This window comes from Mustela lutreola, chromosome 4, assembly GCF_030435805.1.
Source record: "Mustela lutreola isolate mMusLut2 chromosome 4, mMusLut2.pri, whole genome shotgun sequence".
NCBI classification, from domain to species: Eukaryota; Metazoa; Chordata; class Mammalia; order Carnivora; family Mustelidae; genus Mustela; species Mustela lutreola.
The window spans coordinates 41,695,517-41,757,903 of NC_081293.1; the positions used below are offsets into that span (position 1 = coordinate 41,695,517).

The 62,387-nt window shown below is 42.9% G+C and overlaps 1 protein-coding gene across 1 annotated transcript; it reads left to right on the plus strand.

Moving 5' to 3' along the window:
* Positions 1-9,633: 9,633 nt before the first annotated feature.
* On the plus strand, positions 9,634-46,789 carry LOC131830317 (anthrax toxin receptor-like). The gene is made up of 17 exons (XM_059172620.1): positions 9,634-10,318; positions 25,823-25,894; positions 27,108-27,183; positions 30,026-30,103; positions 30,206-30,239; positions 31,268-31,347; positions 31,424-31,492; positions 31,851-31,928; positions 32,030-32,090; positions 34,784-34,879; positions 35,990-36,059; positions 36,616-36,691; positions 38,280-38,705; positions 39,958-39,996; positions 41,355-41,435; positions 42,323-42,400; positions 46,254-46,789. The coding sequence occupies exons 1-17, from the start codon at positions 10,050-10,052 to the stop codon at positions 46,446-46,448; spliced, it is 1,878 nt and encodes a 625-aa protein (XP_059028603.1). The 5' UTR covers positions 9,634-10,049; the 3' UTR covers positions 46,449-46,789.
* The last annotated feature ends 15,598 nt before the right edge of the window (positions 46,790-62,387 follow it).

Below are 62,387 nucleotides of genomic sequence, written 5' to 3' on the forward strand. Positions count from 1 at the left end.
AATAGCAGTGGTGATAGTGGACAGCCCTGCCATAGCTCCTGAACTTAGGGCAAAAGCTCTCAGTTTTTCCCCATTGAGAATGATATTCACTGTGGTTTATTCATAGATGACTTTTATGATATTGTGGTATGTCCCTCTATCCCTACACTGTGAAGAGTTCTGATCAATAAAAAATCCTGTAATGTGTCAAATGCTTTTTCAACATCTGTTGAGAATCTCATATGGTCCTTGTTCTTTTTTTATTAATGTATTGTATCACATTGATTGATTTGCTGGTGTTGAAACACATTGCATCCCTGTAATAAATCCCACTTGGTCATGGCGAATAATCCTTTTAATGTACTGTTGGATCCTATTGGCTAGTATTTTGGTGAGAATTTTTGCATCCATGTTCATCAGGGATATTGGTCTGTAATTCTTCTTTTTGGTGGGGTCTTGTCTGGTTTGGTGAATCAAAGGAATGCTGGCCTCATAAAATGAATTTGGAAGTTTTACTTCCATTTCTATTTTTTGGAACCATTTCAGGAGAATAGGTACTAATTCTTCTTTAAATGTTTGGTAGAATTCCCCTGGGAAAGCTGCCTGGCCCTGGGCTCTTCGTTGTTGGGAGATTTTTGATGACTGCTTCAATCTCCTTACTGGTTATGGGTCTGTTCAGGTTTTCTTTCTTCCTGGTTCAGTTGTAGTTTATACATCTCTACGAATGCATCCATTGCTTCCAGATTGTCAAATTTGCTGGTGCATAGTTGCTCATAATATGCACTTATAATTGTTTGTATTTCTTTGGTGTTGGTTGTGATCTCTCCTCTGTCATTCATGATTTTATTAATTTGGATCCTTTTTCTTTTCTTTTTAATAAGCCTGGCCAGGGGATTACCAATCTTATTTATTCTTTCAAAGAACCAGTTCCTAGTTTCATTGATCTGTTCTACTGTTCTTTGGTTTCTTTTTCATTGATTTTTGCTCTGATCTTTATTATTTCTCTTTTCCCATGGGGTTTAGGCTTTATTTGCTGTTTTTTCTCCAGCTTCATTAGGTGTAGGATTAGGTTGTGTACTTGAGGCTTTCATGTTTCTTGAGAAAGTCTTGTATTGCTATATACTCTGCACAGGACCGCCTTTGCTGCATCCCAAAGATTTTGAACAGCTGTGTTTTCATTTTCATTTGTTTCCATGCATTTTTAAAATTCTTCCTTAATTTCCTGGTTGATCCATTCACTCTTAAGAAGGATGCTCTTTAGCCTCCATGTATTTGAGTTCCTTCCAACTTTCCTCTTGTGGTTGAGTTCTAGCTCCAAAGCACTGTGGTCTGAAAATATGTAGGGAATGATCCCAATCTTTTGGTACCAGCTGAGACCTGATTTGTGACCCAGGATGTGCTCTCTTCTGGATAATGTTCCATGTGCACTGGAGAAGAATGTGTAGTCTGTTGCCTAGGGATGGAATGTTCTGGAGAGATCCTTGGTGTCCATCTGGTCCAGTGTGTCATTTAAAGCCTTTATTTCCTTGTTGATCTTTTGCTTAGATGATCTGTCCATTTCAGTGAAGGGGACATTAAATATCATTGTATTATTGTCTATGTGTTTCTTTGATTTTGTTATTTATTGGTCTATATAGTTGTCTGCTCCCATGTTAGGGGCATAGATATTTAAAATTGTTAGATCTTCTTGTTGGACAGAGCCTTTAAGTATGATATAGTGTCCTTCCTCATCTCTTATTATAGTCTTTGGCTTAAAATCTAATTTGTCTAATAGAGGGTTTGCCACCCCAGCTTTCTTTTGATGTCCTTTGGCATGGTAAATTGTTTTCCACCCCCTCACTTTAAATCTGGAGGAGTTTTTCAGTCCCAAATGAGTTTCTTGCAGACAGCATATCAATGTGTCTTATTTTTTTTTATACATTCTGATACCCTGTCTTTTGATTGGGTATTTAGCCCATTTATATTCAGGGTAACTATTGAAAGATATGTATTTAGTGCCATTGTGTTGCCTATAAGGTGACTGTTACTGTTAATTGTCTCTGTTCCTTTCCAGTCTGTTTACTTTTAGGCTCTCTCTTTGCTTGGAAGACCCCTTTCAGTATTTACTGTAGGGCTGGTTTGGTGCTTGCAAATTCTTTTAGATTTTGTTTGTCCTGGAAGCTTTCTATTTCTCCTTCTATTTTCAATGACAGCCTAGTTGGATATAGTATTCTTGGCTGCATATTTTTCCCATTTAGTGCTCTGAATATATCATGCCAGTCCTTTCTGGTCTGCCAGGTCTCTGTGGTTAGGTCTGCTGCCAATATAATATTTCTACTATTATATGTTACAGACCTCTTGTCCTGAGCTTCTTTCAGGATTTTCTCTTTGTCTCTGAGACTTGTAAATTTTATTATTAGATGACAGGGTGTAGACCTATTTTTACTGATTTTGAGGGGAGTTCTCTGTGCCTCCTGGAATTTGATGCTAGTTTCCTTCCCCAAATTAGGGTAGTTCTGTGTTATAATTTGCTCCAATATGCCTTCTGCCCCCTCTTCTTCTTCTTATAGGATCCCAATTATTCTAATATTGTTTCGTTTTATGGCATCACTTATCTCTCGAATTCTCCCTTTGTGGTCCAGTAGTTGTTTATCTGTCTTTTTCTCACCTTCCTTATTCTCATCATTTGGTCTTCTATATCACTAATTCTCTCTTCTGCCTCATTTATCCTAGCCACCATAGCCTCCATTTTTTATTGTACCTCATTAATTGCTTTTTTAAAAATTTCAACTTGGTTAGATTTTCGTTCCTTTATTTCTCCAGAAAGGGTCTTATTTTTCCAAAAAGGTATTCTCTAGTATCTTCCATGCCTCTTTTGAGCCCAGCAAAAACCCCTTTCTCCACATCCAGCTAGCACCTTGATAATCATCATTCTGAACTCTAGTTCTGACATCTTACTAGTGCCCTTATTGATTAAGTCTCTAGCAGTGGATAATGCCTCGGTTTTTTGTTTTTGTTTTTGTTTTTGTTTTTGTTTTTGTTTTGCAGTGAGTTTTTCTGCCTCATCATTTTTTCCAGAGAAGAATAGAAGAATGAGAGAACAAAATGCTACAGAAAAATATACATTAACCAAATTAGAAAATACCAGAATCCAGGGGAAGAAGAAAGGGGAAAAATATGATTAGGCTGGTGAATAGATCAGAGCCACACACATGTTTGGGTGTATTTTGGTCCATTAGAAGAAACTGCCTCCCAAAATTTTAAAGAAAGAAAACCATATATATGTAAAAATAAGAGTAAACACAATGAAGGGGTGGAATATGATTGTAAAGATGAAAATTTAAAAAGATTTTGAAAGGGAATTAATAAGATAAGAAGTTGGTTGAAAAAAATGAAGAAAAAAAAGGAGGGAATACAATCAGGATAAGACTTAAAAAAAAAAGCTATATGCTAGATTTAGGGTATATTTTGGTCTGTTAGAAGAAACCATATCCCAAGATTTTAAAGAAAGAAAAACTTATATGTATACAAAAATAAGGTTAAATACAATGAAATAACAGAATGTGACTATAAAAAAGAAAGTTTTAAAAGATTTTTAAAAAGGTACCCCTGGGGATAAAAATATATGTTTATAAAAAATAAAAAATTAATAATTCAAAAAAAAGGTATTGATAAAATAGTTAAAATAGGAAAGAGAAAAAATTCAAGATTCCATAAATTCTGATTCCATAAATTTTAGGATTATTTGCTCCAGATATAGTGAAATGAAGGGCCATCTGTACCCCAATGTTTATAGCAGCAATGGCCACGGTCGCCAAACTATGGAAAGAACCAAGATGCCCTTCAATGGACGAATGGATAAGGAAGATGTGGTCCATATACACTATGGAGTATTATGCCTCCATCAGAAAAGACGAATACCCAACTTTTGTAGCAACATGGACGGGACTGGAAGAGATTATGCTGAGTGAAATAAGTCAAGCAGAGAGAGTCAATTATCATATGGTTTCACTTATTTGTGGAGCATAACAAATAGCATGAAGGACATGGGGAGTTAGAGAGGAGAAGGGAGTTGATGGAAATTGGAAGGGGAGGTCAACCATGTGAGACTATGGATGCTGAAAAACAATCTGAGGGTTTTGAAGGGGTGGGGGGGTGGGAGGTTGGGGGAACCAGGTGGTGGGTATTAGAGAGGACACGGATTGCATGGAGCACTGGGTGTGATGCAAAAACAATGAATACTGTTCGCTGAAAATAAAGTAAAAAAAGAAATTAAAAAATAAAGTAAAATAAAGGAAAGGTATTGAATTTAAAAAAAAAAAAAAGACTAATTTTCACCCCTGGGGGCAATATCCTCCTAGAGTAAGAAAAGACATAATTAAGTTATAAGAATTATAAAGAAAGTATAGCTGCAGATAGAGCAGAAATATAAAAGTCAAATATATTCTGAACAACACTATTCCAATATATGTGAATACATGTTCAAATTACTAGAAAAATTTAATACTTAATGACCTTTTTTTTTTAAAGATTTTATTTATTTGACAGAGAGATCACAAGCAGGCAGAGAGGCAGACAGAGTGTGGGGGGGGGGAAGCAGGCTCCCCACTGAGCAGAGAGCCGGATTCGGGGCTCAATCCCAGGACCCTGAGATCATGACCAGAGCCGAAGGCAGAGGCTTAACCCACTGAGCCACCCAGGCGCCCCCTTAATGACTTCTAAAAGAAATAGAAGCACTAAATAATCCAGTGTGTGTTGGGTCTGGCTGGCATAACAAAGTACCACAGACTGGATGACTAAACAGAAATTTATTTCTCACAGTTCTGGAGGCTGAAAGTCCAAGATCAAAGTGCCAGTATGGTTGTTTTCTGAAAAGACGTTTCTGAAAAAGACATTTTCAGACATTGTCTGAAAAGAGAAAAGGCAGCAGGCATCTGCCTTCTTGTTGTATCCTCACTTGGCCTTTTCTCTGTGTCTGCACGGAAGGAGAGCTCTAGTTTCTCTTCCTCTTCTTATGAGGACACCGGATCTGTAGGATGAGACCCCAGCCTTCAGACTTCACTTAACCTTTATCACCTTCTTAAAGTCTCTGTCATCTCCAAAAACAATCACATTGTGGGTTAGGGTTCAAAATATGAATTTGGGGATGGGCGCTACAAGTCTATAACATTCAACAAATATTAATTAAATTATATGGGTAACTTCAAGACTTTCCACAAAGAAAACATGCACAGATGACATCATACCAAATATTCAAGAAGCAGATTGTTGTGATCATATTCAAAGTCTTACCAAGAGAAAAGAAAGTAAAACCACTCCTAGGTGCATTTTATGAGGCCAGTATTATGTGACATTAAAACTAGAAAAAGATAGTACAAAGATAGAAATTGTAGGCCAGCTTCTTTCATAATCACGGGTAATTACAAACTAATGGTAAATTTAATCCAGCAGTGTTTTAGCAATATTTTCATAGCCAAGCTGGTTTTTTTTTAAATAAAATGTTGAAGTTGGTTTTATATGCATTAATATAATTAACTACAGTAATAGATCACTGGAGGAAAATACATTTATTCATGACTTGTTGCAAACCAAGACTAGTAGGAAAACACCTAATCTCATAAAGTATGTCTATCAAAAGCCTTCAATATAGATTATTCTTCATGCTGGCGTGTTAGAAGCAATCTCTTTAAAATCAAGAATTCCTCCATCACAGTTTTTAGGCAACATTTAACAGGGAAAGTAGCAAAATGTGTGTATGTGTGTGTGTGTATCTGTAGAGAATATATATATATATATATATATATATATATATATATATTCTAAAACATTACTGGAGAATCACTATATATTATATATAATATGTATATATATAATATAATACAAATTATATAATATATAGTGATTCTCCAGTAATGTTTTAGAATAAGAGAGCCAGCAACTTGAGTTAATAATTAATACATTAAAACATTTCTCCACAATACCAATAACAGTTCAAAAACTTAGCAAGAGAGATTAAGATCTTCATGGGAAATTTTACACGAAAGGTAACAAAAAGACCTAAATAAATGGAGAAAAAACCAGGTTCTCTGGCATGTGGAGTCCAGATAGCAGATTCAACTCTCTCCAAATGTATCTATATTTTTTTTATAATTTTTTTATTTTTTATAATGTATCTATATTTTTAACGTTATTGTAATCAAATATTAAGACAGTTTGAGGGAGTGGAGAATTGATGAGCTGATTCTAAAATTTACATGACAGAACAATGGCTATAAAGAAAAATAAGGTGGATGATTTATCCTGTCCCTGCTAGGGCTTGCTGTAGAACTCTGTATGCTAGATTAGTAAGCATTGCCCTGTGTGTATCAGATTTGGCCAGGCTGTCTTCTGATAACAACCCTCTCCCAATCTGATCAACTTAAAAGCACAAACGTTATTTTCCACCCATATTTCTCACTCTCCCACATATATACATCCATCTCAGATTCCCAGGAGGGCACTGAACAGCACAGCTGCTCAGGTACCAGGCTGTTGGGTCCACCTGAATCATACCTAGATTCTTAAAGTTTCTGTCCAGAAGTGGCATGTATACTTCTGTTAACATTTCGCTGGTGGAATCAAGTCCAAGCCTACCATGAATGTGGTAGGGAAGCACAATCCTTCCCTACAAGAGGAAGGGACAGCAAGGAAAAATACAGTCATCCACACTATATAATTTTAAAAAGTGTGGTATTGACACTATCACTATAAACCAGTAGATGGATGCATGGAATGGATAAGAGAGCACAGATCCACATCCACACCTGCATGGGACTTGCAACACATCACAGGTGACATGCAAACCATTCAGAAGAAGATGGAATAGTCAACAAATGGAAAAGGACAGTGCTGGGACATGTTGCTCTATATGTCATAAAACATGAAGTTAGATTCCTGGCATAAATCACACTTCTTATTTAAGATCAATTATATACTTCAATATGAAATAAATCTTCAAAACTTTAATATAAAATGTGTTACAATTTAACAAGGAAGAATTTCTTAAATAGGCTACAAAAGAGGATATAAAACAATACAAATCTTAAACGTTTTCCAAAATGACATGCCAACCCATTAAAATCAAGAACTTCTGGCTTACTAAAAGGCAATAAATAGAGGGGGAAACAAGCCACATTCCAGAAAAGAATAGTTGCAACAATTGATAAAAGATTAGTATGCAGAGACATGTCCGCTAAATAAAATACTTCAATTTATGTTCATCTCTCATGGCAAATATATTCAACTCATACATTCCCTCAGATAATATACTTATTGTGTTTAGTGTTTTCCCCATATTTCCCCAAATACACCATGTGCAGATGCATATGGACCAAAACCCATTTTAATGTCTAATTCTATAAAACTGTCTGCAGTTTTCCTAACAATAGCTTAAGTTCTGAAGATCTGTAGGCAGCAGAGAGAGTCAATTATCATAAGGTTTCACTTATTTGTGGAGCATAACAAATAGCATGGAGGACATGGGGAGTTAGAGAGGAGAAGGGAGTTGAGGGAAATTGGAAGGGGAGGTGAACCATGAGAGACTATGGACTCTGAAAAACAATCTGAGGGTTTTGAAGGGGCAGGGGGTGGGAGGTTGGGTACCAGGTGGTGGGTATTATAGAGGGCACGGATTGCATGGAGCACTGGGTGTGGTGAAAAAATAATGAATACTGTTATGCTGAAAATAAATTTTAAAACATTTTTTAAAAAAAGAATAATATCACTTATTTGTGGAGCATAACAAATAGCATGGAGGACAAGGGGAGTTAGAGAGGAGAAGGGAGCTGGGGGAAATTGGAAGGGGAGGTGAACCATGAGAGACTATGGACTCTGAAAAACAATCTGAGGGGTTTGAAGCCGTAGCGGAGTGGGAGGTTGGGGGAACCAGGTGGTAGGTATTAGAGAGGGCACGGATTGCATGGAGCACTGGGTGTGGTGCAAAAATAATGAATACTGTTATGCTGAAAATAAATTTTTAAAAAAGAAAAAAAAAGAATGAAGATCTGTAGGCAAACCTAAGTCCTTGTAAATAAAATACTTCAATTTATGTTAAAAAAAAAGATTAATATGCAGGCCATATAAGGAAAGATACATAGTGAAAAGAAGGGGCAGGTGTACCCCAGGGTTCATAGCAGCAATGTCCACAGTAGCCAAACTGTGGAAGGAGCTGAGATGCCCTTCAACAGATGAATGGATAAAGAAGATGTGGTACAGATACACAATGGAATACTTTTCAGCCATCAGAAACGATGAATACCCAACACTTGCATTGACATGGATGGAACTGGAGGGATTATGTTAAGTGAAGTAAGCCAAGCAGAGAAAGACAATTATCATATGATTTCACTCATATGTGGAACACATGCAATAGCATGGAGGACCATGGGGGAAGAGAGGGAAATCCAAAGGGAAAGAAATCAGAGAGGGAGATGAACTGTGAGAGACTATGGACCCCAAGAAACAATCTGGAGGTTTCAGAGGGTAGAAGGGAAGGTGATGGGTATCGAGAAGAGCATGTGCTGTGATGAGCATTGGGTATGACACTTAACTAATGATTCACTGAACACTACATCAAAAACTAATTATGTACTATGCAGTGGTTAACTGAACATAAAAAAAAATTTTAATTAAAAAAAAAGAAAAATAAATAAAACTAGGTTCTCTCCCAATGCCTCTAAGCTTCTCCCTTTTGTCAGCACTATTTGTGAGACTGTAGTCAGAAATCACAGAATTTTTAAGTTAAAAAAAAAGGAATGCCAAGAACTTGATATGAAAAAGATAAACATCCATATCAGAGAATGAGTAGAGGCAGGAACCAGTGCTTCAGGAAAAACGAATATGCTAATGAGAGATGTATACCAAATCCTAAATATCATTTAAGATATCCTGTGATTTTAAAAACCACTTCAAAAATTCATACATACACAGAGTTTTTAATCACTTCCAATTTTTATGTAATAAGTATTGAAAGATATATTTTAGACTTAGAAGGATTTGAGGGATATATCACTCTTCCTTTGTGCATATAAATATGAAGAAAATAAATTTGTTAATGAGGGGCACCTGGGTGGCTCAGTGGGTTAAAGCCTCTGCCTTTGGCTCAGGTCAGGATCCCAGCGTCCTGGGATCAAGTCCGCATCAAGCTCTCTGCTCAGCGGGGTACCTGCTTCCCCCTCTCTCTCTGCCTACCTGCCTATTTGTGATTTCCGTCAAATAAATAAATAAATAAATAAATCTTAAAAAAAAAAATCTGTTAACGAATTTCTATATATTTTTCCCATCACAGTCTAAGTGATGGAATCGCCTTTGACTCAAGTTGTCAATGCCTTTATTTTTCCATGAAGCACAGGCAAACCATCTCCATGCACCCTTTCTGCATTTCTGATTCCCAGAACTTATGCACATAGGAAATGGTTCTCTTGTATGTCACTACATTGGGGTGATTTGTTACATAGCAGTACCTAACCAGAATGTCCCTCATTCACAAAGGACTTTGGAATGCTTGCACAAACCTTCTTGACCTTCTAGATCTTTCCATGTCTATGGGTGATGTCAGTGTTCACACCAATGACCTGTACTGTAGTCTCCCAGTTCCTGGACCTCCTTACCTACATGGATGTCCACTTCAGCTGCCTGTTTTCAGTTATCAAAAGGCAGGGTCTTGAGGATTTGAATGGACATCTGGAGGGTTTGGGATAAGGGACAAATGATGGCCCCATCCTAATCCCCACCCAAAGATCCCATGGCTCCCACCTGGGGTTATCAACAGGCAGGGTACTGAGCAGAGCTGCAGGTCACAAAGTCACCATGCCAACCCCCCTGCCCATCATAAGGGACATCACAGGGAATTCTGCCTCTGTGGGGCAGGGAAAGAGCCACTCAGGTAGTAGGGCCATCACCCCAGAGACAGCCACTTGCCTCTTCCGCCCCAAGGGCAGATACCAGGTGGAGGCTTTCAGAGAAATTTGGGGCAGTGCTGGAGGGGACAAGACCCCAGGGCACGAGATTTGGGGGGAGACAGTGGATGAGGCAGAAGCCTGTGGTGGTTGGGCATGGCCAGCACTAATTCCACCCCTGCTCCAGTAAAGAGTGGGGTCTCGGGCACAGCTAAGAAAATAGGGAGCAGCAGCATCTGCATCCCAGGCCCTGCACTTTCCCTGTTCCTGCTCCTGTTGCTGCCACCTCCACTGCTGAGCACAGGGAGCTTCCTGCACCACCTCCCAGCTGGGAGATCTTTCCACCACCGCGCCAGGCACTACAGGAACAAAGCTGATCTGAGAAACTGCGATAGTGCCTTTAACATCTTCTTCCTCCTGGACGCGTGAGCAGCTCTCCCACCCTGGCCCTGGATGTCCCTCAGGGCACCTCTGACCTCAGGGCATGAAGTGGTTCAAGGAGATCCCAGCCTCTGGGAAAGGAGAGGTGGAGACAGTCTTAACACCTAAGATAAAACCCCTTTTCCTGATGTAGAAGGAATGCTCCAAGAATTTATTCCCTGAGAATTTTCTTTTTGGAAAGGAAAAAAAAGCCACTGTACGGTTTTTGGGTGACTCTCAGTCCCTCCTCTGACATGGCCAGGATCTGTGCCCTGCATGCCCCTTAAACAGCTGGATGGGCAGGTGATTGTTAGAAGCCCCTTTTCAGCAATTTTTAGAAGCTCACTGGGTTTCAGATTCTTTTTTTTTTTTTTTAAGATTTTACTTATTTATTTGACAGACAGAGATCACAAGTAGGCAGAGAGGCAGGCAGAGAGAGAGGAGGAAGCAGGCTCCCTGCTGAGAAGAGAGCCAAATGTGGGGCTCCATCCCAGGAGCCTGGGATCATGACCTGAGCTGAAGGCAGAGGCTTTAACCCACTGAGCCACCCAGGTGCCCCTGGGTTTCAGATTCTGTCTGTGCAGTTTTCTGCTTGTGTTGCTTTTCACCCAAGTAGATTCTATTTTTATTAGACTCCAGAGAGATTCCCTGTTGGTTCTGTTGGACCTTCACTGCTTAGAAAGTTCTTTGCTTTCCTGCCAAGGCTTTTGCTTCCTTCTTCAACCACTTGGAGACCAAATTCCAGAATGTGTTACACTTGCAAAACAGCTAGGTATGACCAGGTGTTATCCTGGGAAGCTGGGCTGTGCATTAGGCACCTTGTGGCCCTCAGAGAAGAAAAGGGGGTAGATCTTCATGCTTGGAGAGACTGGAGTTTTGCTTTGTTTCCATTTCCAACTTGTCTATTGGGTTGACCCCTTCAGTAGTAATAATAATATGACCATCCATAATGTCATCGTTGAAGCACATTTTGATTTCCAAAGCCCATCCACTATACTTCCATCACCCTCAAAACCATCCTAGAATGTAGAGTAAGGAAGAATGTAGGGTAAGGAAGACATTTTGCATTTTCACTCTCCTGGAGAAGCGACAGGATCTAGAGGTTGGATAAAGTAGATCCAAGGCTGGTGGGTGATTCCAAAGACCCCCCTGATCTGCCATCCTGTTACAGTGCCCTTCTTCATGACCCTAGTAGTGTGGGCAAAACCCAGCCCTGGGTTGTATTGGGAAGGATTCTGGGTATAGGTATGGCCTCTGAAATAACAGTAATTAAGCAATTTCTACATGCCTGCGATGAGCTGAACTAAGCCTCCCAAAGCTTAGGGAAGTAGATTCTATTTCTCTATGAGGGTGACGAAAACGAGGCTGAGAGGGATTAGTGATTTGCTCAATGTCAACTGAGTCAGTTTGTTGCAAATCATTAGATAGTGGGGGAATGTTCCCTTTCCTCTCTTCTGAGGAGGGTATGCAGTGAGGGAACAAGAAAGGTGCCAGAGAAATGGCTTCCTGAACAAAGAGGTCCCCACTTCTTGTCCCTTTCATAGCTCTGCTCTTTCCCCCTTTAGCTTTTAAATGCTGGGAGGTGATACCGTTCTCTCTGATCACAGCTGGCTGTAGCTGTATGTTGATGTGAAGGGTATGGACCCTACTCTGAAGTCTGAGGGCAAGGGAGAAAAAGGAGCAATCAAATCCCCTGTACCCTCACTCATGCTCCAGGATCAAGGCCCCCCAACCCTTATTCTGACATGTTACCCAGGTAGCCAGAACTGAATCCTGCTGGATGTACTGATGGGAGGAGGAGCTGAGGGGGTCCATGAAAGAGCCCTTATACACCCCTTTCACAGCTCCCAGAGCCATCAGTGAGGGGTCTGGCTAGAGCCTGCCTGCAGTTAACCAGGCAAAGATTGTCTGAAACCACAGAAAACTCCTCAGCCCCAGGGAAATAATCTCTGTGTGACCTGGGCACAACTAGTGTGGTTGAAGATGGCTTTACGCATTGCTTTTGAGGGCCAACTTGATGAGAAATTCCTGGAAGGTGAGCACATAGTCCCTCCAGCATTTCTCCCTGCTGCTCTCAGAAGAAGGGGAGTAATGACCACTGAGGATCATTTTTGCCCACACTGGTGAGTGAGGCAGACTGCACTAACCAGTCCTGTCCCCCTGGGCAACATGTTTCACCTCTCTGTGCCTCAGATTCCCCTCTGTGATGGGGATCTTCATACCCAACTCACCAGGTTGTGATGAGAATGAAGGGGAGTTTGTATGCAGTTTGCCCAACATAGCGTCTCATGGAATCATAGAAGATGAGTATAAAATGCTGCTAGGGAAAGCAGAGTCAGGCACACCAGGGCTGGGGACTCCCTGGCACTACAGGGGCCCCTGACAAAGCCCTGACTCCCTGGCTTGACTCTCTTCTGACATGCCCTTTTGGGGTCAAATGCCTGTGCTGGTGACACTCCCAAGGTTCTCTGGGGCCTATCATCCATGTGATGAACAGTCCTGTTCGTTCATTCATTCCCTTAACAATTCATCCACTCACAAATAATGTCTGAGCAACTGCTATACATCAGTCACTATTTGGATGTGCAGGTAAGGCAGCAAACAAAACTGGACAAAGTCCTTGTCCTCCTGGAGTTTCCATGACTAGAGAGGGAATAAATCAAAGAGGAGAGGAAGTAGTGTATTAGGTAGGATAAGCACCAGGGGAGAATCAGGGAAGGAAGATGAAAGTACTGAGGGAGGGGCCTTTCTGATGAAGTGGTCAGGGAAGGCAGGGCTGGCAGACTAAAAGGTAGAGGGAAATAAGAGGGTGTTTTTGAGCAGAGAGGGCATACAACTAGATCTTGGTCTGAAAGGATCACAATTGAGGGGCCAAAGGACAGAACCCACCAGGAGACCACTGCAGAGGTCTCTGGGGATCCAGGGAGATGATGGTGGTGTGGACCCGTGGGGTAGCGGTGGGGGTGCAGAGTGGCTAGATTCTGAATCTATCTTGAGGAATACAGACAGTTTGGATGGGGGAGCCCAAATGTGGCTGTAGACTGGGAACAAGGGGAAGGAGAAAAAGTAGCTTCATCACTGAGTCTTCCTCTCCACTGTGGGTAAATATTTCTATTTCACAAATGAGGGGGGAAAAAAAAGGTCACTCAGGGCCAGAAATGACCCCCTAAAGCCCTCAGAAGGGAAGACATGGAGCAGTAATTGAAATCCTGGGATGTCTTCCTCCAAAGCCCATGCCAAAGAGTCCAAGGCTGCGTGGGTCCCTGGGAATCACTGTCTGCAGGAAGGTCTTGAGTGGTTCATTTCCACCTTAATCATTAGATTCATTAAGTTGAATTGGATGAAAATTAGTGAGCTCTACCATTGCCCCAGGGATGACTCCCTTTGAGGGCCAGGAAACTCCAGATTAGGGGAATGGCCTGTGTAAAGTCCTGAGTGTGAGACCCTCAGATGATCTCAGAGTATGAGGAGGGAGGGAGGGTAGAGGAGGAGGAAGAAGGAAGGGGCTAGCCAGTGGTGGGCCCTTGGGCCTATCTGAGCAATGTGTGCTATATCTTAAGGGCATCTGTGGGATTCACTGAAAGAAATACTTTTATCAGAAGAGAGATGGATCGGATCTGTGTTCTTGAAAGAACTCCTATATTCCTTAAGGATTAGATAGGAAAAGAGACGGAGGGCACATGAGTGGAATTAAAGGGGAAAATTCTAGAAGTTCAAAGGAAGCTTGACAGGCTGGGGAAAAACAAGTGGGAAACAAGATCAGGTGTGCCAAATGAGAGAAAAGGGAGACAGACTCTCCCAAAGCTCCTACATATGTGGCACAGTTGGAGTAGGAAGGGCTGGTGTAGACAAGACAGGCAGTTCTTTGGATCCATCATGCCAACAACATGGGTATGTCACTGTGAGTGCACTGTGGATGACAGGTCTCAGCTTCTTTTTCTGATGTTAAAAGATAAACTGAGGCACTTTGTAATTTTTAAGAATTAAAGTATACATGGATTTACATTAAGTCACACCAAACTTAAGTTGTTAGGAACACTACATTGGCAGGATCTAGTGCCAAGATTTATATAGAGAATATGTAAAAGAAAAACAAAGAAATTATTTTAATATAATAGTTTAAGTAGTTACTTGATTTGGGAAAAGTGCAATTAGCTGTTTTTTATTGGTTTTCTTATACAGGTTACCAAGACATTAGAGCCACCTAGTCTAATGACTTTTGCCATAGATATTATGCTACTGTTCATTCATTCACCTTTTTTTTTAAATTTCAGAAGTTTTGCAGTCTAGAAGTTAAGTTACAGTTTGTTCCATCTCACTGAATTTGTCCCCTATTCTTGAGAATAGGTCAGTTCAGTTAAACAGTTGTATCTCATTTAATGAGGTATTGTTACAGAGGGGCTCCCAAAGTTAGACCTATACCATGTGAACATTCAGGTATTTAATAAGATGCATTTTAATGAGAACAAAAGAAAAATTAAGGGTTAGAGCAGACTACAAACCAGATTCTGAGACCAGAAAGCTGTCAATTGAGAAGGTGTGCAGACATAGGGCTTTAAATGTGAGCTTAAAGCATCTTGTGTAGTTTGAATGTTCTGGTGATGTCAATGGATGTTCAAATGATTGTTCTGAGTGGCCTACCACACAAATGTTTACTGTGCATGAGACATTGTGTTGATTTCTATGAAGTTTATATCGAGTTATCCAGCTCAGTGTTGCAGGGCTTTGGGAAAAGAGCAGTTTCTGATCTTAGTGATTCCAAATCAGAAGGGAGGGAGCAAATTGGAAGCATTAATTTAGAGAACTGTACACAGATATAAGGAAAATAGAAGTTAGGATCCATTACATTTTACAGGTAGATAGCAACACCACAAAGACAAGAACAGGTCTAGCTAGAATCTGATCTCCATGAAGGTGTGTTATAGATTTTACTGCTTTTTACAGAAAGACAAAAAGCAGTTTTTATTGAAACATAATCTTCCTCTTTCCCATTATCCCAATTTCTAGCAAAAATAATCTCAGTAAGAATAATTTATGAAATCACTCTAGTCTCATTAAACTGGGCTTAATTATTTCCATGAGTGCAGGAAGAATAATTATTTTAAGTATAATCTCAGATATGATATACCAGTTAAAGCTCTGATGATATCTAAGAGGACTTATTGTCTCCATTAGGGTCCACCTCATTTTTAATTCTGGTAATAAGAAATTTTGATTAGATTTTGTCATTGTTTTCTGTGATTTTGTGATTAGACTTTTTTAAGCTAAGAAGCCAAACAAATCACTTGCCCAATTTCATCCTGTTAGAAGGAAATCAGATTCTTATTTAGCTTACACAAATACCTATATTGTCATGTAAAGTAAGAATACTCAAGGAGCACCTGAGCGGTTCAGTCAGTTGAACATCCAACTCTTGGTTTCGGCTAAGGTCATGAGCTCAGAGTCCTGAGATCGAGTCCCACCTGGCTCTGCACAGAGTCTGCTTTGGATTTTCTTTCTCTCCACTTCTACCCCTCCTTTCACTCTCTTTTAGAATAATAAATAAATAGATTATCTTTAAAAAATGAATACTTAAAATTTTCTGAAGAACAGAAGGATCAGATAGAGAGTAAAAGATATTTTATTTTCAGTAAAAAGTTTGTTTACTAAATTTCTATAAATTATAATTAGATTAAAAGAAAGGATAAAAATGACTCCTTAAATCTGGAGATGGAGGAACAGAAAAGCCAGCAATGTTTAAAAATAAGATCATAGGGGCACCTGGGTGTCTCAGTGGGTTAAAGCCTCTACCTTCGGCTCAGGTCATGATCTCAGGGTGCTGGGATTGAGTCCCGCATCGGGCTCCCTGCTCAGCGGGGAGCCTGCTTCCTCCTCTCTCTCTCTATCTCTGCCTGCCTGTTTGTGATCTCTCTCTGTCAAATAAATACATTTTAAAAAATCTTTAAAAAATAAAACAAAATAAATAAAATAAAAAAGGATCATAAATTCATAATAATCCTCATGAGTTCTTCTAGTACTATGTAATTAATTCTTGATTAATGTTTAATCTTCTGTTAGAAATTCTATGAATCCATCATTTTCTCCATTAGTGTTCAGAAAATTCTCCCCCACTTCAGTTAAAGTTTTCTGAAACTTGTACCTGGAAAGTTACCAGAAAAGGTCCTTTCCATAAATCTCTTTGAACAGAAACTAATTCTGCAAAACCACTAGTGTAAAGCAGTAACTGTCTATAAATGTCAAAAGTCTTAAAAGCTTAAAAGCTGGAATATTAAAGATCTGATGAGGGTTCATTACAGTGCAATTGACAAGAAATTTCACTTTTTCTTTGACATACTTCTTAAGACCATAATTAGAATTATGACAGATAAGATATTACCAAGACATTGATTTCTTGGAATTCCATACAATTTCTGGAACTTACCTTAATAACATAGATCCATACGAGTATAACCTAAAAAAAGTTTAACATATCTTCTTATTTGAGAATGCTTCCCACGTAATTCAACATGTCAAACTAGCAAAATTAGTTTAATATGTCTCTTTTATAAGGAGAGCAAAAAATATTTTGAGATGTTCCAGGGACCCTCTTAAATATCCCAAAGTCATCCTGAGGTTAAAAAGAGGTCATTTTGAAATTGGTAAAGAGAAGTTTATTTTAAAAAGAAAAGAAAAGAAATCAGCACAAGGGAGGAAGCAAGATGGTGGAAAAGTAAGGGACCTCATTTCATCGGTCCCTTGAATTTAGCTAGATAACTATGAAATCATTCTGAACACCCATGAATTCAACCTCAGATGTAGGAAGAGAGTAACCAAAACCCTGAAAGTAGAAAAGTGAGCACTTTTTCCAAGGTAGGAGATACAGAGAAGTGAATCTGAGGAAAGATACCAGAAGATAAATGGAGTGGGGAGGGACCCTCTGTAAGCTGGCTACCAGAAAGTGATACAGCTCCAGAGGGCAAAATCAGAATCCTTAGAAATCTGCTCCAGTGAGAGACATCCCTGTCTGAATGGTGCTCAGGGGATTAAATGAGAAGATCTCTAGGTGGGACAATGTGGTCTCAGGATCCTGGAGTCACAGAATTAACAGGGACTCCTGAGCTGGTCAAGTTCCAAAGCAGTGGAAAGGGGAAACTTGTTCTGGTCAGTGAGCCCAGAAGGGGGCTCTCAGCTCAATTTGCCATAAACTGTAAGCCAGACCAATTGGGTGGCCACTCTCTTGCCTGTGGACCCTGCAGAGGACTGGAAACACAGAGACCATTCACCATCCCCTGGGAGGGGCAGAATGGGTGCACTCAGAATCCAGCCACTGTTCTCAGCACCACAGCCCTACAGAGAGCATTAACACAGGACCCTACAACTTTCCCCTGGAGGACTGCTGTGGACATGCACCACAAGAGTCTGCAGAGTTTGGCACACAAAAAAGTAGAGAGCCTTGATCCCCGAGAGTTTACTAAGGAGAAGGAACTGCGTCTTTTGGTTCTAGGGCCATTTGTAGCCATTTTTGTTTCGATCCTCTAAAGAGGCACAGAAAGTCTTAAGGGAACAAATGGCACACAAATGACATACAAAGGACTAACTTACACTGAGGTCAGACACCTGGCAAGGGGAGGGGCTACTCCACCCAGGAAAGACACCTGAGAAGCAGCACAGCCGGCTACCCTCCACCAGAAGACCAACTGAAAGAAGAGGAGCAGAGCAAGTATACAGACCCCACAAGACTTTAAAAATACAGTGCCAAGGAAAATAGTATATAGAATTTGAGGCCTTTTTCTCATGATTCATTTATCTCTCAGTTTAAAATTTTTCATTTCTTTTTTTCCCTTTTCAACTAGTTTCTTATCAACTCTTTGTTTTTTAAGTCTTTTTTAAACTCTCTTTTTAAACTTTTTTTAAACTTTCATTTTTTGCATTTACATTTTATAGATCTATTCTTCATTTTTGGCTTCCTTTCACTCTATTCAATTTTTTTTTTTAATTTTTTATTTTTTATAATCATATATTTTTTATATACATATATTTTTATCCCCAGGTCTGTGAATCACCAGGTTTACACACTTCACAGCACTCACCAAATCACATACCCTCCCCAATGTCCATAATCCCACCCCCTTCTCCCCAACCCCCTCCCCCCGGCAACCCTCACACAATGGAATACTATGCAGCCATCAAAAGAAATGAAATCTTGCCATTTGCAACAACGTGGATGGAACTAGAGCGTATCACTCTATTCAATTTTATTCACTCATTTTGGTTTCTGATTTTATTCACTCATTTTGACTTCCTTTCACTCTATTCAATTTTAATGTGTGTGTGTGTGTGTGTGTGTGTGTGTGTGTGTGTGTGTGTGTGTGTATAAAGTTTTGCTTTCTTTACAATTTTGGGATTTAGTGTCTTCTAACACATAGACCAAAATACACTCAGAAACAGGTGGATCACCCTGTTTTGTCCACCTAGTGAGATTATATTCTCCCTCCCCTCCTTTTCTCTTTTTTATTTCATTTATTCTTTTGCTCTTCTGTTTTGGTTTCTGACTTCTTAGGATTTTTCTAATGTGTAGTTTGCTTGAGTCATGGTTGATATTTTTTATTGTTCATTCGTATATCCATTCTTCTCTGGGCAAATTGACTAGAAGTAGGAATTCACAACAAAATAAAGAAGTAATACTCTCTGCACAGATCTAACTTGATATGGATATAAGTAAAATGTCAGACCTGGAATTCAAGATAACAATTATAAAGTTATTAGTTGGACTGGAAAAAAAGGGCAAAAGACACTAAAGAATCTGTTGCTGCAGAAAGGAGATTTAATTAGCCCAAAATTAAAAATTTTCCAACTGAAAGGCAGTCTAAATTGGATGCTCTAATAGCTAGGGTTAATGAGGCAAAAGAGAGAGTCAGTGACACAGAAGAAAAATTGATGGAAAGGAAGGAAGCTGAGGTAAAGAGAGAAAAACAACTAATGGGCATGAAGAGAGGACTTTTTTAAATTTTATTTTATTTTTTTTCAATGTTCCAAAATTTATGCACCACACCCAGTGCTCCAGAAATCAGTGATGCTACAAAACATACCAACATCAGAATTATTGGAATGACTGAGGATGAAGATGGAGGTGGAGGTGGGGTGGGTGGCAGCAGAAGGTGTATTTGACCAAGTCATAGCTTAGAACTTTCCTAATCTGGGGAAGGAAACAGGCATTCGTGTCCAAGAGGTAGAAAGGACCTCTCCCCAAATCAATAAAAAATAGATCACTCTGATATATAATAGTGAAGCTTCCAAATTTCAGAGACAAAGAAAAAATACTGAAAGAAGTCAAGAAAAGAGGTTTCTAACCTACAGAAGTAGGAACATTAGACCTGCATCAGACCTATCCACAGAGACATGGTAGTCAAGAAAGGGCCGATATGATATATATTCAGGGTACTTAATGAGAAAAACATGCAGCCAAGAATACTTTATCCAGCAAGGATATCATTCAGAATGGAAGGAGAAATAAAGAGCTTCCAAGATAAACAAACTGAAAGAATATGTGACCACCAAACCAGCCCTGCAAGAAATATAAAAGAGAGACCCTATAAGCAAGGAGAGAGCCAAAGAGTAACATAAACTACAAAGGAACAGACAATTTACAGAAACAGGGACTTTACAGGTAATACAATATCACTAAATTCATATCTTTCAATAGTTACTCTGAGTGTAAATGGGCTAAATATCCCAGTCAAAAGACACAGGACATCAGATTGTTCCCCTGAAACAAATAATTCATTGTTAATTTAAAAAAAGAATGAATGGGTCAACCAGGAAATTAAAGAATAATTTTAAAAGTTCATAGATGCTAATAAAAATGAAAACACAACTGTTCAAAATGTTTGGATATAGGAAAGGGGGTTCTAATATGGAAGTACATTGCAATGCATGCCTCTCTCAAAAATTGGAAAAATATCAAATATAAAAGCTAACCTTACACCTAAAGGAGCTGGAGAAAGAATAGCAAATAAAGCCTAAACCAAGCAGAAGAATAGAAATAATTAAGATTAAGAAATAATTAAGGTTAAGATTCAAGCAGAAGTGAATGAAATAGAAACCAGAACAGTAGAAGAGATCAATGAAACTAGAAGCTGGTTCTTCGAAAGAATTAATAAGATCAATAAACCCCTAGCCAGACTTATCAAAAAGAAAAGATAAAGGACCCAAATTAGTAAAATCATGAATGTAAAAGTAGAGATCACAGCCAAGACCAATGAAATATGGTCAATTTTAAGAACATATATAAGCAACTATATGCCAACAAATTGGAGAATTTGAAAGAAATGGATGCATTCCTGGAAACTTATAAACTACCAAAACTGAAACAGGAAGAAATAGAAGATCTGGACAGATCCCATAACCAGCAGGGAAATTAAAGGAGTAATCAAAACTTCCCAAAAAGCAAGAGTCCAGGGCCTTATGGCTTCCTAGGGGAATTCTACCAAGTATTTAAAGAAGAAATAATACCAATTCTACTGAAGTTCTTTTTTTTTTTTTAATTTTTTACTTCTTTTCAGTGTAACAGTATTCATTGTTTTTGCACCACACCCAGTGCTCCATGCAATCCGTGCCCTCCCTAATACCCACCACCTGGTTCCCCCAACCTCCCACCCCCTGCCCCTTCAAAACCCTCAGATTGTTTTTCAGAGACCATAGTCTCTCATGGTTCACCTCCCCTTCCAATTTTGAAGCTCTTTTTTAAAAAATGGAAATGGAAGGAGAAGGTCCAAACTTCTTTAGGAGGCCTATCTCACCTTGATCCCAAAGCCAGACAAAGACCCCAACAAAAAAGAATTATGGACCGATATCCCTGATGAACATGGATGTCAAAATACCCATACTATGAGAGACTATGGACTCTGAAAAACAATCTGAGGGTTTTGAAGGAGCCGGGGGTGGGAGGTTGGGGTACCAGGTGGTGGGTATTATAGAGGGCATGGATTGCCTGGAGCACTGGGTGTGGTGCAAAAATAATGAATACTGTTATGCTGAAAATAAATAAAAAATAAATTTTAAAATACCCATACTGGCCAATAGGATCCAACAGTACATTAAAAAGATTATTCACCACAACCAAGTGGAATTTATTCCTGGACTGCAAGGGTGGTTCAACACTTGAAAATCAACATGGTACATCACATTAATAAAAGTAAGGATGAGAATCATATGATCCTCTCAATTAATGCAGAAAAAGTATTTGACAAAATAAAAATCCTTTCCCTTTTTTTATTGTGTTATGTTAGTCACCACAAAATACCTTATTAGTTTTTAATGCAATGTTCCAAGATTCATTGCTTACATACAACACCCAGTACTCCATGCAATATTTGCCCTCCTTAATACCCACAACATCCTTTCTTGATTAAAACTCTTCACAGTGTAAGGACAGAGGGAACTTACCTCAATATCATAAAAGCCACCTACAAAAAGCCCACAGTATCATTCCCAATGGAGGAAAAACTGAGTTTTTCCCTAAGGTCAGGAACATGACAAGCATGCTAACTTGCACCATTATTGTTTCAACATATTACTAGAAGTCCTAACCTCAGCAAAAAGAAATAAAAGGCATTCAAATTGGCAAAGAAGTAAAACTCTCAGTCTTTGCAGATGACATGGTACTTTTTATGAAAAACCCAAAAGACTCCACCCCAAAATTACTACAACTCATACAGCAATTCAGTAATGTGGCAGGATACAAAATCAATGCATGGAAATCAGTTGCTTTTCTGTACACTAACAATGTGACTGTAGAAAGAGAAATTAGGGAATCAATTCCCTTTACAATAGCACCAAAACTCATAAGGTACCTATGAATAAACCTAAGCAAAGAAGTAAAGGATCTATACTCGAGGAATTACAAAACACTCATGAAAGAAGTTGAAGAAGACACAGATGGAAAAATATTCCATGCTCATGGATTGGAATAATAAATATTGTGAAAATGTCTATGCTACCCAGAGCAATCTGCACATACAATGCAATCCCTATCAAAAATACCTTCAACTTTTTTCACAGAGCTGGAACAAATAATCCTAAAATTTGTATGGAACCAGAAAAGACCCTAAATAGCCAGGGGAATGTTGGAAAAAAAAAAAGAAAGCCCATGCTGGTGGCATCACAAAGCCTCACTTCAAGCTATATTACAAAGCTGTAATCATCAAGACATCATGGTACTGGATCAAAAACAGACACATAGATCAATGGCACAGAATAGAAAACCCCAAAATAGACCCTTGACAGCATGGTCAACTAATCTTTGACAAAGCAAGAAAGAATATCCCATGGAAAAACAACAATCTCTTTAATAAATGGTGTTGGGAAAATTGGACAACCACATGCAGAAGAATGAAACGGGACCACTTCCTTATACCACACACAAAAATAGACTCAAAATGATTAACTTATTTCACTTAGCACAATACCCTCCAGTTCCATCTACATCGATATAAATTATAAGTATCCATCATTTCTGATGGTTGAGTCATATTCATAAATATATATATTTAGATGCCACATCTTCTTTATCCATTCATCTGTTGAAGGACATCTGGCTCTTTCCACAATTGGGTTATTGTGGACGTTGCTGCTATGAACATTGGAGTGCAGGTTCCTCTTAATTTCACCACATCTATATCTTTGTAGTAAATACCTAGTAGAACAATTACTGGGTCATAGAGTAGATCTATTTTTAACTTCCTGTGGAACCTCCAGAGTGTTTCCAGAGTGGCTATACAAGCTTTAAATCTGATGCCTTGACTTCCTCAAGGATGGATTCTGTAAATTTATTTAGTTCTTTGAATGAACAATGTTCTATTTCTTTGTACATTCTGTGATTTTTGTTATTGGAAATTTGATTTGGATTATTACAATGTAGTAACTGTAGAAATAAGATTTTCTAAAAAAAAAAAAATACTCACTGGTCTCAGGGGTGTTTTGCTCCTTCTACATGTGTAGAAGTTCATTTGTTTTGAGATCGTTCCAAATTACATTTTCAAAGAATGTATCTTGTGTGGGGACACTGGAGTTTCTGTTTCTTTGGCTAATTTTCAGCTTATATTTTGACAGCGATTCCTTTGAATGCCGGCAGTTTGAAACAAATATAAAAACACCGTAACATTTAAAAAAAAAACAAAAAACACAAGAAACAAAGAAGAGAAACTCTTCCACTTCCAATTAGGTAGATGTTATTTACTGGGCTTTCCTTTACCACTTAACTAGACTTGTTCTGAACCTAGGGATCAACCGAAGGTGAAAGTTTATTTATTTTTTTAAAAGATTTTATTTATTTGACAGACAGAAATCACAAGTAGTCAGAGAGGCAGGCAGAGAGAGATGAGGAAGCAGGCTCCCCGCTTGAGCAGAGAGCCTGATGTGGGGCTCAATCCCAGGACCCTGGGATCATGACCTGAGCTGAAGGCAGAGGCTTTAACCCACTGAACCATCCAGGTGCCCCCAAAGGTGAAAGTTTAAAGTGTTCACAGAATATGCTTCTGGCTGAGCATATGTGTAGCTTTCTAAATTTATCTGTGTCCACAACTACCTTTGCAAATCCTAAATTAACCCCCACAGCAAGTTTAGAGAAAAGATGTACACAATAATTTATAAGTGAGGTCCACACTGCTCCCTCTGGTTCAAGAAGTTGGAACTGGACCACAGATCAGGACTCAAACTGCCACCAGACTGGAAAAAGAATGGGGGAAGGGTGATTAAAAATGCCACCAAACTTTCCTATTGTTACAGGATTTCCTTCTTTAGTGCCTGTGGTTCTTGGTCACACTGCTGCCAAGTATGAAGAGGTAGACCAGATGAAGAATGGTGGGCAGCAGAGCAAACTTTATTGAGCCATAGTAAAGTGACAGTACAAAGCTCCTGAAGAGGGAAGGGATCCGAGAGGAGTTGCCACTGGAGTTTTTAAGTCTAAGTGTTTTTATGAGCTTGTAGGTGGGCTGTTTTAATCTGATTAATCCTCCCTGCACCTATCATCCAATCAGGGTTTTGTCATCTATCACACGGGAATGGGTGAAGGGCTCTTTCCTGGGTGGTGTAAAATCCTCTAAAGGGTGATTTCCTCTTAGGATGGGGGCACTTTTGCCTGCTTGCCTCTCTTCCAACTGTCCTCCATCAGTGTCATCCCAGTCTGCCCAGTCGAACAGGGAGAGCCTGAGGTTTACAACTGGATCTGGAGTCAGATCTATGCTACCCATGGAAATTGTGCCAAATTCTTTGAACTATGAGAGACTCAGTTTTCTTGACTGCAAAATGGAAATAATTCTGATATCACAAGCCTGCTCTGGAATTGGAAATCTTTAATGTAAAGTGCCTCATATATACAGGCTCCATGAATGATAATCTGGACATACTTAGGATCATCTATCCTTGTTTCCCTCACTATCTAGTGACAGTTTTAGAAGTAGCTTAGAGGAGGCAGAAGGAATGGTGGAGTGGAGAAAGGGTGCTTTTGGATGTGTGGGACACATGTAAAAACATATAAACATGACATTGGGAATGTCAATGAACATAGGGATCATTGGAAGAAAAGGAAGAGCCTCCTTGAGGGTTTCTCTGATTCTGACATATGTTCTCTGACTCTGGCTTATGTTCTCTGACATAGGACACGTAAAAGGCAGGAACCATTCACAGACCCAGGGAAAGAATCCAGGCACCAGCACCAGTCTGTTTCACTCTAACCATCCATAGAACCCTGACAAAAACACTTAGTCAATAAACCTTCAGAAACTGGAATTGTGCAGACCTACAGAGATATGACATTACAAAGAATTTTGAACCCTGGGCAGCTAAGGCACAATAAAGTTCTTCCCACCTAGGCAGAAGGGGCCATCATGAGGCATCAACCTTCTTTACTCTCCTACTCTCCATCCAGGGATTAATGTGGGAGCCAACCGGAACCAAGAATTTAAAAGTAGGGACAGGAGAGACCTGTAGTTTTCCCTTCTGGTTGTAGCATGATGACACCACAACAGCACTGTCCTGGGTCTATTCCAGTCCCTCCCCTGGCAGTGGGGCTAGAAAAGTCCTCCTGCATCCATAATGGCTCAGCTTTGCAGGCTGATAGGAAAGAGGGAAATAAAATAGTCCTAGTAGCACATCCTCTGTGCTGAGGTCAGGACTTCTACCAATGTGTTGGTAAGTGGGAAGGGCGGGCAATAGAACAACATATCAGAATCAGTGGGGACTTTTCTATCCTCCTTCCTTCCTTGCCTAATAGCCTCATCTAACATGACCAACCATCTGGGTTTGTATCCAAAGTCCCTCATCCTCAAGCATGGGTCTATGTGGTCATCTTCCCCACCACTTCCACTGATGATAGTCACCACCAAGGTAACCCACTAAGGTGTTTGGAAGACATCAGTTATGTGGGCTGTAGATGAGCTTGCCAAAGGGACTGTGGGAGGTAGGGAGGCAGAAATACTGCCTACCTGATGGAGGCACATAATCCCTCTGATCAATGTTGTTTTGGCTTTCAGGTCACAAACTGCAAAAGACTACTGGGAAGAATCACAGAGACTTGTGGAGGAAATGCTGAAGAGGTTCACAAAGTAGGCTTGTGTTTCCCTCTGCCAGGCAGAGTACACAGCTCTTTAGCTCAGTAGGCATGAGTATCCCTCCAGTCAAGAGCACAGAGCCCAGGGCAGTGTCTTGAAATAGGAAAGGATAGGTCAGTCATTCCATTGGTTCATGGCAGCTTTGACTGGCTCCTGCCTGAGAGTCAAGCCATATTGTTGGGGATACAGTCTGACCTAGAGGACCTAACAGATTAGGAAACAGGCAAAACAGTAGCAGTAAATAAACGCTTGCTTAAACAATGCCAGGGGCCAAAAGAAAAGGCAAATGACTTATGGCAACTTTAAGGAAAAATTAAGAATTCACAGAAAAAGTTCAATGATGGTTTCCCAGGGGATGTGAAATTTGATCTCATTTTTTAAAGATGGGAAAAAACAGGGTAACAGGAACCATCAGGGAGATTTCTTATGGAGTAAGAGGTCTTTTGGGGTGCAGGATAGGGTTATAATGCAGGGGAGGGCTGAGAGATAAAGCCAGATGAGTCAGCATGGAGCCAAAACACAGTGACTCATGCCAGGCCATGGGGCTTGAATTTTCTGCTGTGAGCTATAGGAAGCCACAGATAATTCTTGTTTAAGGGTGTGAAAATACCAAAGTTGTGCTCTAAGAAAAAAAAAAAAAGTCTGAAAATAGTGGTAAATGAGTTGGGAGAAGAACCAAAAGCAGTTTAGCTAAGGAATAATGAGAGTCAGCAGACCAGAAAACAGTGACCAAGGGGAGGAAATGAAGGGATGTATATGCATGGTTACCAAAAGAGAGAATAACTTTTTTAGAAGAGAGAGAGGTGGGGAAGGAGTTCCAAAGTATGTTGCAGTAGAGGAGAGGCCATTTGGGAGGCCCTCTTGCAAGAGTATGAAGGTATCTATCTCCTTGAGTTGCACTGTGCATATGCCTGTGTGTGTGTGTGTGTGTGTGTGTGTGTGTGTGTGTGTGTGTGTCTTTTGGAGAGAGTGTAAGGGTGATTCAGGATGCCATTCTCACACACTCTTCCAGGAAGGCTGCCTATTTAACAGGCCTCAAAATTTCTTTGCTAAAATTACAAGAAGTTCTGGGGTTTGGAAAGCAGGGCCCAAAACAGAATAGTTGAGGTGGGGACAGGGAAACTCTCATGCATTCCCTCTCTGATTGCCACTGGTTTCATCTGAAACTGTGTCGATGGCTTCTCACAAGCATGTCCTTCCTCCCTAGCCCAGCCGTGAAGATCAGCATAGTCACCTACAATTCACAGGGTGAGACCCAATTGCCACTCACCATACACAGGCAAGTGCCACGTCGACCCCCAAGGCAGGCCTTAGTGGGTGAGACCCCAGAAAGATCAAGGGAGCTGAGAGGTTCCCTGAGACCACAGTGGGAATCCCAATGGTGTGTGCATGGGCTGGCCTGAGATTCCTTCATTGTGCACCCTGACCCCTAAGCTCTGACTCCTCCCTTTCTTCTGGCCCCTGGCTGCTCTGAAAATGGCCAGTCCTGTACTGGTAGACCATCCCTGTCCCTCTAAGCCCTGTGATCACATGTCTGAGTTCTTCTCTCTATGCCCTTCCCTGTTCTTAGAAGTGGCTGTCAGTGAGGACTCCCTGGATGGGGTAAGACAGATGTGTGGCTTATTTATGAGCAGTACCAATGATGGGTACTTGCTCTTGTGTATCACTTTCTGCCCTGGGCCAGTGGGGCAGGGAGAGACAAAGTCACTAGCAGAGGGGAAGGGATGGGATTGGCAGCATCAAAGTGTTGATGGGTGTCAATGAAGCAGATCTTGGTCCCTTAGTAGGTCTGGGACAGGGGAACCAATGAGTGGAATCCTGAGCACCAAGTTGGGATAGAATGATTGAGGGTGGGTCATGGTGCGCTAAGCAGTTTTCTCAAAAACCTGGAGATAGGAAGTTATGGAGCTTCTGGGTGGCTGAAAGGTTAAGATTCTCATGGACATAAATGGCTGAATCCCAATTTAGAGAGCGAGAAGGACCAAAGAGAGGTTGAGCACCCTTAGGACTGAATGGACCCAGGATTTATGACATAGACCCACCATTCAGTACCATGGAGAGAAGACAGGCGTGCACAGTGGTGATGTCAGTGCATGCAGACTGCACTCTCATCTCTGACTCCAGGAAAAGCAATGAGTGGGATGGCTGCTCCAAGCATTAGTGGAGGCAAAGGTTTGTGCATATGTGTGGTTATGTGTTTAGGACAGAGAGAACTGAGTGGATATGAGCTGAGTGGAAGGAAACAAGTCCATTGGGGGTGACGCTGGCAGGTGGCAGAGAGATGCAAGGCTGTTGGACAGGGGGCTCTGGTGAAAGAGCTGTCACTGGGGCGGGGAAGTCTTCTGCCTTCTCTAAGGTGGGAGTCTCAGGGCCCATGTGAGAAGCTGTGTGGAGACTGAACGAGGGCCTCCTGGTCCTCTCTGGACAGGAAACATAATGACATCTTCCACAAATGAGGTTTCAGGAGTGGCAGTGTACTCAGGGGAGTAGAAAAGATGTGAAATGAGATGGGGCAAGATGTGCAGCTGGGAAGAGAGCTCACACTCAGATCATGGTCCTAAGGCTGTCAGCTCCTGAGAAACCCAGAGAATCTTGACAGGAGTTAGGCTCCACCTGAGACTGGGGCTTCCCAAACATGCCCCACTGCCTAGGTGTTGAGGAAGCCTATGGCTGAGAGCCCAGGTAGACCCTGGCATTCAGAGAAAATCCCAGAGGGGGCAATGTTACCTGATACAAGTGTGACTCTGGAGGTTCTGCAGAGAAGGTGGGACCAAGGCTAAGGACCTTGCTTGGTGCTTTCTGAGCCTGTCCTGCTAGGATCGAGTAGGCTGAGAAGACATAGTCCAAGAGGGATTTTTTCCCGAATGTTGAAGAAACCAGATGGCACAGGGGCTAAGAAGACCCAGAGGTGTTGCCCAGGTGGGTGACAACAGGAGAGAGATGGAGAGGCTCCAAGGAGTTGAGACAGGTATTAAAGAGGAAGAGAGACTGCTAGGGGACAAGGAGCCTGGTGTCCCTCCCACGGACAGAGCTGGGAGTAGGGCCAGAGGGGCAGCACTCCCTGGAGGGAGCCTGTTGGACTAGACAGTGGTAAGAGATGAGTTCCCCCATATTTGGGATACTGTCACAAAATATAAATCTTCCAGTGTATGATGAGAAAGAAGGGGAGAGTGCTTCTGCTAGACAGGCAGTGCCTGGTGTGGCTTCCACTGGCCCCAGGTCCCAGGCCTCACCTCTTGGGCTGGGCTAGGCTGGGCTGTGTGGGGCTGGACCTGGGGCTCTCAGGTCTACCCCATAGCAACACCTGCACTCTCCACAATGAAAAGCCTTCTTGGGTCCACACTCTCCTAGACTGGCTGTGCCAGCCTAGCTCATCACATGGGATTGGCCTGAACCTAAACACCCAGACCCTCATGTATCCCAGTCTCACCCATGAGTTCTGCCTTCACAGCAGCTGTCTGGCCACAGAACTGTGGCAGCCCAGGGTCACTCCTCAGGGCCACTTCCCCAGGCTTTGGCCTTTTCCAGGAGCACATGGATTCAGGAGCCCTAGTGTGCTCATGAAGCAGCTTGCTACTTTCTTTAGCACCAGACCAGAAGGGAAAGAATCTTGGGGAGACCATGTCAACCTCAGGGGTCTGTGGCAGTGGAGGATGGGACAGGACAGGAGCATCAATCAGAAGGATGACTTTTCCAAACTCAGTCTTACATGTTGGAGGATAGTGTGCCTTCCTGAGGGACCTAGTAACTTCTAGCAGCCCTGCCCATTACACTGTGAGTGGGATTCACAGTGACACCTCCATGGGTGTGCCCCACATTCACCCTGGGGCCTTGGGGGTCCCCCAGGTCTGTGTGCCTGAGACTGTGACGAGTGCAGAGAAAGCAAGGCCATACCCATGGGACTAGCAAAGCAGCATCTCCCACCCTATGCTCACCCGAATGGAGACAGTGGAGGCCTGAGCATGACCTGTCAATATCAAGGACAGGTGGCTGAAGGTCATGACTGGGCTACTTGACTTGAGCCAGACATGTACACACTGCACAGTGGCTCCAGAACGGCTTGGGGCTGCCTTTAATATTAAGACCAAATTACATTTCAACACTTTTTCTGATTTTTTCAGAAAGGAATTTGAAGAAGCTCTTAAAAATCTTAAGACAGTACAACTTTCAGGAGACAACCTATTGGAGACAGGATTTGTAAAGGTACTAACTCTAGAGCTCTGAGGACTTCTGCTTTATGGAATTCTCAGAGTATCCCTGGGTCCTCCCACTGCCCTCCACCAATACTCCTTCATTTCCTTGCAGGTAAATGAGGACCTTCGAAAAGAGCATCTCATAAGTAAGCTGCCTGGTGACTTCACTGTGGGCAGGTTGTGGGGGCAGAGCAGGCCTGGGCCTCGGGGAGGTCTGGTACAGACCGTTACTATCACTGACTCTTGGAACAAGGTGTTGTCCTTTCTGGGCCATGGGTATCCTCCTCTGCAGGGAGGACGAAAACCATCCCTAGTGATGTGTCTCAGAGTAACATGGGGCCATACGTGTACCTTCTAAGTTCTTGGTAACTGAGAGGTGCTTGAACTATACTTGGGCTGCCTAAACAAGAAAACAGAAAAGCTAGGGGACCGAGAGCAGACAAGATACCATTTTCAGAAAAAAAGCGCTGGATTTCACCCTCGCTATCCACACTTTGTCTCCACCACATTTCTGGCCCTGGCTCCTTTCCCTTCGGTTCCTTCCCTCTGGCTAATGTCATCCTGTGACTGTGTCCCCAGCACTGGAAAAGGCTGTCCTCGGCCCAGAACCGTCTTCGTCTAGACTGCAGGGTTACAGCCCTTGCTGGGAAGGAAGTGAGAGCCTGGTGGGGAAGTGCACTGAGCTGGCCATGGGGTCCACAGCCCGAGAGTCTCCACCTTGTCTTCTGGATCCCTGGGTGCGCAGATAGAGCAGGACTTTCTGAGGGCACTGCCCTGAGCCAGAGCCAGGCTTTCCACTGCCCTGTGGGACATCTGGTACAGTCGAGTCTGGCTGTCCGTCCCTTTGCTCAACTGAAAGGCTGATGCTTGTGCAGTGAAGTAGCTGGAGTTACCTTTCAGAGCAAGGGTCGTATGTCTGGTCATAGTGACGGTTCAGTAGGAAGGGCCAGAGGGAGGCTCAGTGCTGTCATCTATAATGTAGGTCCTGGCTAAGGCCCTTCTCCCTCCAGGGCTGGGCTGCTAGCCCTCCAGACATTGCTGATGGTGGGTGCTCGGGTCGGGGGGCCTTTCCTCTGGAGGAGGAAGTGTGGGGAGCAGCACTGTGCTCCAGCAGCCTGTGGAGAGTCACCCTGGGGGCCTTTACTGATCAGGACACTCCCTGCCTCCTCTGCAGACCCACGTATGAACAGCCTGATTATTGCGGTGACCACTGCACCACTGAAACCATCATCAATACCGATGATCAAGGCCGAAGTGAGTCCAGCTCATCATTATTAGCATTCTGCTGCATATTTCAAGTATCTTATACTCAAAGTCTTATTTGTCTTAGGCTAAGGAGGCTCAGAGGATGAAGGGCTCCCTTTACTTCATGACTTTGAACAATTATGACAGAGCGCAGGTAATTACGAGCAGGTAACCAGGTGCCACCTGTGAGCCTATATGGAGAAAGCTTTCATAGGTGGTTTTCCCAGGGTTACATGAGGATGGATCTCTAACCCACCCCTAGTGTCTGGACAGCAGATAGCCACTGCAGAAATGAATGACAATTGTTGTGTTAAACCTACATGCCCCATGTACATGTGTAAGAGCTTTCCTTTCCCGAAGGGCGGGCTGCCGGCCGACACCAGGGTCTGGCCCTCAGAATCTATAAGCAAAAGACTGTCTCCTGGAATGGGGACTTCTGTGTCTTCAACTGCTTGTGAACACCTCATAGTTACCACTTCCTGTGAGTCCGTGACACTTCTTCCTCTTTGTAGCTAGTTGGCATTACAGGAAGAGAATCCCAGGTGTATGCAACAAAGGGGCTCAAGGAAATGGATCTCGCTTATCAATCGGTGAGTCTGCATTAAATGTGAGAGGGGGACAAGGAGGCTTCTCACCATGCTACCACAATCCACTGTCCCTGACCTGCTACTCCTTTCTCTTTCTCTTTCAGCTTGTGGCCAATACCTGTAAGAAAATGAAGTCAGCCGGCGTTTACTTTGTCTGTTTATTTGGTAAGAGATGCAGCCACTGTTCTATATAGAAGGGTTTGGGGAGTGTGTGCATTTAAGTGTACATGTGTGACTGTGCTCATGGGCTCAAATGTGCGGGAGTCTGTGTTCATCTGAGTGTGTGTTTGGTGTTAGTGTGACTTGTGTGAGTGTCTTGTCTTTGCATGGTGAATAAATCCCAGGGCCAGAGCACCTAGAAAAGCTGGCAGGGATGAGCACAGACTCACTGTGGCTCAGGTGACATCTCCTACACAGGACCCTGAAGGCACTGAGTAGGCCCCTTCCCAAACCCCAGCCTGGCCTGGGAGTGTGAGGTCCCTAGCCTCCATCAAGGCCAGCCAGGTCTTCCCTCAGTTCTAAGGCTGAGGCGCGGGGTGACATTGGGCTTCCTGCAAGCCCCTCTGTCCACTTTCCAGTATCTAGTCCACCCTGGAAAGGTGGACTTTGAGGCCTCACTCCCAGGAGTCTGCCCCTTGCCCCTTCCCTGATTCACCAGCCCCTCTGGATTCCCACAGCCCTTTGTCTGTCCCTCTCATTAGTCACTTGTCACTTTTTTTGTGCCGTGACTTTGGCTTGGCTGTGTCATGGTTTATTTTTGTCATTCAGTTCTTTCATATTTTCCTAGACTCTGAAAGAAATTTCCAAGCTTATAGCAAAGTGGAAACACCAGTACAAGGAACAGCCCCATCTCCACTACCTGGATTTTGCAGTTCATATTTAATATCTGATCATATTTCATTATAATTTTATCTATCTAGTGCACTTGCTCCCTCTCTCCATGAATCCATTCTTAATTTTTGTTGCATTTTAAAGTAAATTACAGGTATAAGTCTACTTCACCAAACCCTTTCATCTACATATCTTACACAGGGAGCTAATATTTACTAAGAGTTTTTTTTCTGAAATATGACAAAAGTGTATCATTTCATGATTTCTGACAAAAGTACAAAATGCTTGTGTGACTCCAACCCCCATGAAAACACAGACCATTACGGTGGCTTCCAGAAAATCCATGCAAAACCCTTGTTCAGCAAATCTTGCTCCTGCCAGCTGAAGGCTGTTAGTGTTCTGATTTTCCTTGCATAGGCTAGTTTGCTCTGTAAAAAAAAAACATCTCCTTAATGGACTCAGGCACTAGAAACACTGTGTTTGGTTGAGGCACTAGGCACAGTGGTTTGGAGATTCAGCCTTCCCCGGTGTTTTCTGGGTATATTTGAGGCTTTCGTGCCCACTGAAGCCGGATGTTGCTGGCACCTTGTCACTCTTTTTCCCAGAGTGAGTGTCTGCAAAGAACAGACAGGGCACATCTATGGGGACACATAGTAGGACCCAGGGCAGAGGAGGGTTTTCCGCTGAGATTCAGTGGGCAGGTCCTGAAGGGTGGCAGGTAGAATCTTTGTGTGGAGCATGTGCAGGTTCAGCTGGGCAGGGGGAGCCTGAAGAAGGAATGCAAGACCAGCTACACAGTGCAGGGTCATGCCTGCAGCCAGTCCATTTAGTGACCCTTCCTCCACCCCACTATGATCAAGTTCCCAGGTGTCCCATCCATCTGTTTCCCACAGATAACTCCACCAGATGGCTGATCATGTGTCTGTACACAGCTATCTAAATATGCTTTTCAAGGATGTTGTTACATAAATGGGGTCATGCAGGGCCTTCAGGATGGCCAGGAGACTCACTGTGTGCAGAGAGCAGGATGGGCGGTGTGGGGCAGGAGCCCCCAGAGGGGGAAGGAAAGATCCATGGTGCAGCACAGAGACACCTTTGCCACCAGCAAAGCTGCTATTCATCTACCATGATCAAGTTCTCTTTTCATCTCATCCTCCAGAAATAACTACCACAGACAGTTCACTGTATGTCTACACAGAGCTATCTAAATATGCTTTCCAAGGATGTTTTTACATGAATGGGGTCATGAAGTATGTAACATTTCCCAACCATCAGCACATACTCCATTCTACAGATGGAGGAAATCTCTTTCACTACTCTCCCTGGTCAATATTCTGGTTGTTCCTAACATGTGGCTGTAGCTGGCTGTGAAAAACGTAAGGCTCACTTACTGTGGGCATGGGTCAGGATTCCCTGGGTCAATCCCACAAGTAGGATTGCAGCATGAAGAGGACACACAGGATAAACATTGGTCAGTAGAGTTGGATTTCTCCCAAAGAGCCTGTGCCAAGCAGCAGGGGCTGTTCCCAGACCCTCCCCAGGGCGGTCACTTCTCGTGTGCCATTGTCAGTCTCGTGGTCAGTGGATTGCCCTTCCTCACTGCTGGCTTCCTCCTGGACTTCTTGGGGAGATGCCCTCATGCCTTCTTGGGGAGCTCTTCTCTCTGGAGCCCTGGGAGGCCTGCTGTACAACTTCTTCTCCAGAAAGAGAATTCTCCATCCAGAAGGACCAGTCTCCCCTTCCAGCGGATCCAGGTCCTCATACCACCCAACAGCTGCAATGCAGTGGCCCCCTGTGTAGGAAATGCAGCTCCCACAAGCTGATGTTAGTCTGTCCTTGGATTCATTTTCTTCTTGTGGTGGTTGGAATTGGGTAGGGGTGTTGGAGCAGAAGGAGCAGGATAGTTGCTTTCCTCAGAAGGAGTTCCTGGGAATGGGGTTTTGGGGGAACCTGCTATAACTAGCAGATCAGAGGGAAAGTAACTCTTAGCCCTGTCTCATACAGACCGTTGGATGTTGCCTTTGCAGAAACCTATGATGTGGGATTTGAGACACCTGTCCCAGATCCAAGCAACATAGAGAACTTTGTTTGCGAATATACTTTGGAGGGCGATCCTTTACCCAGTAAGTAATCCCCTTGGTTCCTCAAAGTGACAAATTCCCCACCTCAGGCCCGGGTCTTCAAAGTCCTTGCTGACCATACACTGTGGACACTATGAGAACAGAACTGTTCTAAGCTTCTTATGTGCCAATTCCCAGGGTGCCATTAGGAAAAAGAAAAAAACACACAAAGACAAGGAGAGGCCCTCTTCCTTCCTCAGGCTTTGCTACCTCACTAAATGGCACCACCATCCACCCAGGCATTGTGGCCAAACCCTTCCAATCAACTCTGCTTCCTCTTTGCTTTCACTCCAACACTCCACTATTGCCTCAATGTCCAACACGTACCCGGATCTGGCCAGCCCCTGGTCAGATTCATCATCTTAGAATAAAATGCAAACCCCTTCCCAGGGCTCACAGTGCCCTGCCCACCTCTCCTCACTTACTTCTCTCCACAAAAGCTCAGCTAGTTATGCCCCAGGCCCTTGGCACATGCTGTTCACAGAAGCCAGACACTCTTTCCTTGGATCTTTCCCTGGCTTTCCCCTCACCTGGTTTCAGTTCTAGGATCCTCTCCATCCTTATTTGGAATGGAAATTTTCAACAGTAAAGAAAAGTAACAAAAATTGTAGAATGAACTTGACACAACTTCACCTACTTTCAATAATTATCAACTCTGGACCATCTGGCTCTATTGACTCCTTCATCATGGACTACTTTGAAGCAAATCCCAGCCATCACATCAGTGAAGTCACTGAAGAATACAGATTTTTGTTTCTGTAAAAGGAAATGGTATCTCTTAAGGACAGGACAGGTCTCCCCATTCCTAAGCTGTGTCTTTTCCCTTCCACTCTCTGTCCTCCTCTTGCTTCTTGTCTCAGCACTTTTCACTGTCTGCATTTATTTTGTTCCTTGTTAGTTATTTCAATGTCTGTCTCCCTCCAGTCCCTTGCGAACTGGGACTCAACCATCCTTTTCCATCCAACCGGAGCATTCTAGAGAACCTGGTGCACAGTAGGGGCTTAGAGGAAGACAGAGAAGAGAAGCTGGTGTCTTTCAAACTGTTAACTCTGCTTGCCAGGGGCTGGCAGAAAGGACATGGCATTAATATTATTCTTGTGATTTTCTTTTTAGATAGAAGAGCAAATATTGTAACGTCACACAGTATAATTTGCCCTGGACACATATTTGAGACGGAAGATCGGTAAGTGCCTCAGGTCAGGGGCCAGATGGACATTTTTCTACCATGAGGTATACAGAATGTGGGATGCCAAGCTACAGGCAGCACATGTCTAATTCAGGGAGGGCTCCAGGCATGCTCAGGACCTACTCTTGGTGGTTGTCCCCAGAGGTATTCAAGGATTCCCCCATCCCTGGCTCTGCTGAGGAAGGTAGGATTCGGGAGATGATGTACTCTGTGGTGGTACCTTTGCTCCAGACAGCTATTCAAAGCTAAGTCAACGTACTCTGTAAATAGTCAAGATGGTGACACCAAGCAGCTCTCCCTGGAAACTTAGCACATGGCCATGAGGGTATCAGACCAGATGTAAGACTCCTCATGCCTGGTCAGTCATCACTGCAGAACTGACCTTGTAGTGCTTAAGGTAAGCCCCCCTTACTTATGCTATATGCTCACTGATGGACCCAGTGCCTGATGATCAAAGTCATTGCAATAAACAAAACTAATGACTATGGCTGACTCAAGTGCAAGAAGTATACTATCCATACTAGTGATCACTGTCTGCTTTTCTACACTTTAGGGAGCTCGTCGTGAGATACAGCATGGATGCTGGAGTCACATTCCAAGACAGCATGGTTTTCAGCGGCACCAACTGTGTGAGTGCTAATGTAGGGTGGCAGCCTCACTCCTGGGCTGACCAGAACCACTGCACAGAAGGAGCAGACACCAGGGACACAAAGGGCAAGAATGTCCCAGGCAGTCTCAAGAGGTGGCTCCTGCAAATACAAAGCTAAGGCAGCTCCTCACAGCCAGCTTGGGGCCCTCAGCCCGTCATTAGCAAGCCATTCCCCCACACAGGCTTCTAAGGTGCCCTGAGAGCAGGTTCACAGGAGTCCCTGCAATGCAGCCACCTGTCTCCCAGCCTTGCAGAAACTCTGCTCTCTGTGATCCAAGTGTCATTGGAGGCACATGAAAGGGGAAAGCCAGAGCCCTGAGCAGACTCTAGAAATGGTGCTGAGCCTCTGACACCTGCCTCCCCCCTTGCCACCTCTCCTGGCCCTGCTATTTTGGGGGGGAGCTCAGGGCTCCATCCTGCATTACAGACAGGCAGCTGAGAGAGCCTGGGGGACTATGGGCTAGAGCCAGAGTCCAGGACCTCTGGGACACTGGGACACTCCAAATCCAGGTCCCAGACACAGGGCATCTGGAGGATGGGGCCAGGTGTGTTTCCACCATATGGTTGCAGCTGCTGGTACAGCTGAACCCACACATGCCCATCACTGGCCCAAGCCCCAGCTCACACGGGGAACAGCCCCTGTCATTTTGCAGAGGCCATCAGCCTCCCCTCTGCCTCTGCTGTTTTCTTGTGATCTTCAGCTGTCCCTCTCTACTAGTGCTCTCTGACCTGACTCCTCTGGAATGGAAGAGGAAGCAAGCAGGGCTGTGGAAAGGGTCTGGGGCTCAGCTCAGGGACAGGCACATGGGGGAAGAAGGTTCTGCTCCCAGGTTCCTCCTCCTCAGAACTCCATATCTCCTCGACACCTGGCATAGGGCACCATGACATGGGCGATAGAGAGTGTTAGGATGGAGAAAACAGCTGCCTGGGAGGAGGGATGATGGTGCCTAATTGCCACCACCCTAGTGTCCAGTCCCAGCCTGGGAAGGTTTCAGCAGTGCTGACAGTCCTCCAACTCTGTCTTCGCTTGTGCCTGGACATACATTTCTGGATCAGCAGACTGACTCACCCATGTGCCCATCAGGAGTCCCACCAACTCACAGCCCGCCCCCTGCAGACACATGTCAGAAAGACTTCAGGAGGAGCCACACCACCCTGGGCCCCGACCCTGCCTCCCCCTTCAGCTGCTTGTCTCCTGGACACAGACCCTCAGCCCTCTCCCTCCCCTGCCTCTGGGAAAGGAGGCCACTTGGTTTAGGACAGGGCTTTGCAGCATGTCCATCGAGAGGTGCAGACTGGCTTTGTTCCACCATGGAGATTCTGCTCCCTGGTCGGGGTTCTGGAACAGAGCCTCTGAACAGGGCTAGTGGTGCACTCTGTGGCCCAGGGCTCCACAGTGGTTCTCTGGGTGCTGTCTCTGTTCTCCAGCCTTCAGTGTTTCCTGGGGTGGGGAAATCTGAGGTCCATGGGAACAGGTTGATGGGGAGATCTGCGTGGTTACTAGGGTATGCTCCCTGTAAGAGGTCACTCATGCCCACCCCTGTCGCTGACATGTCTATATATTGCAGGAGGACCCATTAAAGACTGCAGAAACAACCACGATGCCCTTGATGACCACACCTATGATGACCACAAACACCATGACAACCACGTGGATGCCCGTGGTGCCCATTTCAACCACGACGACCACACAGACAACCACAACATCCACAACAACCACGACAACCACGCAGACTACCACAACAACCACGACGACCACAATGACCAGGTGGATGACCACAACATCCATGACAACCACGCAGACGATCACCACGCAGACGGTGTCCACCACCGTCACATGGGAGAGGAGTGGGAAAGCAATAGTCACACCAGAGTCCACAGGGGCCATGATTGTCACAGAAAAGCCAATCCTTGACAAATCTCTCTACGCAGCGCTCGCCTCCACCCTGCTCATCATCCCGGTGGTTATCTTTGGCATCTGCTGCTGCACGAATGTGAGTGAGCCCTGACCACACAGCCTGTGAAGTGGCTCACCCAAACCACAAGGGACCCAAGCCCGTTCCACCCCCAGATTCTGCCTGTGGCAGCTGCCCATCAGCAACCAGGTCCTCACAGGAACAACCAGAGACACAGCCTATCTTCTGCTCCCAGGCAGAGACTCACCATGTGTCTAAGGGCTGCTGGCCTCACGCATGTCTCTGGAGGTGGCCTGTGAGCTGCCCTGGACGCTGGTGGAGAAGCCACCTTAGAGTCCAGGTGCCAGGGAGGCCTCACAGCAGCGAGACCTCTGGAGACTCAGGCAGACCGAGAACCACACAAGGGCTCTGAGGGAAGAGCGTGGGCCCTGCAGGAGGCACTGAGAGCCTCAAGGGAGAATCCTGCTAGCTGGCAGGGGTCCTGACCTCTGGGACAGCTGAGCCTCGGACACCAACAAGAATCTCTGCCCTTGTGCAATGGGTCTGGCCTTCCTTCCTCCTTGCTAAGGGCCAGGGCATGCTAGGCCCCTTGCTGGCCATAGAGGGACAGGAATGGACCTGCCACCAGCCTTACCCTCAGGAGCTCACTGTCCTGTGTCTGGTCTGGCTGGGTACCTGGGCGTGGAAGATAAATTGTCACCTTCATAGGGTTTGGCAAGCAGAGCTTAGCAAAGGACAAATACTGGCCCTGCAGGAGGGAGGAGCGCAGACACACTGGCCGCTGGGTTTGAGAGGGCCCTGGCCAGAGCTGATGAAGGAAGAGGGGATGGCAGATGGTGGGAAAGGACAGAACAAACCTGCAGGACACAAGCAGGTCCCATTGTGGCAGAAGGGGAGGTGTGAGGACAGAAAGAGGAGGTGGGCACTGCCAGCCCGTAGGGGGAATCAGAGACGGTTGCTAGGAATTGGTAGGTACAGGAAGGGGAGGAAGGGAAGTGGGGGAAGTTCTCCCATCTTCATGTGATGGAAAGGCTGCTGACAAAAACTACCAGCTGGGGTGCCTCTGCCAAGGACCAGGAAGCCTACTCCGATTGTCTCCCCGTGCACCCTGGAGGGAGCTCCGATCCCCCTTGAATAACCCAGGAGCCTGAGGCTCAGGGCGGTGCAGCTGGTTAGCCAGAGATCATGGGCAGTGGGCTCATAGACTGTCACCCTAAAGTCCATGTTCAGTTTTCGTGCTGCTGAATAAGGTTCCCTCCTGTCTGCATGGTGGACCCAGCTCCCTCCATGCCACTCCAGCCTCTGTCCATGTCTCTTTTTAACATTCTAGACTGACAAGGAGCCACCACCAATGGAGATAATAGAAAGGGTAAGTCATGATTTTGGTCCTGATGTGGTCTGCATCCTCGATGCCCACACTGAACTTCACACACAAGGGCTCCTGCTGCCTGTGGGATATTTGCACCCCCTGCCCCAGCACCTCCCAGCTTCCCGCGCAAAGAGAGCTGGCAGAAAGAAGAGAGTAACCAAGGGACGGGGGGGGGGCCTCAGAAGGACTTGGGATTCATAACACCCTTCCCATGTATGCAGCTCTGCTGCTCCAGGGACTTTGCCCCCAAATTAGCAACTTGAGGTAGCCCGTTTCAGCAAGCACCGGCATCCCTATTAAAATATAGGGACTTTGGGTCAATTTCCAAAGGACTGTTTGAGAGAGTCGGGTGAACTTTGAGAATAGGAACCTTAGATTTCAATGAAACAAGATGGGATTGGGAGGGTGACAAACCATAAGTGACTCTTAATCTCACAAAACAAACTGAGGGTTGCTGGGGGGAGGGGGTTTGGGAGAAGGGGGTGGGATTATGGACATTGGGGAGGGTATGTGCTTGGGTGAGTGCTGTGAAGTGTGTAAACCTGGTGATTCACAGACCTGTACCCCTGGGGATAAAAATATATGTTTATAAAAAATAAAAAAATTTAAAAAAAAAAAAGGAACCTTAGATTTCAAACGTTGGTCCTCTGCCTGGACTCTGATGTATGTTGGGCCGCATATCGTTGATCTTCACCGCTGTCCCCTGGCAGGGCCAGGAGCTTGGCTAGGGTGGGACTCTAGGGACATGAGGGGTTATGGAGGTTGGAAGGTGTCTTACCTGGCTTCGAGCAGGGAGGCAGACCCAGTCCAGGTGAGCACAGAGAGCCAGGGTCAGGGAGCAGGCTTGGATATCTCAGGGTGGGAGCCGAAACCTGGTTTTGGAAGAAAGAGTTATATGGGTACACCATGTCCTGAAGAGGGTACCAGAGTCTGACGGCTGGTAGGAAGCAGGCCTCACTGCCTGTGGCTGTACAGGGACTGGGTGCAGTGCCACGTGCTGAGAAAGAATCTGCCAGGGTCGGGTGAGTGCGGCCCTGTCCCCTGCCAGTGCTCCCACCTGGACAGCCCTCCTGTACACTGGAGAAACACACGACTGGGCTTCTCCCCCAGAGGTAGCCCCCGAGACCAAAGGGACAGGGTAGAGTTTGGTGGTCTTCTGGGAAAGTGCCATATTTGCAAGTACATTGGGTTTGCTTGTTTTTCCCCTGGGGAGACTGTCACAGAGCACGGTGCTCCTTGAGGCTCCTCTAAACCTCCTAGCAGTGCTCTTTTCCTGAGTGGCCACTGAGGGGCCACATGTCATGTGCCTCTGTCCAGGAGCTGCTGACAAAGAAGCAAGCTGTGCTTTCTCTTCGTAGGAGTCAGACACGTGTATACAGAGATGCACTCCAGTGGTCATCCCTTGTTGTCCCTACGAGGAAGACATGAGTCGCATAGAGGTAAGAAGAGCATTAGGGAGGGTGCTATGACCACCAGGTAGGCTGAGGAAGAAAAGGGAGCAGTCCGTTCATGGCCCACGGGAACCATGGCTTCGAGGAGATGAACTTTATGGAAATGGACACTGATCCCTTGGCACTAGAGGAAAAGCAGACTGCATCCTGATCCCCAGGCCCAGGAGAGAACAGAAGGGATGGTCCCTGCCTCCACTACCTCGCAGGGCCCAGCACTAGTGTCTCCCCCTTGGCATGGGCCCAGGTTTGCAGATGTTGGTAGCTGGCTATAGCTTGGCAGTTGCAGGCTCAATCAGACCTGCTCACCATGTCCAGCAATGGCTTGGGGTTCACCAGCCAGCAGGGGGATGATGAAACACAAGCTCAGTCATAATCAGGCTCCCATGGGTCAGAAACAAAATTTTTTACAGGAGAATTCTGAGCAAGGTTTGTTCACTATTAAATGTATCCAGAAATACCAGTGGCTCCTGCGAGCCTTTCATGTGTCTGCTCAGGAGGGTGAGGGACTGAGCTAACTCCATTGTCCTGGGGACCCAGTGACATAGAGGGACCAGGGCCTCGTGGAGAAGGCCTGCAGGAAATGTTCTCACCCCAGGATGTGCTAGGCCCCCACCCAGTGAGGGGGCCCCCAACCCTGCAGGGGGCTTTGAAGACGGGGATGGGGAGGCCTGAGGCAGCCCAGCATGAGGAAGATATGTTTCAGATTCCAGAGACCCCAAACAAACGAGGTCACCAGGCCCCTGCCCCAGTTAGATGCTGCAGGGCTCCCTCAGTGTGTTCCTGGGGATAGAACCCTCTGGGACCATCTCAAGCCAGAAAGGACTATACCCTTTGGAGGTGCCTGCAGCTTCCTCATGGCCACATCTGCTTCTCAGGACAAACTGGATACCCTGTGTGACTTTGTTCAAAGCTGCCACCAGCTGCCATTGATATGGTGTCAGCCTCGTGACCAGGTAAGCAGGGGCACAGGGATGCTCTCCATGGGCCAGCAGGCCTTTGCTCTTTGCCCTTGACCATTGCACTCAGGGACTATGGATCAGAGATCCTGTCCAGGCACCTGCCACAAGGATGCCAAGACGTGGAGAGGTGGTGTTCATGAGCCTCACAGGCCGATTTGGGTCTGGCACCTGCATTTTCATGCACATCCTCTCCAGAATAACAGGAAAGTTCTTATGACCCATTGCCTCCAAACTTAAGTCAAAGAAGCTGTAAAGGGAGGCCACCCAGAAACTTCTCCTGGCCCAACCATCATCCCTCCCCACTGAGCTCCCCACTGGAGGTCTGCTGGCTGCCCCCATCCACTGAGACTCTCCTGCATGGCTCACTCTTACGCTAGGACTAGTGGAGGGCATGGTGACACCCCCATGTTGTTGGCCAACACTGACTGCCTTACCAGATAGTAGAGTCCTCTTTGTGTCATTGCCTGTGACAACAGGGAGAAGCTAGCTTGTTACAGGTGCCCTCCATGGAACTGAATATTAGTGACAACTTGTTCGAAGTTCCTTCTGTGGGCCAGCTGACAGTCTAAGAATGCTACATATTTTCACTATGTACTCCTGCCAATAACTCCATGTGCAAGTACTACTAATATGCCTTTCTTTCCAAAGGGGGTGCTAAGGCACAGAGAGGTCTAGTGACTTACCCCAGGTCACAAAGCCTTGGAGTGGCAGAGCTGGACTTGAACCCCAGACCCTGGCTCCACCCCTATCCCTGCCCTGCCCCCTGTCAGGTCAGGATCTTGATCCCATGATGGTTACCTCACAAACACCCACAAGGCTCAGACTGAGGGCCCACGAAGACCATGCTCCTGGCTCACCTGGATTCCAGGTCTCAGACCCTTTGCACAGACTGGCCCAGGGGCCTGGAGAACATTGAAGTCCCCAGAAGCCCTAGTGAGAACCACATAAGTCACTTCTTTGGATCAGGCAAGCACGGCTCTCCCTCGGTACCAGGTGGGCATTTCGGAGTCCTGGGCAGGCCTGAGGGGCTTGGGACACTGCTGAGGAGACACCCCCGATGCATGCTGACCCCCAGCAGGGCCACCATGTAGTGTCAGAGGTGCCAGGGCTCCTCTGGGGCTGGGCTCTGGGCTCTGGGTCTGAACAGGGCCCTCAGTCCCAGCCATGCTCACACAGAATTCCCTTCTCCATCTGATTCTCCTGGAGCCTCTTCCCAGAACCGCAGCCCCATGATGGTCACATGAGCACCACACCAACCCTGTGCCTTGAATCCACCCAGTGGTGCCCACTCAGGGCGGAGGGATGGAGCAAGACATGGAGGGAGGCCTGAGACCAGATGGAGAACAAGGAAGGGATACCAGAAAGGGCCATCCTACCCATCCAGGTGAGGGCAGGATGCTAAACGACCTTCCAGAAGGGTCACATTCCTAAGACCCCAGATGAAGGGTGGCAGAATTCAGACTCACGCATTGTGGGGCACTGCCAGCTGCCCACGGCTCTGCCAGACCACTGCCATGCCAGCTCTGGAGCTGGCCCAGCCTCCTCTGTAGCCAGGAGGGACCCTGTGTGTGTGCCCATGGCCAAACACTGTCCAAGAAAGCAGCAAAGTCCAATGGAGAGCAAGTTCAGCACCCAGGGCTGTCTGAAGTCAATCCTCTCATCCTGAGCAGACCTGGGAGCCCATTAACTAAACCCTGTGGGAGGGGGCTCCCTCCCCACTCATCTGTCCCCTCCCATATGACTCTGAGGGTCAAAGCCTGCCCAGCCTCCCCTGTCTATTTGACAATAGACAGTTGGGCTGGGAAAGCCACTCCCTCTCCGCCTCCTGAGTCTGCACACATCGTCTGTGGATGAGACCCTCATTGTGGCTTGAGCCCCTCCCAGAACAGGCTCCACACTGCTGGGAGCTGAATCTGATGATGCAGCCCAAACCCTGAACCCCAAACACGGCTGTGTTCTGTGGGTTGAGTCTGCTCTTTCCTCCAGTGTAGTGAATGTGTTTTTACTGTCGGTCCTCTGGTGTTATAAGATGCTACTCTCCTGTGGCTGCTCTAACACAGTATCACAAACTCAGCAGATGAAAACAATAAGTTTTCGGTTGTGGAGTACTCTCAGCTCTGGAGGCTGGAAGTGTGAAACAGGTTTCCCGAGCAGAAATCCAGTTCTCTCTGAGACTGCGCTTTTTCTGGAGAGTCTGGCAAAAAAAAAAAAAAAATCTGTTTCCTGCCTTTTCTACTTCCAGAACTGCATTCTCAGGATTCTCTGGCTCCTGGCCCCTTCCTCCACCCATATGCCAACAGAGTAGCACCTTGAATCTCCCTCTGCTTCACCCTTCCCATCACCTTCTCCTCTTCGGTGGGTAGGTCTCCCTCTTTCAAGAACCTGGGCTCACTTGTCAGCCCATTCAGATAACCCAGGAAAATCTCCTCATCTCAAGCTCCTTGACTTAATCACATCACAAAGGTCCTCTTCCAGTGTAACCCAAACAGCCACAAGTTCCTAGGACGTTGATATCTTTCAGGGCCATTATTCAAGTGACCACTGCAAGCCAATGACCTAGAAGCTCCTGTGAGAGTAGGGACCCTCTTATCTGACACTTTGCACTTCATGTAGCACATAACGAGCAAAAGGACATGGGGGCCTGGAGGTACAAGTGTCTGTGTTGTGTGGGGGTGTGCAAGGACCACTCAAATGAGGGCCACACCCAGGGGCTTTACCCAGTTAGTGTTCCTAAAGGTGTGGCTGCCTTGCTGTGTCAATAGGTGTTTTTTTTTTTTTTTCCCCATGAGAAATCGATTTTTATTTTTATTTTTTATTTTTTTTTAATTTTTTATTTTTTATAAACATATATTTTTTATAAACATATATTTTTATCCCCAGGTCTGTGAATCACCAGGTTTACACACTTCACAGCACTCACCAAATCACATACCCTCCCCAATGTCCATAATCCCACCCCCTTCAATAGGTTTATTTGAATTAAATTTGTTTCAAATTTATTTGAAGTAAATCAAATTTGTATTTGAATTAGTGGCTCTAGAAGAACTGCTCCCTGGAAGGAAGCTGGGGGTCTGGGAAAGCCCGACATGGTCTCCCTCCTCTCAGGTGTGCTGCCTGTGGAAGATGCAGGACCTTTCTTATCCTCTCTGTATCTCCTGGAGCTAGAGGGGCCAGAAATGCTGTCAGATAGCCAGCACGCCCAGGACCCCTCCTTGGCTTTCTGAGCCTTTCAGCTGGGACTCCTCAGCTGAATCGGAGCTAGGGTCCAGAGGGGACGCCAGTGAATCACAGGCAGACTATTCTGTCCCAAACATCTCTATTGTTCTCTTCCCAAGCCAAAGAGTTTGGGTTTGCTGCTGCCTCCACAGCCCATCACCCATTTGAGGGTGCCCCCAGCTGCCCTTGGCCTGGGGTCCCAGAGCCTGACCTCAGACCTGTGGTGAGAAATCAACCCTCCAGCACACAATCACTGAAAGAACTGTGGCAAGGCTTGTGCTGCTATGGCAGTCAAGCTTTGTTCTCATTTCTGAGGCTCCCAGTCCATGGGAAGCAGACAAGCTCAAAACCAGAACAGAGGGAGTCCAGAGTCAGAACACTGGGGCCTCCTGGGGGAGGCAGGGAAGACTTCTAAAACCTGAACTGAGTCTTGAAATGGCAGTCCAGCCTGGAGGCCAGCACTCAGGGAGAGTGAGTAACAGATACCCTGTTGAAGGGTATCAACAAGGTCCTACCATGTTGGTCTTGATGGGTCGTGAACCAGAACTCCCTTGAGCCAAGGACACCAAAGCTTTCTGGTTCCATCTCCAATGCCTTTTCAGTAACCTTCTCTCTCCTCTCTTCTCTGCAGGGTCAGTGTTTCAACTTCACCCCACTGAAGCCCCTCTGCAGGCAGTTGCCCTGCCTTCCACCCCTCAACAGCTGCTGTGAACAGTGCCAATACCCCCCTACCATATACTCCCAGCCACCCTCCATGACGCTGCCATTGATCTCTCCCCCTTCTGAGGCACTCTGCAGAACTACTTTGTCACTCCCACCCCCATAGTCTCGCCTGTAAAGCCCCCCAAACCCAAGACTGTTAAGAGCCCTTTGTGTACTGAATTGGACATATATAAAGAGTCTTGATATATGGTCAAAAGAGTTAGAATTGTTGGTGATCAACAAGAGAGTTTGTTTACCTGGTGAGCAACACTCTATTGTATGAGATGTATCAGTAGTGTTCCTGCCAGGAAAAAGCACCTGGTCTATGGATGTAGACATGAATGTCTCCCACTCCCTGCAAGTTGGTCTTCATCTGTCATGAAGGGCCTGGATGCATGGGGCTTGGTACAAATTTTCCTCTATGAAAAAAGCCTGAAATGTCTTTGAAATATAAATAAAGCCTGTTTCCCCACTCACTGACTGTTTTAATCTCTTGAATAATTTACTTAATATCCCAGTGATTTAAGGACAGGTCATTTGAAATCATCCCACTGGAAAAAAACAAAAAGAAAATGAAGTTAAAAGGAGTAAAGAAATACTATGGGACATCATCCACAGAAACAATGTTTTAGAATCCCAGAATGATAACAGAAAGAGAAAGATACACAAAGTATATTTAAAGCTAAATGGCTGAAAACTTATCAAATGTGGAGAGAAATGGAAATCTAAATTCATTTGGGTCCAAGGACCCCCCTCCACCCCTGTGATTAAACAAGATAGGCACATACCAACACATCTTGCCAAACTGAAATACAGAGAGAATTGTGAAAGCAACAAGAGAAATGTGAGTCATCACACACAGGGGCTCTGCCCATAAGACTGAAGGTGTATTTTTCAACGGGAATTTTGCAGAAAAAAGAGAGATGATAGAGTCAAATATTTAAGGTAAAAGCTGCCAACTAAGAATAGGATGCCCAGCAAAGCTATTATTCGGAAGTGGAAAGAGAAAAACATAACAAACGATAGTTGAGTTCATAACCAGTAGACCTGCCTCCCCCAAAATGTTAAAGAATATCCATGAAGCAGAAATAAATGATCATAATTAACATGGTGAAAACAAAAGAATGTGTTTGCAAGACTCATTGGTAGTGACCATCCTATTGTCAAGGTGGTCCATAATTACCTAGAACTCTAGATCAAAGATTAGAAAATGTATAAAATAAACACAACCACAATAACTTGTTTTAAACCATATTTAAAAATACGTAATTTTTTAAATTAAATTTATTTATTTTCAGCATAACAGTATTCATTATTTTTTCACCACACCCAGTTCTCCATGCAATCCGTGCCCTCTATAATACCCACCACCTGGTACCCCAACTTCCCACCCCCCGCCACTTCAAACCCCTCAGATTGTTTTTCAGAGTCCATAGTCTCTCATGATTCACCTCCCCTTCCGATTTACCCCAACCCCTTTCTCCTCTCCATCTCCCCTTGTCCTCCATGCTATTTGTTATGCTCCACAAATAAGTGAAACCATATGATAGTTGACTCTCTCTACTTGACTTATTTCACTCCGCATAATCTCTTCCAGTCCTATCCATGTTGCTACAAAAGTTGGGTATTCATCCTTTCTGATGGAGGCATAATACTCCATAGTCTATAGGACCACATCTTCTTTATCCATTCATCCGTTGAAGGGTATCTTGGTTCTTTCCACAGTTTGGCGACAATGGTCATTGCTGTTATAAACATTGGGATACAGATGGCCCTTCTTTTCACTACATCTGTATCTTTGGGGTAAATACCCAGTAGTGCAATTGCAGGGTCATAGGCAAGCTCTATTTTGAATTTCTTGAGGAATCTCCACACTGTTCTCCAAAGTGGCTGCACCAACTTGCATTCCCACCAACAGTGTAAGAGGGTTCCTCTTTCTCCACATCCTTTCCAACACACGCTGTTTCCTGTCTTGCTAATTTTGGCCATTCTAACTGGTGTAAGGTGGTATCTCAATGTGGTTTTAATTTGAATCTCCCTGATGGCTAGTGATGATGAACATTTTTTCATATGTCTGATAGCTATTTGTATGTCTTCATTGGAGAAGTGTCTGTTCATATCTTCTGCTCATTTTTTGATATGATTATCTGTTTTGTGTGTGTTGAGTTTGGATACAAAGTCAATGTACAGAAATCAATGGCTTTCTTATACACTAACAATGAAAATATAGAAAGGGAATTTAGAGAATCGATTCCATTTATTATAGCACCAAGAATGATAAGATACCTGGTAATAAACCTAACCAAAGAGGTATAGGATCTGTACTTGAGGAACTACAGAACACTCATGAAAGAAATTGAAGAAGACACAAAAAGATGGAAGACCATTCCATGCTCTTGGATCAGAAGAATAAACATTGTTAAAATGTTTATACTGCCTAGAGCAATCCATACTTTTAATGCCATTCTGATCAAAATTTCACCAGTATTTTTCAAAGAGCTAGAGTAAATAATCCTAAAATTTGTATGGAATCAAAAGAGACCCCGAATAGCTAAGGAAATGTTGAAAAACAAAAATAAAACTGGCGGCATCATGTTACCTGATTTCAAGCTTTACTACAAAGCTGTGATCACCAAGACAGCATGGTACTGGCATAAAAACAGACACACAGACCAATGGAACAGAGTAGAGAGCCCAGATATGGACCCTCAACCCTACGGTCAAATACTCTTCAACAAAGCAGGAAAAAATATACAGTGGAAAAATACATAAATTTTAATATCAATTACCTAAAATGTGAAGGACAGATAAATGTAAGGATAAATTTATGTATGCTATCAATAAGTTGTTATCAGTTTAAAATAGGATATTATAAAAATAATATATTTTATGTAATCCTTTACACAATTACAAAAGCAAACCCAATAGAGATAAACAAAAGTTATATGGAGTGCCTGGGTGGCTCGGTAGCTTAATCATCTGCTTTCTGCTCAGGTCATGATCCCAGGGTCCTGTGAACTTGCTTCTCTGCTTCTCCCTCTCCCTCTGCCTGCCACTCCCCCTGCTTGTGCTCTCTCTGCCTCTCTGTCAAATGAATAAATAAAGTCTTTAAAAAATAAAAAATAAATAAAAATAAAAGAAAACTTACAAAATAGGAATCAAAGCATATCCCTACAAAAAGTCATCAAACAACAAAAGACAGCTAGCCAAGAAAGAAGAAACATATAAATTAAGTTAAATGGCAATGGTAATAAATAATTCCTTTAGTCATAAAATAATTAAATTATTTAATCAAAAGACACGAAATAATTGAATGGAGAAAAAAAATCTAAGAATATGCTGCCTACAAGAGGTTCACTTTAGCTTTAAATACACACACAGACTGACAGGGAAGGGACATAAAAAGACATTTTAAGCAAATGGTCCCAAAAGACAGCACTGATAGCTATACTTCTATCAGACAGAATAGACTTTAAGCAAAACAAAGGTCAAGAGACAAAGAAGTCATTATATAATGATAAGAAGGTCAGTCCACCAGGAATATACAGCAATTGTATTTATTTATGCACCCAACCTTGGAGCAACTAAATGTATAAATCAATTACTAACAGAACAAAAGGATAAATAAACAGCAATACAATAATAGGTAAGGGCCTCAAAACCCACTCTCAACAATGGAAAGATCATCCAGACAGAGGATCAATAGAGAAACAGTAGATTTGAACAACACTGTAGATCAAACAAGATCTAACACATATAACCATTACATGCCAAACAATAACAGCAGAATACACATTTTTCTCAAGCAGCTATGGAAAATTTCCTAGGATAGATCATATTTTAGGCCACAAAAATAGTCTTAACAGATTTAAGATGATTCAAATCATTTCAAGTATCTTTTCCAATCACAATGGTGTAAAACCAGAAATGGGTAACAAGGGGAGAGCTGGAAAATGCTCAAATACATACAAATTAAACACCACACATTGAACAACCAATGAACCACAGAGGAACTCAAAAGGAAAATACACAGATATTTTGAAAAAAAGAAAACAGGAAACACAGTATACCAAAACATAGGGTGGAGCAAAAGCAGTTCAAAGAAGGGAGTTTACAGAAATAAAGGCATATACCAATCAAAAAGGAATACAGCCTCTGAAAAACCTTACCTTACACCTCAAGGAACTATGAAAAAAATTAAGTGCAAAGTTATCAGAAGGAAATGAAGATTTCAGTGCAAAAAGTAGAAAACAATAAAACTGTATGAAAGGTTAACAAAACAAAGATTTGGTTTTTTGAAAAGACAAAGCACATTGGCCAACCTCTGACTAAACAAGAAAACTAAAAAGAGGACCAAAATTTAAAAAAAAAATTATAAATGAAAGAGAAGACATTACTACTAATACAGAAATACAATAGATCATAAAATGCTATGAACAACTAAAAGCTGATAAACTGGAAAAATTCAAAGAAATGGAAAAATCTGTGGAAAATACAACTACCAACACTGAATCACAAGTAAATAGGATATCTTAACAAACCGATAGTGAGTCAGAATATTCAATCAGTAATTAAAAATCTACCAAGAAAGAAAAGCGCAGAACCAGATAATTTCACTGGTGAATTATACCAAGCATTTATAGAATTAACACCAATTATTCTCAAACTCTCCCAAAACACTGCAGAGAGGAAACACTCCCAAACCTATTTTTTCAATACCAGCATTACCCTAATATTAAAGCAGATAACAACACTACAAGAAGACAATAGACCAATATCCCTTGTGATTACAATACAAAAATTACACACACACACACACACACACACACACATACAAATTAACAAAGAAAATTCAACAGTATATTAAAAATATAATGATCAAATGGGATTCATTTCTGGAATACAAGGATGGTTCAACATACACAAATCAATAAATGGGATACATAAAAAGAGTCTGAAAGTTTTCCTTCTGCTTCTATTTTTTGAAACATCTTCAGGAGAATAGGTATTATTTATTCTTTGAATGTTTGGTAAAATTCCCCAGGAATCCATCAGGTCCTGGGCTCTTGTATTTTTGGGACGTTTTGATCACTGCTTCAATATCATTACTACATATTGGTCTATTCAGGTTGTCAATTTCTTCCTGATTCAGTTTTGGAAGTTTATAGGTTTCCAGGATTGCATCCATTTGGTCTAGGTTGTTTAGCTTTGGGGCATATAACGGTTGATAATAATTTCTGATGATTGTTTCTATTTCCTTGGTGTTAGTCATGATCTCTCCCTTTTCATTCATAATTTTATTAATCTATTTTTTATGAGTTTGGCCAACAGTTTATCGATCTTATTGATACCAAAAAAAAAGCTTCTAATTTCATTGATGTGTTCTACTGTATCTCTAGTTTCTGTCTATGCTCTAATCTTATTTCCCTTCTTGAGTGTGGGGTTGGCTTAATTTGTTGTTGATTCTCTGGTTCTTCAAGGCGAAAAGAGAACTGGTGTCTTCTGGATTTTTCCTTTTTTTTTTTTTTTTTTTTTTTTTAGGAAGGCTTGGATGGCTTTGTACTTCCCCCTTAGGACTGCCTTTGTTGTATCCCGTAGGTTTTGGACCAAAGTGTCTTCATTCCCATTGGTTTCCATAAATTGTTTAAGTTCTTTCTTGATTTCCTTGTTGAGCCAAACATTCTTTTTTTTTTTTTAAGATTTTTTTTTTTAATTTATTTGACAGAGAGAGAGAGGGATGACAAGTAGGCAGAGAGGCAGGCAGAGAGACAGAGGGGAAAGCAGGCTCCCTGCTTCCGAGCAGAGAGCCCGACGTGGGACCTGATCCCAGGACCCTGAGATCATGACCTGATCTGAAGGCAGAGGCCTAACCCACTGAGCCACTCAGGCAAGCCAAACATTCTTAAGCAAGGTGGTCTTTAGATTCCAGCTGTTAGAATTCCTCCCAAACTTTTTCTTGTGGTTGAGTTACAGTTTCAAAGCATTGTGGTCTGAGAATATGCAGGGAATAATCTCAATCTTTTGGTGTCAGTTGAGTCCTGCTTTGTGATGCAGTATGGAGCCTATTCTGGAGAAAGTTCCATCTGCACTCAAGGAGAATGCGTATTCTGTTGTTTTAGGGTGGAATGCTCTGTATATATCTATGAGGTCCATCTGGTCCAATGTGTCATTCAATGCTCTTGTTTCTTTATTGATTTTCTGCTTGGATGATCTATTACTGAGAGTGGCATGTTAAGATCCCCTACTACTAATGTATTCATATCAATATGACTCTATCTTGATTAACAGTTGTCGTATGTAGTTGGCTGCTCCCATATTGGGGGCATAAATATTTACAATTGTTAGATCTTCCTGGTGGATAGACCCTTTAAGAATGATGTAGTGTCTTTCTTTATCTCTAACTACAGTCTTCAGTTTAAAATCTAATTGATCTGATATGAGAATCGCTACCCCAGCTTTCTTTTGAGGCCCACTGGCATGAAAGATGCTTCTCCAACCCTTCACTTTCAGTCTGGATGTATCCTTAGGTTCAAAATGGGTCCCTTGAAGACAACATATGGACATGACCTGTCATTTTATCCAATCTGCAACCCTGTGCCATTTTATGGGAGTGTTTAGGCCATTCGTGTTGTGACTATTGAGAGATACATTTTTATTGACATCATGCTGCCTGAGAAATCCTTGTTTCTATAGATTATCCCCCAAAATTTCAGTTCTATGACACTCTTGGGTTCTTTCATATTTTATAGAAACCCCCCCCCTTAATATTTCTTGTAGTGCCAGCTTGGTGGTCACACATTCTTTTAAACCTTCCTGCTGGTCTTGTAAGATCTTTATCTCTCCATCCATTTTGAATGTCAGTCTTGGCTGCATGTTCTTTTCATTTAGTGCCATGAATATGTCTTGCCAACCCTTCTGGCTTGCCAGGTTTCTGTGGACAGGTCTGAAGTCATTCTGATGGCCCTTACTCTGTATGTAAGGAAGCTATTCCCCCTAGCTGCTCTCAAGAGTTCCTGTCTAAAATTTTGATTCATCAGTTTCACAATCACGTGTCTTGAGGTCTTTCTACACTCTGTGATCTTGGGGGAGCTGACCTTTCTGCCTCTAGGACACAAACGCTGGTTCCATTCCCCAGATTGGGAAAATTTTCATGGAGAATTTGTTCAACTATATATTATAGTCTTCTTTCTTTCTCCTCCCCCTCAGGGGTTCCAATAATTCTTGCATTGGAGCGTTTCATGGTGTCATTTATTTCCCTAATTCTGTTTTCATGGCTTCTTAGCTCTTTGTTCCAGGCCTCCTCCTGATACTTTTTCTCTATCAGTTTGTCCTCTAGATCACTAATTCTATCTTCTGCCTCAGTTACCCTAGATGTTAGAGAATTTAAATCAGATTGGAAATCATTGATAGCATCTGTAACTTCTTCCCAGATTACCCTGATCCCAAAACCAGGCAAAGACCCCACCAAAAATGAGAATTTCAGACCAATATCCCTGATGAATATGGATGCTAAGATTCTCAACAAGATCGTAGATAATAGGAGCCAACAGTACATTAAAAAGATTACCCACCATAACCATGTGGTATTTATTCATGGGATGCAGGGGTGGTACAACATTCACAAATAAATCAATGCAATAGAACAAATCACTAAGAAAAGAGAGAAGAACCACGTGGTCCTCCCATTTATGCAGAAAAAGCATTGATAAGATACAGCATTATTCCTGATTAAAATGCTTCAAAGTACAGGGATAGAGGGAACATTCCTCAACTGCATAAAATCGATCTATGAAAAACACACAGCGAATATCATCCTCAATGGGAAAAAGCTGACAGCCTTCCCTTTGAGATCAGGAACACAACAACGATGCCCACTCTCACCACTCTTGTAAACATAGTACTAGAAGTCCTAGCAATAGCAATCACACAACAAAAAGAACTTAAAGGTATTCAGGTTGGCAATGAATAAGTCAAACTCTCTCTCTTCACAGATGACATGATACTTTATATGGAAAACCCAAAAGACTCCACCCCCAAATTACTAGAACTCATACAACAATTTAGTAATGTGGCAGAATACAAAATCAATGTACAGAAATCACTAGCTTTCTTATACACTAACAATGAAAATACAGAAAGGGAAATTAGAGAATCAATTCCATTTACTATAGCATCAAGAAACATACGATACCTGAGAATAAACCTAAGCAAAGAGGTAAAGGATCTGTACTTGAGGAACTACAGAACACTCATGAAAGAAATTGAAGAGGACACAGAAAGATGGAAGACCATTCCATGCTCATGGATCAGAAGAATAAACATTGTTAAAATCTCTCTACTGCCTGAACCAATCTATACTTTCAATGCCATTCTGATAAAAATTCCACCGGTAATTTTCAAAGAGCTGGAGCAAACAATCCTAAAATTTGTATGGAATCAAAAGAGACTGAATTGCTAAAGAAATGTTGAAAAAGAAATACAAAACTGGGGGCATCACGTTACCTGATTTCAAGCTTTACTACAAAGCTGTGATCACAAAGACAGCATGGTACTGGTACAAAAACAGACATATAGACTTGTGGAACAGAGTAGAGAGCCCAGATATGACCCTCAACTTTACGGTCAACTAATCTTTGACAAAGCAGGAAAAAATATACAGTGGGGAAAAAAAAAACCAGTCTCTCAATAAATGGTCCTAGGAAAATTGAACAGCTGTATGTAGAAGAATGAAACTCTACCATTCTCTTACACCATACTCAGAGATAAATTCGAAATGGATAAAAGACCTCAATGTGAAGCAGAAATCCATCAGAATCCTAGAGGAGAACATAGGCAATATACACATAGGGTTTTTTCTTCTAAAATCTTTTCTTCTAAAAAATTTGGCATAGATCAAAATACGCCCTAAATCTAACACTGGGCCTGTTCTAGTCTCCAGCCTGAGAAAACTCTTTCCACTTTCTTTTTCTTTATTCTCCCAACCAACTTATCTTATCAACTCCATTTTTAGAAATTAAAATTTTTTTTTCATCTTTATAGTCATATTCCATCCCTTCATTGTGTTTACCCTTATATATGTTTTTCATTCTTTAAAATTTTGGGAGGTAGTTTCTTCTAAGGACCAAAATACTCCCAAAATTAAGTGGGTGACCCTGTTCTAGTAACCAGTCTAACATATATAAATTTCTTCTTTTTTCTTTTTCCTTTTTTTTCTTTTTTATATTTTTTCTTTATTTGTTTTCTTTTTTTAATTTTTTTTCTGAACTTCTTTTACTCCCTTTCTCCCCCCATGATTTGGAGTCTCTTCTGATTTGGTTAAAGCACATTTTCTTGGGGTCTTTGCCCCCCTTTTAGTATTTTATTCGCTCCGTCATATATTCTTATCTGGATAAAATGACAAGGCAGAAAAACTCACCACAAAAAAAAAAAAAAAAAAAAAAAAAAAAACAAGAGGCAGTACTGAAGGTTAGGGACCTAATCAATATGGACATTGGTAATATGTCAGATCTATAGTTCAGAATGACAATTCTCAAGGTGTCAGCCAGCCTCGAAAAAGGCATGGAAGATATTAAGAAACCCTGTCTGGAGAAATAAAAGCCCTTTCTGGAGAAATAGAAGAACTAAAATGTAACCAAATTGAAATTTATAAAGTTATTAATGAGGTGCTATAAAAAATGGAGGCTCTTACTGCTAGGATAAATGAGGCAGAAGAAAGAATTAGTGATACAGAAGACCAAATGACAGAGAATAAAAAAGCTGAGCAAAAGAGAGACAAACAACTACTGTACCACAAGGGGAGAATTCAAGAGATAAGTGATACCATAAGACAAAACAACATTAGAATAATTGGGATTCCAGAAGAAGAAGAAAGAAAGAGGGGAGCAGAAGGTATATTGGAGAGAATTATCTTAGAGAATTTCCCTAATATGGCAAAGGGAACAAGCATCAAAATCCAGGAGGTGCAGAGAACTCCCGACAAAATCAATAAGAATATGCCCACACCCCGTCATCTAATAGTAAAATTTGTCTTAGCGACAAAGAGAAAATCCTGAAAGCAGCCTGGGACAAGAAGTCTGTATGTAACACACAATGGTAAAAATATTAGATTGGCGGTGGACTTACCCACAGAGACCTGGCAGGCCAAAAAGAACTGGAATGATATATTCAGAGCACTAAATGAGAAAAACATGCAGCCAAGAATACTATATCCAGCTGGGCTATCATTGAAAATAGAAGGAGAGATAAAAAGCTTCCAAGACAAACAATAACTGAAAGAATTTGCAAACACCAAACCAGCTCTACAGGAAATATTGAAAAGGGTCCTCTAAGCAAAGAGAGACCCTAAAAGTAATAGATCAGAAAGGAAAGGAGACAATATACAGTAACAGTAACCTTACAGGCAATACAATGGCACTAAATTCATATCTCTCAATAGTTACCCTGAATGTAAATGAGCTAAATGCCCCAATCAAAAGGCACAGGATATCATAATGGATAAAAATAATAAAACCCATCAATATGCTGTCTACAAGTAACTCATTTTAGACCCAAAGACACCTACAGATTTAAAGTGAGGGGCTGGAAAATAATTTACCATGCTATTGGCCATCAAAAGAAAGCTGGGGTGGCAATCCTTATATCAGATCAATTAGATTTTAAGCCAAAGACTATAATAAGAGATGAGGAAGGATACTACATCATACTCAAAGGGTCTTTCCAATGAGAAGATCTAACAATTTTAAATATCTATACCCCTAACATGGGAGCAGACAACTATACAGACCAATAAATAACAAAATCAAAGAAACACATTGACAATAATACAGTAATAGTAGGGGACATTAACATGCCCCTCACTGAAATGGACAGATCACCCCAGTGAAAGATCAACAAGGAAATAAAGGCCTTAAATGACACACTGGACCGATGGACATCACAGATCTATTCAGAACAATCCATCCCAAAGTAAGAGAATGCACATTCTTCTCTAGTGCATATGGAACATTCTCCAGAATAGATCACATTATGGGTCATAAATCAGGTCTCAACTGGTATCAAAAGAGTGGGATCATTCCCTGCATATTTTCAGACCACAATGCTCTGAAGCTAGAACTCAATCACAAGAGGAAATTTGGAAAGAACCCAAATATATGGAGACTAAAGAGCATCCTTCTAAAGAATGAATGGGTCAACCAAGAAATTAAAGAAGAATTGAAAAAATTCATGGAAACAAATGATAATAAAAACACAATGGTTCAAAATCTGTGGGACACAGCAAACACAGTCGCGAGAGGAAAATACATAGTGATACAAGCCTTTCTCAAGAAACAAGAAAGGTCTTAAATACACAACCTAACCCTACACCTAAAGGAGCTGGAGAAAAAAACAACAAAGAAAGCCTAAACCAGCAGGAGAAGAGAAATAATAAAGATCAGAGCAGAAATCAATGAAATAGAAACCAAAAAAACAAAAGAACAAATCAACGAAAATAGGAGCTGGTTCTTTGAAAGAATTAATAAGATTTATAAAGCACTGGACAGACTTATCAAAAAGAAAAGAAAAAGTGCCCAAATAAATAAAATCATGAATGAAAAAGGAGAGATCAGAACCAACACCAAAGAAATACAAACAATTATAAGAACATACTATGAGCAACTCTATGCCAACAAATTTGACAATCTGGAAGAAGTGGATGCATTCCTAGAGACATATGAACTACCACAATTGAACCAGGAAGAAATAGAAAACCTGAACAGACCCATAACCAGTAAGGAGATTGAAAGTCATCTAAAATCTCCAAACAAACAAAAGCCCAGGGACAGACAGCTTCCCAGGGGCATGCTACCAAACATTTGAAGAAGAATTAATTCCTATTCTTCTGAAACTGTTCCAAAAAATAGAAATGGAAGGAAAACTTCCAAACTCATTTTATGAGGCATCACCTGGATCCCAAAACCAGACAAGGATCCCATCAAAAAAGAGAATTACAGACCAATATCCTTGAAGAACACAGATGCAAAAATTCTCACCAAATTACTAGCCAATAGGATCCAACAGTACATTAAAAAATTATTCACCACCAAGTGGGATTTTTTCCAGGGCTGCAAGGTTGGTTCAACATGTGCAAATCAATCAATGTGATACAATACATTAATAAAAGAAAGAACAAGAACCATATGATACTCTCAATAGATGCTGAAAAAGCATTTGACAAAGTACAGCATTCCTTCCTGATCAAAACTCTTCAAAGTGTAGGGATAGAGAGCCCATACCTCAATATTATCAAATTCATATTATCTATGAAAAACCCACTGCAAATATCATTCTTAATGGAGAAAAACTGAGAGCTTTTCCGCTAAGGTCAGGAACACAGCAGGGATGTCTGTTATTCTCTAGTGCACATGGACCACTGCTATTCAACATAGTACTAGAAGTCCTAGCCTCAGCAATCAGACAACAAAAAGAAATTAAAGGCATCCAAATTGGCAAAGAAGAAGTCAAACTATCACTCTTTGCAGATGATATGATACTATATGTGGAAAACCCTAAAGACTCCACTCCAAATCTGCTAGAACTTGTACAGGAATTCAGAAACAGTGTCAGGATATAAAATCAATGCACAGAAATCAGTTGCATTTTCTACACCAACAAGACAGAAGAAAGAGAAATTAAGGAGTCAATCCCATTTACAATTGCACCCAAAACTATAAGATACCTAGGAATAAACCTAACAAAAGAGGCTAAGAATCTATACTCAGAAAACTATAAAGTACTCATGAAATAAATTGAGGAAGACACAAAGAAATGAAAAATGTGCCTCTGCCTTCAGCTTAGGTCATGGTTCCAGGGTCCTGGGATCGAGCCCCACATCAGGCTCCCTGCTCAACAGGGAGCCTGCTTCCTCCTCTCTCTCTCTCTCTCTCTGCCTGCCTCTATGCCTACTTAAAATCTGTCAAACAAATAAATAAAATTTTAAAAAATAAATGAAAAATGTTCCATGCTCATGGATTGGAAGAACAAATATTGTGAAAATGCCTATGCTACCTAAAGCAATCTACACATTTAATGCAATCTCCATCAAAACCCCATCCATTTTTTTCAAAGAAATAGAACAAATAATCCTAAAATTTAAATGGAACCAGAAAAGACCTCAAATAGCCAAAGGAATATTAAAAAAGAAAGCCAAAGTTGGTGGTATCCCAATTCCAGATTTCAGGCTCTATTACAAAGCTGTCATCATCAAGACAGTATGGTACTGGCACAAAAACAGACACATAGATCAATGGAATAGAATAGAGAGCCCAGAAATAGACCCTCAACTCTATGATCAACTAATCTTCGACAAAGAAGGGAAGAATGTCCAATGGAAAAAAGACAGCCTCTTCAATAAATGGTGCTGGGAAAATTGGACAGCCACATGCAGAAAAATGAAATTGGACCATTTCCTTACACCACACACAAAAATAGACTCAGTGGAAGAAGGACCTCAATGTGAGAAAGGAATCCATTGAAATCCTTGGAGAAAACACAGGCAGCAACCTCTTCAACCTCAGCTGCAGCAACTTCTTCCTAGGAACATCACCAAAGGCAAGGGAAGCAAGGGCCAAAATGAACTATTGGGATTTCATCAAGATCAAAAGCTTCACACAGCAAAGGAACAGTTAACAAAACCAAAAGAAAACTGACAGAATAGGAAAAGATATTTACAAAATGACATATCAGATAAAGGGCTAGTATCCAAAATCCATAAAGAGCTTAGCAAACTCAACACACAAAGAACAAATAATCCAATCAAAAAATGGGCAGAGGAGCACCTAGGCGGCTCAGTGGGTTAAAGCCTCTGCCTTTGGCTCAGGTCATGATCCCAGGGTCCCAGGGTCGAGCCCCACATTGGGCTCTCTGCTCAGTGGGGAGCCTGCTTCCTCCTCTCTCTCTCTGCCTGCCTCTCTGCCTACTTGTGATATCTGTCTGTCAAATAAGTAAAATCTTTAAAAAAGAAAGAAAGAAAGAGAGAGAGAGAGAGAGAGAGGCAGAGGACATGAACAGACATTTCTGCAAAGACATCCAGACACATGAACCAGGCCAACAGACACATGAAAAAGTGCTCCACATCACTCGGCATCAGGGAAATGCAAATCAAAACCACAATGAGATACCACCTCACAACAGTCAGAATGGCTAAAATTAACAAGTCTGGAAATGACAGATGCTGGCAAGGATGCAGAGAAAGAGGAACCCTCCTACACTGTTGGTGGGAATGCAAGCTGGTGCAACCACTCTGGAAAATAACATGGAGGTTCCTCAAAAAGTTGAAAATAGAGCTACCCTACAACCCAGAAACTGCGCTACTGGCTATTTACTCTAAAGATACAAATGTAGTGATCCAAAGGGGCACGTGCACCCAAATGTCCACAATAGCCAAACTATGGAAAGAACCTAGACGTCCATCAACAGATGAATGGATAAAGATGTGGTGTATATATATATATGTACATATATACATATACATATGTATATATACATATATGTATATATATGTATATATGTACATATATGTGTGTGTGTGTGTATATATATATACAATGGAATACTATGCAGCCATCAAAAGAAACGAAATCTTGCCATTTGCGACAACATGGATAGAACTAGAGGGTATTATGCTTAGCGAAATAAGTCAATTGGAGAAAGACAACTGTCATATGATCTCCCTGATATGAGGAAGTAGAAATGCAATGTGGGGGTTTTGGGGGTTGGAAAAGAATAAATGAAACAGGGTGGGATTGGGAGGGAGACAAACCATAAGAGACTCTTAATCTAGCAAAACAAACTGAGGGTTGCCAAGGGCAGGGGGGAGGGAGAGGATGGTGGGGTTATAGACATTGGTGACAGTATGTGCAATGGTGAGTGCTGTGAAGTGTGTAAACCTGGTGATTCACAGACCTGTACCCCTGGGGCTAATAATACATTATATGTTTATTTTAAATTTTTTAAAAATATTTTTTAAAAACCCACATTGAGATACCATCTTACACCAGTTAGAATGGCCAAAATTAACAGGACAATAAACAACATGTGTTGGAGAGGATGTGGAGAAAGGGGAACCCTCTTACACTCTTGGTGGGAATGCAAGTTGGTGCAGCCACTTTGGAAAACAGTGTGTAGATTCCTTAAGAAATTAAAAATAGAGCTTCCCTATGACCCTGCAATTTCACTACTGGGTACTTGCCCCAAAGATACAGATGTAGTGAAAAGAAGGGCCATCTGTACCCCAATGTTCATAGAAACAATGGCCACAGTCACCAAACTGTAGAAAGAACCAAGATGCCCTTCAACGGATGAATGGATAAAGAAAATATGGTCCATATATACAATGGAGTATTATGCCTCCATCAGAAAGGATAAATACCCAACTTTTGTTATCAGCATGGGCAGGACTGGAGGAGGTTATGCTGAGTGAAATAAGCCAAGCAGAGAGAGTCAATTATCATCTGGTTTCACTTACTGGTGGAACATAAAGAATAACACGGAGGAGGTGGGGAGTTGGAGAGAAGTGAGTTGGGGGAAATTGGAGGAGGAGATGAACCGTGAGAGACTGTGGACCCTGAGAAACAAACTGAGGGTTTTGGAGGGGAAGGTGGTGGGGGGTTGGGTGGGCCTGGTGGTGGATATTGTGGAGGGCGTGTATTGCATGGAGCACTGCATGTGGTGAATAAACAATGAATTCTGGAATACTGAAAAGAAAATTTTAAAAAAGAAAATATTACAATGATGTTTCACCTCATGCTTGTTAGAACAGCTATTATCAAAAAAATAAGAGATAACAAATTCTGGTGAAGATGTGGGAAATGGGGGACCCTTGTGCACTATTGGCAGGACTGTAAATTTGTATAGTCAAAATGTAAAACAGTATGAAATTTCCTCAAAAATTTAAAAACAGAACAACCATATGATCCAGCAATCCTGCCTCTGGGAAAATATGTGAGGGAAACAACAATACTAAGTCAAAGAGATTTGTACCCCCATGTTTATTGCTCCATTATATGCAATAAGCAAGACATGCAAG

Excerpts from the sequence above, each read along its gene's own strand:
- LOC131830317 (XM_059172620.1), top strand. The coding sequence starts at position 10,050 with ATGGCCAGCACTAATTCCACCCCTGCTCCAGTAAAGAGTGGGGTCTCG. Across the intron at positions 30,240-31,267 it reads TCGAAAAGAGCATCTCATAA|ACCCACGTATGAACAGCCTG; the intron begins GTAAGCTGCCTG and ends CCTCCTCTGCAG. Across the intron at positions 42,401-46,253 it reads GGTGTCAGCCTCGTGACCAG|GGTCAGTGTTTCAACTTCAC; the intron begins GTAAGCAGGGGC and ends TCTTCTCTGCAG.